Consider the following 65,691-nt stretch of genomic DNA (forward strand, 5'->3'; position numbering starts at 1 on the left):
GTCCAGAGGACACTCCTTTCATTAAGACTGTGCAATCCTCAAAGCTCTGTGGTGGCTGTTCTTTGCAAGCCAGGAAAGACGGAGGAAACTGCTGCCACTGAACCACGCTCCTTGAACTCAATAGGGGTAGTGGCAGGGTGACAGGGACCGAGTTGCAACACTGAATTGCCAAAAACAGGTTGATGTGGTTGCCATAAAGGGTTGTAAAATCAAAGCATTAATCAGAATAATTTGGCATAAATATATATCTTTGGCATAGGTAATTGATCATGGTGTCCCTAGGACTGAGTTAGAAGGGCAACCTACTAAAGTCTTAATTTGTAGATTTAACTTAAATCTGACAATGTTACATTGGAGTTAGGGTTTCAGTAGGAATAGGAACTTGCTGCTATAAGAAATTGTATTATGCAAAAGATTCGGTGTGACCAGGCTTTATTGACCCTTAGAGAACCAAGTGCCTTAATGTTTGGTGCAATTTACAATGCATAAGCAAATCCTAGGTAAAGCAAGTTCACCTTTTTTAGTTTAGAAAGCTGTGGAGGGCTTCCCTGGTGGCAGAGTGGTTAAGAATCTGCCTGTCAATGCAGGGGACACAGGTTCGAGCACTGGTCTGGGAAGACCCCACGTGCCGCGGAGCAACTAAGCTCATGCGCCACAACTACTGAGTCTGCGCTCTACAGCCTACGCGCCACAACTACCGAGCCCACATGCCACAACTACTGAAGCCCGTGCACCTAGAGCCCATGCTCCACTGCAATGAGAAGCCCGCACACCACAACAAAGAGTGGCCCCCGCTCACGGCAGCTAGAGAAAACCCGCGTGCAGCAACGAAGACCCAAAGCAGCCAAAAATAAAATAATTTTTTTTAAAAAAGAAAGCTGTGGAAGCAGCACATCTATTTTGCCCAGCACTTTACCACAAAAAAAAAAAAAAAGGATTAAATTCGCTCCTCCCCAGAGAGATGGGAGTTTCTCCCTAAGAATGCTTATGCATTATAATTCTATCACTTTAAAATATTTTTTTAAAGCTAGTGCTCTTCTCGTGCACAGAGTTGGTCAATTTATTTTGAAACACAAAAGCACAATAGAGGATTAGCTTCCATCAATGTGTATACTATATTGAATACAGATGATTTTGAGGAAACTTCTTTTGAAGAACATTCTACTAGTTTCTGCTAAGTCCCATTTTGGGCCTTCCTGCACGTTGGTCTAGAGGTTTTCCTTTGTCATATTCTCTTAGTACTACAACTTCTTAAAAAAAACAAACACACAAACTACAACTTCTTATCCATAGCTTATGGAGAAGCTCTGTGGTCCCAACCTGAAATGTGATGCCTCAAATGAAGTTAGGTTTTACTGAGCTATTATTCTATACAAATGTAGAAAACAAACAGTTATTTACTTAGGACTGACTCACAAAACTCATATGCTGCTTCTGCCTGAGACAGCCAAAATGGAATGCTGTGGAAAATGTACCCAAATTTTAAGAAACATTGAGACAGGAGCTTAAGGACAACCTTAATAGCTTTTTATTCTTCTCTTAATCTTTAGTAACTTTGGTTTTATCAAAAACTTAGTTTATGGGAAGAAAAAAAATGCAAAAAACAGGGAAAAAAAGGGAAGGAGAGGATTAAGATTGGCTTCAGAGACAATTCAAGCTTGGCTTTGCTATAGATAATAGGTATCATTTTTCCCTAGATGAATGAAGTAACTTTAAATTCATTTAATTGTTCCAGATCATGTTAATCTGGATTTCCTGGAAAAGAAATATATATTAATGATGAAATTCAGAAAATGTAAAAGGCTTTTCAAACCGTCAAAATAGTGTCTGAAATCAAGGGTATAAATTACTCAACTTTCAACTACCAAAGTCGAAAGGTGATTACCCTTAGAGAGAGATTAATTGTAAAAACCACTTGTGCTGTCAAGAAAACACAGAAATTTACATAATTAGTAAAAAGGACATAAGTTCTATCATGATACTCCTCTACTAAAAAGTATCCAATTGCTGTTTCACTCAGAGTATATTAGTTTTCTATTACTGCCAAATCAAATTATCACAAATTTAGTGGCTTAAAACAGCAGAAATTTATTACCTTACAGTTCCGATAGGTCAAAAGTCCAGAGAGCTCAGATGATTCTCAGAGTCTTACAAGGCCAAAAATCAAGGGATGTGCTCCTTTTGGAAGGTTCTAGTAGAGAATCTGTTTCCTTGCTCATTCAGGTTGTTGCCAGAAGTCAGTAGTTGTAGGACTGACGTCTCCATTCCTTTCTGGGCGTCAGCTGAGGGCTCCTCTCAGATTCCAGAGGCTCTGTCTCGGACTTAGGAGAAGGAGGGGATCCTCTGAGCTTAAAGGTTAATTGATTAGATTGGGCCCACCTGAACCATCAGTGATACTCTTCCCATCTCAAGATCCACACCCTTTGGTTTGGTTGGTTGGTTTCTTTTCTTTTAAATTGAAGTATGATTGACATATAACATTATATTAGTTTCAGGTGTATGACATAATGTATTTATTGTGAAAGATTCACACTAATCAGCCTAGGTAACATCCATCACCACACACAGTTAAACAAAATTATTTTTCTTGTGGTAACTTTTAAGATCTACTCTTTCAGCAACTTTCAAATATGCAATACAGTATTATTAACTGTAGTCTCCATGTCATACATTACATCCCCATGACTTATTTATTTTATAACTGGAAGTTTGTACCTTTTGACCCTCTTCACTCATTTTGCCCTCCCACATCCAACCTCTGGTAACCACCAATCTGTTCTCTGAATCTATGAGCTTGGTTTTGGTTTTTTGTTGTTTTCTTTTGTTTGTTTGTTTTTACATTCCATATGTAAGTGAGATCATACAGTATTTGTCTTCACCGTCTGACTTATTTCACTTAGCATAATGCCCTCAAGTTCCATCCATGTTGCCACAAATGGCAAGATTTCATTCTTTTTATGGCTGAATAATATTCCATTATATATATATATATATATATCCCCCACAATTTCGTTACCCACTTATCTGTCAATGGACACTTAGGTTGTTTCCACATCATGGATATTGTAAATAATGCTGCAAGGTTGTTTCCACATTATGGATATTGTAAATAATGCTGCAATAAATATAGGAGTGCATATATCTCAACTTAGTGTTTTTGTTTTCTTCAGATAAATACCTGTAAGTGGAATTGCTGGATCATATGGTAGTTCTATTTTTAATTTTGGGGGGACCTTCATACTGTTTTCCATAGTGGCTGCACCCATTTCCATTCCCATTCCCACCAATGATGCACACGGATTTTTTCTCCACATCCTCGCCAACACTTGTAATTTACTGTCTTTTTGATAATAGCCATTGTAACAGGTGTGAGGTGATATCTCACTGTGGTTTTTTTTTTTTTTTGCGGTACGCGGGCCTCTCACTGTTGTGGCCTGTCCCGTTGCGGAGAACAGCCTCCGCATGTACAGGCTCAGCAGCCATGGCTCACGGGCCCAGCCACTCCGCGGCATGTGGGATCTTCCCGGACCGGGGCACGAACCCGTGTCCCCTGCAACAGCAGGTGGACTCTCAACCACTGCCCCACCAGGGAAGCCACTCACTGTGGTTTTGATTTGCATTTCCCTGGTGATTAGTGATGTTGAGCAACTTTTCATGTTTACCTGTTGTCAAGGTCCATACCCTTATCACATCTGCATAGTTCCCCTTGCCATGTAATGTAACATAGTCACAGGCTCTAGGGATTAGGACACTGATGTCTTTGGGGTCCATTACTGTGTCTACTATAGAGAGGAAAAGGGAAAGTCCTAAAAGGTCTAGAAGATCCTGTGTGATCTGAGCCTCTACTACTTCTGATCTCTTTTCCTCCTACACTTCCCTTGCTCACGCAGCCCTGGCTTCCTCCATGCTGTTCCCTGAACACACCAGGCAAATTCCTGTCTTTGTCTTTGTTGTTTCCTCTGCCAAAGGCTCTTCCCCAGATTCCACTCTAAAATTTCATCCCCATCAAGTCTTTGCTCAGCTCTCATCTTCTTAATGAGGCCTACCATCACTGCCTTGTTTGATACTCCAGTATTTGATTGTTTTTTCCCCATAGCACCTATTACCCTTTAACTTACACTACAACTTATTTACTATTTCTTGCTGTATCTTTCTGCTGGAATATTAGGTCCACAAGAGTGTCTTTATTCCTCTGATGTACCCCAAGGCTGTAGTACACATTAGGAGCTCAATAAATATTACTTGAATTGGTTGTTGAACGAAGTTTTCCAAATATTGACTGATGGATGAGGTTACATGTATACGTTCTATGTTTTTTGTAGGTCATGTAAACTGCCATAGAGTGCCTGAAATACTGAATTATCTCCTTGATCCTTACTAATTTCTCCTTTCTAAATCAATGACATTACTCAGTGTTTCCATATTTTAATTCATCAAGATCAATATTCCTTTTATTCTGGCTCAAAAGAAAACTTTGAAAAAAAATGACTTATTTATACCTGTCCATTCCCTCTAAAAAATAGTTTTGATCCTTTGTGATAAAAGCAAAGATGTACAGTAAGACTAACACCAAACCTCAAAAAAAGGCAAGAAGAAACAAAGATGTAAAAAAGAAGTCTTTATTTCCAAAAGCTTAAATACAGCAACGGCATTTTAGCTCAGATTTTCCAGGTTCTGTTTTTAAAGTTTACTCTAAAACCTTTTCCTTTTGGACACTTCTGACAGTCACCACAAGATGGAGGTAGTTTAAGTCAAATATGTTTCTTAAGTATCAGGAACACAAACGATGTTTTCAACAATAAAAAATCTAACTACTTAAATTCCACTTTGAAATTACGCTTCAAAAACTACCTCTGCAAGACTTATAGCAACTTATAAGAAACAGCCAGGAAGAGACAGATGGCTTAAATTTATAAAATATCTCTACTGCTTAATCAAGAAATAACCTGATAATTTAAGATACAACCCACAGGTTCCAAAGACACCTGTTTCACTGACCCACCTCAGAAAAAAGTTCTAAGTCCCTTCCCAGTGTCAATCTCTCTACTTCAGCACACAATGCCCTAAGGTTTCTCACAGATTGCAGAGACTTGGAGCTAAAGCATGCATATGTCCTGGGCCAGAGATGCCTTTTTGTCCCAAGAATTTCCCTATGCCTAAACCTAGATTAAGTGCTGGCACAAACAAAATAACTATTTATATGAGGAATTCATCAAACTTTAATGATGTTTAAATATTCACAATGAACAAACATGTGCAGTGATTTATGTTGAGATGATCCTTTGTATATTGTAAATTTTTCAGAAACTTTATATGACCAAAAATAACTCATTTGCTTTATGCTGTTTTTAATATTTTCTTTTCAAATATTCTATTACACAGTAGATATTTCTAGAGCTGCAATTAGAACCCAGGAGATTCATTTAAAGCACTTCTCACGGGCTTCCCTGGAGGTGCAGTGGTTTGAGAGTCCACCTGCCGATGCAGGGGACGCGGGTTCGTGCCCCGGTCCGGGAAGATCCCACACGCCGCGGAGCGGCTGGGCCCGTGAGCCATGACCGTTGAGCCTGCGCATCCGGAGCCTGTGCTCCGCAACGGGACAGGCCACAACAGTGAGAGGCCCACATACCGCAAAAAAAAAAAAAAAAAAACTTCTCAACTCCAGTGTATCTTAATTAAATGATTTAAAAATCAAATAACCTAAGTTTTAAAGAAAATACACTATAATTCCACAACACTGCACTCTAAAGAATCTGGGTTTCTGTCCAGTTGCTATCAGTATATTTCTATGTGATTTTAGGCAAGACATGTGTTCTGTGTTCTTACCTTCTGTTCCAAATGCTCCATAACCTACCTCCCTAAAACTCAGTAGCTTGAAACAACCATCATTTATTTTTATATCTCACAATCCTGTGAATCAGGAATTCACACAAGTTTTGGCTGGGTAATTCTGTTCCACGTGTTATGAATGGACTCCCAGTGATATTGAGCTGGCAGCTGGGCTCTGTGGAAGGGTCTGTGACAGCCTCACTCACATACTTGGTGCCTTGGTCAACTAGAAGGCTTAGTTTAGCTAAGTCCTTTTCCCATTCCATGTAGTCTCAGGCCCTTTCCATATTTCTCCCACAGGGTGATGGGTCTGCTTACCTGGCAGATCAGGACTTCAAGAGACCAAGGTGGAAGTTGCTGGTCCTCTTACAGGCTAGTTCTGGAACTGGCATAGCATCACTTCCCCTGTACTATATTGGTTAAACACACACACACACACAAGGAGAAATAGATCCTGCATCTCAATGGGGAGGAATGTCAAAAGTTTGCACCCATCTTTAATCCATGGCATACTCATTTCTTTAATAAGGGTAATTAGCAAACATTAACTACATAATGTTTAATGGATGCTTAGTGCATGCCAGACACTATTCTTAGTGATTTATATGTATTCATTCCTTTAATCCTAACAATCCTATAAAGAATATACTATCATTATCACCATTTTATAGATGATCAGACTGAGGCACAAAAAGGTTAAGTAACTTGTCCAAGGTTATACAGTTATCAGACAGGACTTAAAAATAGTCTCAGTCCAAAATCTAGGCTTTTAATCTTTATAAAAAGAAAATTCTAAGATTCCAGTAACTTTAACCACTACCTTTTTTTTAATATATAATTTTTTTTTAATTTTATTTTTGGCTGTATTGGGTCTTCATTGCTGTGTGTGGGCTTTCTCTAGTTGCAGCGAGCGGGGGCTACTCTTCATTGCGGTGCACGGGCTTCTCATTGCAGTGGCTTCTCCTGTTGCAGAGCAGAGGCTCCAGCTGTGCAGGCTTCAGTAGTTGTGGCTCGTGGGCTCAGTAGTTGTGGCTCACGGGCTCTAGAGCGCAGGCTCAGTAGTTGTGGCACATGGGCTTAGATGCACCGTGGCATGTGGGATCTTCCCGGACCAGGGCTCAAACCCGCGTCCCCTGCATTGGCAGGCGGATTCTTAACCATTGAGCCATCAGGGAAGCCCCTAACCACTACCTTTTAATCGACCAGTTAGTAGTACAGTAATGTGAACTGCATAGGATAACGGAATGCTTACTGAAATTAATGTAAGCACACTGAGTCAAGAAAATGAGTATCAGATAGATATCCACTTTGGAAAGCTATTTAAAATTATGTCAGAGGGATTATTTTCACCTTGAGTCATTTCCTTTTAATGACCTAGTCAAAATTTTTTAAGTTAAAATAATTTTGATTCAACTTATTTACTAATGTGAGGTGAATTTCCAAAACTGGATCTGAGTCGCAATACCTACACTTTTGCTTCATTAACATCCAAAAGTCTTACAAGCTCATTAAGAACTTTAACTTCAATCAGCTTTCTACATCAAATAGAATTCTCAGCCCTTTTCAAGCCTGTCTGAACCTACAATGTCTGCACAACATATACTAGTGTATTTTACTTTTAGTCTATTCCTACTTATTATATATATAGGGATAAAAAAATGTATTGGAAAGTACTTGAGGTTTAAAAGAGTATTCATATTTAAGGCTAAGTTTGTAATTCACAGGAGTGTCTTCATGCCCTAAATCACAGAGCTATTGCCAACCAATTCACAGGAAGTTGGAGAAACAGAGACTCACCTTTCTCCCTACTATCATAACATGAGAGTATCCAGTGTTACGAACAGAAGGGAAGAAATACACAGAGCATTTGCCATTCAAGTTACACTGGAAATCTGAGATACAGATGAGCTGGAAAACACAAAGCTTACAATCAGAACACAATGTCATCTAGCTCAAGATTTGTTTATGGCCATAAACTTTCCTTTACTTGCATGTTAGAAGATGAATAAAGCTATGTATCAAAATTAAACTTTGTTTTAAAAATCAAAACGCAATGGAAGCTTTTTAGTTTTTTTTTTCTAGTATCTTTCTATTTTTCTATTATTTTTTCTTCATAGTGTGGGGAAAGATAGGGGCTGGAGAATCAAGAAAGGCAGTGAGACTAAGGTAACTGGGTAAACAAGAGTAAAAAATGGCAGGGGAATGCGGGGAACACTAAGTAAATTAATCATCTTGAGTCCCAGAAAAAAGATCAAAGCCCCATGCTTTATTTCTGCTCAATCTCTAGCAACTAGCATAATGAATAAGACAAAATAAACGTTTGACAAATGAATGATAATAACTTTAAAAGAGTTAGGATCAGGTAGCAAGAGGAAGGAAGGAAAGGAAAAGTACTCTTTAGATTTACAACACTTTATAAAACATGATTAAGACATTTTGGAGAAAAGGCAAAACATTTCAGAAGGGAATGAGGGAATTTAACCACAAACCTTCAAGCTAGAAATTACTATCTTTTTAGCCAACAAGTTTCTTTGCAGACCTTCATCTCCTAAAAACATTTCTACATTTCTTCACTCTAATTGCCAAAAAATATAGTTGGTAACAAAACCATAGTTCTTCATCTACAAAAACATCCAACAACTCTGCACACATACACACAAAAGGAACCACTGTGAAGTTAGCAAGGCTTCCTAGAACCTTACCCTTTCTTAAATTTCAGGAAAACTCATTTCATATAAAAATGAGTAAGACCAAAGTAGTGAGGTCAAATCCCATACAAAGTTATTATGAGAAAAAAAGAGAAGAATGACATCCCTAGAGACAATGAAAGCACGCCAGAAAGACATAAGCCTAAAAAGATCAAACCCATAAACTTGTTTCAAACTGAGCTAAAAGACATCAATAAAATGATACAAGCATGAAATAACAACATAAATCAGAATTAGAAACCTAAAAATGATGTACAGAATTCAGAAAAGAATCAAAAACCAAAGGCAAAATCATTTCAAAATGAAAACTAAACCAGAAGGCACACAAGACTGAATAAATACAAGAAATAAAGACTTAAAGGAAAGACACTGAAAAGAAGGAAAACTCAATAAGATACAGAAAGTATTTTAGTTTCTCCCACCTCCAACTGAGGAAGTAATTTTCAATGCCACAGCAAGTCTTCCTCATTTTTCAGAGTGCACTGAAGAAGAGGAATACAGTGGTATTTCCAAGGGCTGTTAAATTCAGGGTCTTAGTTGACATGATGAATCAAAACGTTCTCATGGTTCCTGTTAAAAGTGGGGTCATAAGGAAGCCAGGTGACAGAAACTTAGCCCATGTCTGTCTCACAGTAAGCCAGTCACAATATATAGTCAGAGAACTCTTGATCATTTGAACATTGTGCTGATCCACTACATTGATGGCATCATGTTCATTGAACCTGCAAGAAATAAGTGGGAAATACTCTGGACATTCTGGTAAGGTACATGTATGCCAGAGGGTAGAAGGTAAACCACAAAAATTCAGGTTTACCACACTGGTGAAGTTATGAGTCCAGTGGTCTGGGGCACGCTAAGACACCTCTTCCTAAAGGATAAATTGTTGCACCTTGCTCCTCCTACCGTTAAAAAAGAGACACAGCACTTGGTAAATCTCTTTTTGGTAAGCTTCTGGATTTTGGAGACAACCCAATATCAATGAGAAAGTGCTTCAAATCATTTCTCAGATTACTTAGAAGATTCTAGTGGAGCCCAGAGTGAGAGAGGGCACTGGGACAAGTGACTTAACACCTAATCATCAATTACATCAGAGCATATGAAATACATGACCAGAGCTGTCCCTCATAAGCTCGGTACTGTCAGATCCACAAAGCCCTGAGACCGGGCCAGCGTAACAGTAACCTATGGCACATTCAGATTGGGGCACAATGAGGTCCACAGGCTCCAAGTTTCATGACATGGTGACCCAGAAGCCCATGTCACTTACCTCCAAGACACTGAACACCTCTCCCTCAACTCACAATCTATGACTTGAGTTCACTACCATCAGCTGACAGGAGAAAAAAATCCAGGCTTGATTCAGACAGATCGGCTTGATATGTTGCTGTAAGCCAAAACCTGACTGCTGCCATATTAGATTCAGAGTGGACTTGAATGACAGTGATGAGGGGAAAATCCACCCAATGGGCTGAGCTTCAAGCAATAAACCTGGTCAGCACTTTGGTCTAGTGATGTGATGTCAAAATTAATGCTCACCGCAGACTTTATGTCAACATCTTCCTGGTTATTTAGCTTGTCTGAGCACATTCTCTAGTCCACTTCTCAGGAAGCGCTCAAAGGAAACTTCCTGAATTCTTGCATACTGATACTGTCTGAGCAATGACTTTTACTTAAAAATCAGTTTCATCAAAAACATACATGTAGAGCTTCCCCGGTGGTGCAGTGGTTGAGAGTCCACATGCTGATGCAGGGGACACGGGTTCGTGCCCCGGTCCGGGAAGATCCCACATGCCGCGGAGTGGCTGGGCCCATGAGCCATGGCCGCTGAGCCTGTGTGTCCGGAGCCTTGCTCCGCAACGGGAGAGGCCACAACAGTGAGAGGCCCACGTACCGCAAAAAAAAAGAAAAAAATACATGTAGATGCAGAGAACAGACTGGTGGTTACCACAGGGGAAAAGGGGGTGGGGGAAGGGGAAATGTGTAAATGGGGTCAACTGCATGGAAACTAGACTTTTGGTGGTGAGCATGCTGTAGTGTATACAGAAGTCAAGTTACAATGTTGTACACATAAAACAGATTATAAACCACTGCTACCTCAATTTTTTAAAAGATCAGTTTTCTTAGATATAAAATCTGCTCACATTTTTTTCCCGCAAATATCTTAAATGTATCATTTTCTCCTGGCACAGTACTGTATTTAAGTCTTGCTTTTCTAAGTCACTGTTTTTGTCTAGATAGCCAAACCCAGTTTATATCTGGGAAAATATTCTTAGTAGACAAGATGTTCTTCCAGTATATAGCTCCAAATATTCTTTTTCAGCAAAGTATTCTTCATACAGTTTTGTTCACTATATTTTTTTAATCTCTAAAATGTCACTTTTCTATAAATCCTTTCTATACCTTTTCTTTCTGATTTCTAAAGCCATCATCCTTTTTTGCACTGTATTTCGATAAGGCATCATCTGTTGTTCATCTACTTTTGTGTGTATTCTCGTTTAGTCTTCATTTCTAAATTTTTTTCCTTTATTTCTAGTATTTTCCCAAGTTCTTCAAATTCTGATTTTTAGTATCCTTTCATATTTTGCAGCATTTCCAAAACATCTTAGAACCTATTTTTAAATAATAGGTCATAATTTTGATCTATTTTATGTGCATGCCTTTCTGGTGTGCTTTCAATGTCTATGGGAAATTTTGTTCGTTATCCTCTTTATTTTTTTTTAACAACTTTGCATGACTATACTTTTGTTTTTTTTAGTTAGTTAGTTTTGGCTGCATTTGGTCTTTGTTGCTGCACACGGGCTTTCTCTAGTTGTGGCGATCGGGGGCTACTCTTGGTTGCAGTGCACGGGCTTCTCATTGCGGTGGCTTCTCTTGTTGCGGAGCACAGGCTCTAGGCATGTGGGCTTCAGTAGTTGTGGCATGTGGTCTCAGTAGTTGTGGCTCACAGGCTCTTAGAGCACAGGCTCAGTAGTTGTGGCACATGGGCTTAGCTGCTCTGCGGCACGTGGGATCCTCCCAGACCAGGGCTCAAACCCGTGTCCCCTGCACTGGCAGGCAGATTCCTAACCACTGTGCCACTACAGGGAAGTCCCATGACTACAGTTTTATGTTACTTACTTATTTTTGTGTGAAATCAGCTTTTCTGAACTTTAAAATGAGGCTTGTTTCAAGGTAACTTTTCCAGTTTCACAGATTCTACTGTTTTTGTATAGTACTGGAAAATGTGACAGTTTGTTTCCTCAGATTTTCCTGGCTTTTACTTTTGTTTTGTATTTTTGTTGGTTTTATTGTATTTTTTAAGTTGAGATACAACTGACATATAACATTGTATAAGTCTGAGGTATACAAAGTGTTAGTTTGATATATTTATGTATTTCCTGGCTCTTTTTAAATAAAGGATGTGATGGATACAAAGACAGGTAAGATACAATACTGGGTAAAAATAACGAACCCAAACATAGCAAACAAATATTTTTAGCCAGAAAGCAAACTTCATGCTCCACAGAGGTTTACGGAAATAAAATGCCCTCTCAAAAATAAAACCCACAGCCCTTTTACAAAAATGTGTATAACTCAAATACAAATCGAACAGTTTAATAGGAAAACTATCCAGATCTACCTTGAATAATTGAGTTCTGTATGTAAAGAAACAGGATAAAAAATATACTATTTTAAGGTGGAAAAGACTTTAAAAGTTTCAGATGAAAAATACTCTATAAATGTAATGATAAATGGATTTTCATCCATGCCAGTACATTCCTTAGTTTCACTTCATCTCAGAGAACTAAACAAGTCTTCAATGGTAGTTTGCTGTGATTTAAAAAGGATACCAAAACCTTCTATACAATGTGTTACTTTATTCTTTATAGATATGTATTAAAGATAAAGAAAGATGCAGATTACCTAGATACATGTATTATGGTGAGATATCATGTCAATTAAAACCTCCTTTTCATACAAGTGCCAGCTTGATGAGGTTCTCACTGGCCAAGGAAGATAATTTGAATAAAAGAGTGATGACTGCAAGTGACTGAAACAGTGAATTTAAAAAAGAAAAAAAAAAAGCCATTAAGTGCATAGTGATACCAAAGGAAAAAAAATTTTAACTCAGGACAGCAGTGGAGGTCGCCAGGGCACCAAAAATAACTCTGAAAACTGATAAAGGAAACGAATTAAATATTTATCCTGCTATCCTGGTATGAATGTATTCCATGATAACCAAATAGCCCTAATGGATGGATGCGACAAGTTTCTTCTATATGAAAGAATTCCAACTAATAAATGCAACAGGAATGATAAGTTTGGAAAGTCCTCATTTTGCAAATCTTAATGAAATAACTGATTCAGGCAAGTATCATTAATGCATGCTTTTAAATACATTATGTAAAAAGTTTATGGGGAACTTTCCAATGATGGTGTTTGGCTTTTGCCCACATGCCCAATGAACAACCTGAGGACCATTAAAAGTGGACAACCAGAACTAAATGCCTCATCGTTTGACATAAAGTACACCATACTACTATCAAGTATTCTTGCTCAAAAAAATGAGATTGCAGAATCTAATTAACCTTCTCTAGATATAACTTCTAGAATATGGGACAAATGACAGAACTAGTTAAACAAGAACGCTATTCTTGTTTAGATCAAATTCAGTCTGTGGTGCACTCTGTAGGCAACTCACATGGTTCCTTCAACAAATCATGGTGTACTGAACGGTGGGGAAAAGCAGGGGAACTCTAAACTTCAAGACACTCCAAAGACAAAACCAAATACACTGTGTAGACCTAGTCTCGACAGAGACTCACACAAACCAAACATAAAATTTCACAAATTTTGGAAACAATTGGGAAATTTTTAAAAGGACTGGATATTAGAAATTAAGAAAATAGTGATGGTTATATGGTTATTAAAGCTGGATTACAGGTGGATGGAGGTTCATGACATATTTTCTCTATTTCTGCAAAGACTTCAAACTTCTTGTACTAATTAATAAATCACCCTTTCAAAAACTGCTCAATACATATAATCGACAAGTTTATTATCAAGAAACTTCGGTAGGTTTTTTAAAAGGCTGTGTTGGTTTTACAAGACTGAAAGATGACAATTCATGACAGGACAAATATAAACAAGGATAATTAAAATATTAAATACCATCTAAATTAAAAGACCATAATTCAAATTAATTATAATCTTTGTGTCTTGTTAGAATCAGCTGTACAGTTACCCGTCATGAAATTCACCTCACCAACTCATGAAGACTACAAAGCCTCACTACAAACTCAATTACATAATTTACAATAATCAATGAGTGTTTTGCACTTAAGCATGCACTATCACAGAAAGCACAAAATCTTATATACAGGGATTTTTTGTTTCTTTAAAATGTATCTCAAGCATCGTTTAAAGTGCGAGCTACAAATATGCTGTATCCTTTAAGAAAAAGGCTTCTAAAGGAAGTATGAGACAGCTATTCGATACTGTCAAGAGTGGTTATATAACTAACCGAAGGAAACCCAGCAGTACCCTGCTAAGTCTGTTTTATTGTGGCAACCTTCTCCTTTGTAGTTCAGTTCTTAGCTCTTACTGTATTACCAGCCAAACATGTATTCCATTGCTTTGGATACAAGACTTTCATCTTTTTTTGGCGTTTGTCTGTCAGAAATAACCTATTAAAAAAAACACACACACAATTGTAAAGTTATGGTTTCTTTAGTATCATAGTCAATTCTTCAGTTAATGGCTAATTTAAAAGTGCCAAACACTAAAGTGGATTTGCAACAATAAATTGTGTATTTAAAAATTAAAATATAGGCTTGCTTGGAACATCCTTATGCTTTTAAGAATAACAAAATTGTATTCCTTTGGCAAGGCAAATTACATCTGCTCCTTAAATTAGTAAACTGAACAAACAACACAAAAGCTAAAAGAGATAAGGACTTTAAAATACTAGTTTAAAAAAAACTAAAGGGAAAAATTAAACCAGTTCTAGAATGATCCCCAAATTTCAAGGGAAGTCAAACTGCCCTACTAAAGTGTTTTATTTGCTATCTCAGGACCTGTGTCTGCAGCTAGGCAAGTTCAGAACTACTGGCTAATTAAGCAGGCAACAATAGCACGCTGAATGACAGTCATAATACTTCTAGCATTCTTCAATGAATATAATGAACTTTTCCTTTAAACTTTTTTGAAATAAGTTTTGAAATGGGGACTGGTCAATGTTTTCTTTTGATAACCAAAGCTACTTCCAATCTGAGGTTCTTCATTTGCAACACCATCAAATTTAGTTATCAATTTAACAGGGATTTAACATTCCCTCATGCCAGAGACGTCCACAAGAGAAACTTTTTACGTATGCAACATACCTTAGAAAAAACTAAACTAATTAACTCTCAAAATGTTTTTTAAAATGGCAAAGAATTTTTTTAAAAACTCAAGATAAATTTCCAACTGGCTAAAATTCTAATTTTTAAAATAGGAAATTTAAAAATGCAAAGTTTATAGGTTTCATCAAGCCAATCAACTTCAGTAGGAAATATTTAATGGCATACAAATCAATCCAATGAAAAAGTTAAACATGCTAAGCACTGCAGCCCTTAAAGTATATTCTTTTATCCAATCTTTAAAATACCTGATAGTCACTAGTAGAAGCTTTGTATGCTGTAGCAAGAGGTCTCATGGTAGAAATCCTAGAAGTACTTCCAGGTTGGGTTGGTGTACCTAAGGTTTTGATTGGTGGTGTAAAGGCAACAGATGGAGATGATAAAGCACACCTGTCACTGTTTTCCATAACGCTCTAGAAAAATAAAGACAACTTCTCTGTTTATTAACATAATACATATCATCCACTATTATGTCCTACTTACAAAGAAAACTTCATTAAAAGTAGCATACTTTATTTAATCTAATTAAACTTTCAAATAACTTTAGGGTTGAGAAAACAATATGTGCTTCTCAGCTAGCATATGAGATCTAATGCTCAACCAGAAATCTCACTTGAATGACCTCAAATATCCTCAAGAAAACTATAGACTCTCAAGAGTAAGAATCTCCTAACAAACACTACGGAAAATCAGTAAGAAAAAAAAAAGAATTCTTAGGGAAACTGAGGGGTGTGGGGCATCAAAGTCCAGTGCTTTTTAGTATCCAGTAACCCCAAATTTTCCTCTAGCCTCTGCAAACACCTGCTACAGCACAACGTAATAATTACACAACTACTCAGTGATCCTAGATTATGATAACAGGAGCCATGTCTGCTTCGTGCACTAGTGTGTATACATGAGTCCCAAGCACAGTGCCTGGTAGGCAGCAGAAGTTCACATATATTTACTTAAAGAATGATCATGATTTTACAAGCCACGAAGTTTAAATTGTGCCCAGGATTATTTTATCAGTATACAAATATATAATAATATTTAAATATTTTAAAGTAGAAATGACTAATAAAAAGCTTCAGCTTTTAGAAGTTAACCCTCAGTTACCATTCTTATGAAATATTTCATTCTGAAATAGCACCACTCCTTTGAGGTAAAGAATTTGAAGTTGCTTTGCACAAAAAAGGGAATGGGTTAAAAGTTAAAAGACCTAGAATGCAGGCTTCACCTTAACAACTCTGGGTAAGTTACCTAAGTCTCCTTGGCCTCTTTATTTGTAGAGTGAAGGGGTTGGCATGTATTACCTCTAAAGTCTTGTGACTAAATATCTTTGACTTACCATAAAAGAGTGCTGTAACATCATCCATAACATTTTATAAAATAAGAGGCACAGTGAAGCAAAGTGACATATCCACCAATGTTAGTACTTAGACTTGTGCACTACATATAAATTAAACTGCTTTCCTTACACCAGCAATAACTTACTTTATCTATACATGGTTTTACACCAATCATGATGAACTCTCCAAAAATTCTCCCATCTTTGCTTAAAGCTTTCCTGGCCTGCAGTTTAGATTGATAACGAATATGCATCCAATTTCCTGTGTTAGACATCTGCAAAAAATGAAGTTTTCTCTTAAATTAAAATACAAAGTGTACAAAATTTAAACTTAATGAGTTCTATTAGAAAACAGAAACATATGAAATAAATCTGCTTCCACTTTTTATTTGATGCCCTGTAAAAAGCTGTATACTAGGATTCAACAAAAATCCTATTAAACTATTTCAATATATTTCAATAGTTCTCAAATCTCTTATATAAAGAATATGTGACAAATATTCTCTGAAAGCAAAGTAATTCTCAAAAGATAATGTTTCTTATAAAAAGGTCTTATCAACACTTGCTATGAAATTTTTTAAAAACTGTATTCATCAATCTGATTTTGCATAGGAGTTAAGTCAATTTCTAGTAATAGAAAAAAGATTTGTTATTTATAACTGGCAAGCTAAAAAAGCTCTAAGAACTCTAAGTTAGAAACATCTCCCTTTTCCTTTATCCCCAATAAAAAACAAGCTCAAATTGGAAAACTTGGCATGATCTTTTTTAAGAGACTGTGAACTATTTTTAAGAGACTGTGAACTATTTTTAAAAGTTTCAGGGGGAAACCTGAAACTCTCACTCTCTTATCTTCTCTCTTTATCCCTTTTTATCAAATACTATGCAACTACCAGCCTTCCAAACTCCAACAGATAGTTACATCCTATGAAAACTTTAAAAAAAAGAAAAATTTTTAAGTTTGGAAAAAAACAGACAACATTCAGCAGCAAAGTTTTCCCTCAATTCACAGGTTATCTTTCCTCAGCTTAAATCTTGAAATGAAAAGAATTAAGACTTACCACATGTTTTAAGATATTTCCATACTGTGCAAATTGTAATAATATATAGGAAGCAGATGCTTGAGGAAACCTGGGGTTGGGGGGGATAAAAAGTTGTCTGAACAGTCAACTTCGATAATACAAATGCAAATTACCTTACAAGTGTTTCACAATAAACTCCCCCTAACTGTCTAGTACATTAATAAGAGACCCTGAACATCCTATTTTCCCCTATATTAGCTAAATCTATTCATTTGCCCATCACCCAAAAGCAAATTATGTTAAAATTAATTTTGACTCAGCCACTTTTCTCCAGCCCCAAATTCCACCTTCTACTCTCACTGTCATTATCATAATCCTTAGAAAAGTACTATGAAGTTACAGTTCTGTAAATAACTTATTTTACATGGGTGTGTGTGTGTGTGTGTGTGTGTGCACATCCATGAGAGAGAGAGAGAGAGAGAGAAAGGAAAATGTTGCAATATACTACTATGGTTATTAAAGGGGAAAGAACTTTAAATTATATAGAATCATATCAATATATATTGAGCACTACCTGAAAATTCAGAAATGTATTCCTGAAACAAAAATACAGTCAGAACCAATATCAATGGTAAACAATCAATTAAAAGGACTGTTACCAAAATTTTAATAGCCATATCTCTGTATGGGAAAATTTTAAGTGAGTTTTACTTTCTTCTTTATAAAGTTCTGTATGCTTTGAATATTACAATGAGATATAACTTTTATAGTCCAAATAATAAAGCTATTTTCAGCTTGAAAATCTGGAGTTTCCTTAACCAGTAACTTCAGTTATCTGGAGCTTGGATTAGAACCCTAAAGGAAAAAATATAAGTCACAAAAATAAATGAGAAACTCCACACGTTAAAATCTGTGTGACTAAAATACTCACTGCATTCAGGACTGGAAATTTATTTTATGTTATGTAAATTTGGATATAAGATTTCTAATCCCAAAGAAAACAACAAATGAGTCAGGATGCCTACAAGCAGAACTAAAAAAAAATTAAAACGAAAGGGAGAAATAATGGTTGCAAGTGATGCAGGCACTTGAGAAATAAAACATAATTCCAAGAGTCTAGGACCACTCTGAGTAGAAGCAGTCCAATATCCTGTCACAGAATCACCCTACAACAATAAATGATATTTCATGATGACCCTGAGTCAGCAGGAAAAAGTTAAATTATCAAAGGAAGAAGATATATAATGTATTTTAGATGTACTTCCCTATAAATAATCAAAATAAAATATTTTATCCCTTAGAAGAAAATGTTTCTGTGCTTGCAATTAAACTTATATGCAGGGCTACTGAAACATAAAACCAACAGAAAATAAATAGCTGGAAAAGTGTACATCTTAAAAATGAAGGGCTAACAGAAGTACTTCAAGTAATTTATCTGATTACTGAGGAATCTTAAAAATGACACCATTACTACTGAACCTGAAAAACACTTGAGAGTGGACAGACACATTCAAAAACATACAGCCACTTACTTCACAAGAGAATACAAAAATTTAAACACATAAAAGGGAAGAAAAAAAAAGAAGCAGCAGCAGTCAGCCCAACTGCTATGGACATATGGCTGAGCGTGCCCTTTCTGGAGAACAAGGGAAAGCAATGACCCTGCTTATTACCTAAACAGAATCAGTAACAAAGAATCCCTCTGAAAGGTTACACAAAAAACAGGTGGCAATTACTGCCTTACAAGGGAGAAAAACTATCTGGGGGAACAAGTGGGAAGGAAAACTTTTCACCATATTCTTACACATTCTTCTGAATTTTAAATAAATTGAATATATAAAGTCCACTAATATTTATTTACTGGGCATTGTTCTTCCTTCAAGGAGCTCACATGTTTTTATATTTTTTTAAACCCCAAAACTAAATATAGTAAGGTCCAGTAACAGTATGACATCACACTTTCAGAAACCAACCTTATGTAGTACAGTATAAACAATCACAGCCTGAAAATAAAAGACCTGGGTTTTCGATGAAGCTTTACTAATAACTAGATGTAAGCCTCTGAGTAAATCACTTAATCTGTCTATATCTCAGGTTTTTCATATGTAAATGATGCAATATGATCTCTAAGACGCTTTAAAGTACTTTATTAGATCTAAAACTCCATTCATGCACAATTTCTATTAATATTCAATATTCTGTAGCTAGAAAGTATCAACCCTGTGACATAGTATGCATATATATACAAATGAAATTCAATCTGTTAGTTCAAAACTGGTTAAGTCCAATATAAGCATAGACACAGTCACAACAAAGAGAGAAAGGAGCTTCCTAAGTCTAAAGGGACAACCAACCCTCTTCCAATATCCAGCAAATGTGCTCAAGAGAAGATAATCTGAGAAGAGGCACACAGATAAATGATGGAAAAACTATTAAAAATCAAACATTACTTAAACATTACTTAAAACATTACTTAAAATACAAAAATCAAACATTACTTAAATACATGCTGAAATGTCAAGGTGGTATGTACTGATGTCTGCAACTTACTCTGAAATATACCAACAACAAAAAAGATGAATTAATAGTAGATAAAACAAATGTAGCTGTTAACAACTGCAGAATCTAGGTGGTTGGTACATATGGGTGTTTGCTGTGCCACTGTTTTAGTTTTTTTATGTTTGATAATACTCATTAGAAAATGTGAGGGCTTTTTTTTTTTAAGTAAATAATCTAGAAACCTTACCCGAACACAGTCACCCAAGTGTCATCAAAGTGATCTTCAGATGTCAAAGAATCTCCTTGAGTATAAAAAGGATCCAACTGGGCAGGAGATAATGTTGCCTTTCGTGGTTGACCAATGTTTGCTGGACTAAACACACTCTGCCCTATATTAGTATATTTAGTAAGTTAGTTACCAATATAAACATCTTGATTTAAAATATCAAAGCTTTAGTTTTAAACGGGAAAGTATATTAAAAGTTGGCAATTCCATAAATAATTCAAAATACACACTATAATCAAATGATAATTATATACTACCACACAATTTGAGAGGAAGTCATTAAAATTTGAGCATAATTTATCATTTTGCAAATGTTTTATTATTTATTATAAATTTGCTAAATGTTTTATTAATTTCCAGTTAAGCTTACAGCAGAAGGATCTCCAGTCAACCTCAAGGACTTCATATTCCAAACCTACCACTTTCATTATGACACCTCTGCCTTAAAAAGATTCAGTAACTCCTCATTACACACAAAACAAAATCCAAATGTCTTGGTTGTTCTCCACAATATAGTTCCAACCTTATTTTTTCAATATACCCCTAAACAGTATCTATCCTAGTTCCTAAGATGTGAACGCAGTTTTCTTTTATTGAGGTCATTTCTATCTGAAATGTCTGATTCTGTTCTTTCTTTTCTTATTCTTCAACAATAATTACCAATTAATGAGTACTTCACGTCCAACATGTCAAGCTAAACACTTTATGTGTTCATTTTATCTCAGAGGCTCTGTCCTACTGAGACCACACATTTCTGAGAAGCAGAGACTATTTCATCTTTGGAGTAGTAATAATGATTCACATACAAGAAATATTTTTTCAGCACTTAAATGTACACCAAGCATTATTCTAGGTATTAAAAATACAGTAATGAACAAGTTAGACCAAAGGGGGGAAAAATCTCTAATAGAGCTTAAATTCTAGTGGAAGAAAGACAAGTAAATACCTAGTATGTTAGAAAACAGAAAATCTTACAGGAAAAAAATAATAACAAAGAGAAAGGTGAAAAGGAACATGTATATACATAAGGGTTAATATCCAAAATATATAAGAAACTCATACAATTCAATAGCAAAAAACAAACAAAAAATCAATCCAATTAAAAATTGGGCAGAGGAACTAAACACACATTTTCCAAAGACATACAAATGGCCAACAGGTACCAAAAAAAGGTGCTCAATATCACTAATCATCAGGAAAATGCAAATCAAAACCAAAATGAGATATAACCTCATCAACATCTATCATCAAAAAAAAAGAAAGAGATAAGTGTTGGTGATGATTTGGAGAAAAAGGAATCCTTGTGCACTGTTGGCGGGACAATAAAGTTGTTGCACACACTATGGAAAATAGTATAGAGGTTCCTCAAAAACATTAAAAACAGAGCTACCGTATGATCCAGCAATCCCACTTCTGAGCATATATCCAAAGAAAATGAAAACAGGATCTCAGACATCTGCACTCCCATATTAAATATAGCACTATTCACAAGAGCCAAGATATGGATACAATCTAAAGGTCCATTAATAGATGAATGGATAAGAAGATGTGGCACGTATATACAATGGAATGTTATTCAGCCATGAAAAAGAAGGAAGTCCTGCCATTTCCTACAGTATGGATGGATGTTGAGGGCATGATGTTCATGATGGTAAGTGAAAGAAGTCAGACAGAGAAAGACAAATACTCTATCACCTCACTTACATGTGGAATGTAAAAATGGCAGAACTCACAGAAGGAATAGACTTGTGGCTACCAGAGGCCGGAGGCTGGGGGATATGGGCAGTTGTTGGTCAAAGGGTACAAATGTCCAGTCATAAGATGAATAAGTTCTGGGGATCTAAAGTACAGCATGGTGATTACCTCTAATAATACTGTATTATATACTTAAAAGCTGCTAAGAGAGTAGATCTAAAGGTTCTCACCACAAAAAAAGAAATGGTAATTAAATGACATGATGAAAAATGTCAGCTAAGACACTGGTCATTTTGTAATATCAAAATGACCACAGTGTGTATCAAATCAACACACTGTATACTTTAAACTTACACAATGTCACAATGTCAATTATATCTCATTAACTCTACTAAATGTTAGTTTCCCTTTACTATATCCATAAATTAACCTGTGACAGAAGACTTAACTTGTTACTCCAAGAATCAAATGAAACTGTAGGTAGACAAGAACTCACAAAAGTTAACTGTTTTAACAATATATAACTTTAATACTATAAATGATGCACTTGGTACAATTATTCTTTTGCATCAACAGGCACAAATATATTCAGTCAAACCTAAAATAAAAGACTTCCAGGAATGATGTCCATTCTCTTGCCTCCGAACAGTAGTAAACCGAAACTATACCCTCAACAGAATTAAAAGCCAAAGGCATCAATCAAGTAAAAACTACAATGCAACAATGTGATTCTAACTAAAGAGGAAAAATATGGTCATCTAAGGATTTCAAAATTCTTAATTCTTTATGCCATACAACTTGAATCCCTTTACTTCATCTGGAGTCAAATTCAGAGACCAGAATTAATCTAATTTAACCCATTAATGTAGTCTTTCCTTAAGGGAAAATAAAAATACATTTCAGATCACCTCAGATCTGACTAGGCTTATTAAAGAATCTATTTAATTCAGAACACTATCCTAGACCCTACTAGAAAATAAAGATGCTCAAAACTGACTGCTTATATTCAGCTGTTGAGTAACCAGGCAAAAAAGAATTTAGCAATGAGAAACAAATATTCAAATATTTTTACAATAGTAATCAAGCAAAAGAAAGTATGTAACAGTTATTAACTCTAGAGAAAACAAAAAGATGTACAAGAAGGACATGGAATCCTAGTACATTACATGGCTCAGTCTTACAGATTTATCTAATTTTAAAATTGAGTTCATGCTTAAAAGAGACAACACGAAGTAAATAACTGAAAAGAATGTCAAACTGCATACATGCTATAATACATCTAGCAATTTTTCTTTTTCCTAGCAATTCTTCTTTTCCTCATCACCACGGATGCATTTAATAGGTACAAAACATTTCTAAAATGAGGCTGATTTAAAATGAACCACCCCACTTTGACAAGTGTCTGCTAATCAACCAACTTATCAACTACCCCTTTAGGAAATAAAGAGAAGCACGCGAAAGATAAGCTTAAATAAGTTTAGTTCTTACTACAAAGACATGCCTTTAACACAAAAAAGATGGTAAAAGGCATTCTAGTATAAAACCTAAAGCCAATTCAAAATTTTTATGTCCTGCATTACCATTAAGAAGGTACAATTTAGTTCTGCTACATTATGTAATAACCTTCAAGCAAGAAATTAAATGGAAATCTCAAAATGAGACTACCATTATGACTTTTAAAAATAAAACAAATCAAAATGAAGTCTCAAACGAATAAACAATCTAATTTTTGCCCTGTCAACTACTCTGAAAAACATAATTACTTATACATAATCTAAAACTATTTACATAACTTTAGCATAATTGCCCCCCACCTTGTTAACGTTTCATTGCTCCACTGATTTTACTTCCTTTCAATCAGACTTCTGGTACTCACATGCAATGCTTTATAAGATGAAAATAAAGTGTGCCTAGCAAACCACATCAAATTTAACTGTAATGTGTCTCCCTTTGTAAATCACTACTCTGTCTTAAGATCAGACTGAAGTGAAGGGCAAAATAACTTATTACCCTTTATGAAAATGTCTTCAATTGAAGACCACATTCAATTATTTCAAAATAGACAACTAACCTAAATGAAAATAAAAGAGATTAAAAGAGTAGGAATTTTAAACAGACACATGGCATATGAAACTTGGGAGAAAAAGAGGTTCCTGGCAGTGTTGTTACCTTCTAACCATGAAACAACGTAGCACAATGTATAATAAAGAATTTGGCCTCAGCCCAGAGAGATGTCTGGCCTTTGTCAGGTTCCTGGGAGACAACCTCTAAACCCTAGGAATTTCCCCAGCGACAGGAGTGTTTTCGTTACTCGTGGCAGGCCCCTCAACCTCAAGAGCACCTGATAGTTTATGATAACAAGGTGACTCCTGGTGAGGGTAGGTCACGCCATAAAGACCAACCATGAAGACCATCCATGTTATAAAAAAGGTCACCTCTGGGCAGAAGGGATGGAGACTGAGTTTAGCCACTTGATCAGTGATTCAATCAGTCATTTGTATGTAATGAAACACCAATTAAAACTCAGGACATGGAGGCTCCAGTAAGCTCCCTACTAGCCAATACTCTGTGTAGTGCCATATATCAATGCCAGGAGGGTAACATGTCACGGAAGTTCTTGTTTTCAGCCTCTGCATCTCTTTCTTTAGGTGGTTCTAATTTGTCTGCTTTCTCTATAATAAAACTGTAACCATAAGTATAGCACTTTCAGTGGGTCCTGAGTCTTTCCAGTGAATTATCCAACCTTAGAGTGGGCTTGGGAAAGCTTGAATTTGCAGCCAGCAGGTCTGAAGTGAGGGTGGTCCTGGGGACCCCCAAACTTGCAGCTGGCACCTGAAGAGAGAGCAATCTTGTAGGTACTGTTTCCTTAGACTCTTCAGTTTGACAAAGTCTTTGTACCCAGAATAATATTGAACAATGAATACAAGAATAACCAAAACAATATGGTGAACTGAACACTTGTATTCATCTCTAATCCCTGTCAGACACCTAATGACAGTCAATCTAGAAAGTCCCAGGTTTTGGAGAACACAGAAACTGTGAAAGGTGTGAAAGAGGCTCCTCGTTGAAATTAAGGAAAACTAGTTTAAGAGTGTATAATACGGGATGAAATGGCAAGCCCTTCCTCATATTACCCAGCCACCCCACCACCAAGAGACCAAGGTTTTAGTCCCTGAGGAAAAGGAATCTCAGTGGCTCAGGACTCAGTGGGTCCAGTCACAGTGGAGAAAAACTATGTAAAAGAATAAGTAAAAATCTGCATATTGAAAAGAAGACTTCTAGGGTATGGAAAAAAGGGAACCCTCCTACACTGTTGGTGGGAATGTAAACTGGTACAGCCACTATGGAGAAAAGTATGAAGGTTCCTTAAAAAACTAAAATTAGAGTTACCATATGACCCAGCAATTCCACCCTTAGGCATATATCCAGAGAAAAACAGAATTCAAAAGGATGCATGCACCCCAATGTTCCTTGCACCACTATTTACAATAGCCAAGACATGGAAGCAACCTAAATGCCCATTGACAGAGGAATGGATAAAAAAGATGTGGTACATATATACAATGGAATATTACGCAGCCATAAAAAGGAATGAAATAGTGCCATTTACAGAGACATGGATGGACCCAGAGATTGTCATACAGAGTGAAGTCAGAAAGAGAAAAACAAATATTGTATAATATCACTTACATTTACATTTACATTTACAATCTAGAGAAGTGGTATAGATGAACTTATTTGCAAAGCAGAAATAGAGTCACAGATATAGAGAACAAACTTATGGTTACCAAGGGGAGAATGGTATGAATTGGAAGATTGGGATTGACATATACACACTACTACGTATAAAATAGATAACTAATGAGAACCTACTGTATAGCACAGGGAACTCTACTCAATGCTCTGTGGTGACCTAAATGGGAATGAAATCTAAAAAAGAGTGGATATATGTATATGTATAAGTGATTCACTTTGCTGCACAGCAGAAACTAACACAATATTGTAAAGCAACTATACTTCAATAAAGATCAAAAATTTTTTAAATTAAAAAAAAAAGAAAAGAAGACTTCTCCCTTTCCATATTCAGAACACCAGCTTAGACATTAAGACTGAATATTACAGAATTCTTCTTTGGGAAACTTAAGAGAAAGATCTATATATGCTAAAATCAGAGATTTTTCCAAACAAAAATCTACCTAACTGTCCAATCCTCCTATAGTGAAGCCCAAAAAGAGACAAAACAGCCTCTCTCCACCAATGTCCCCCTTCCTACCATTGTTAATACACACACACACATGGATTCCAAGTAGCTTTTTAGTGCCTCATTTCACCAAGAAAGGCAGAAGAGGTGAAAAAAACAAAAAGAGAGGAAAAAAAAAAAGAACTAGAAGGAAACAGACAATATGAGCAGGAATAAAGGACCAACATGTACCTCACTGATAAGTTATTTTACCCATGAAACAAGAAAAGGATACTACATTTTAAGTACATTAAGAGAGCAACAAAAAAAAAAAGGTTACTGGAAATTAAAATAAAATAAAAAATTATTAGATGTGTTGGAAATTGAGATTGTGGACATCTTTCAGAAAGTAGAATACAAATATAAAACACACTCTCGCAGAGAAAAAGTAGAAATTTAGAAATCTTTGCAGTGCTCACAAACAGAAGAAATTCCAGAAAAAGGGAACAGACAAAACAGAGGGAAAGCTATTATCAAATACAGGGAAGTTTCCCAGAACTCAGGGTAAGTGTCTTGATTTAAAGGATCCACCAATTCCCCAGAAAAATAAATGGAAGCCCCAGACCAAGGCACATTTGTGAAACTGAAAACACTAACCCTACAGAGATCTTAAATTTTTTGAAACCAATCCCCATACAACAACTCAGGAATCATCACTACAAATGACTTCTGCAGAACACTAGAAGCTAGAAGGCAAAGAAATAATGCCTCCAAAATTCCAACCTAGAATTCTATACTTGGTTAAACTACCAATCCATTTTAAGGGAGATAAAAAGCATTTCAAACTTAAGGTCTTAAATTTAATTTCCCATGCAAGCTTTCTTAGAAAGCTACTCATATATTTCTTCACCAAAATTAGGAAATAAACTAAGAAGAAAACATGTTAACTAGGAAAAATAGCTTAACTCTAGAAACTTGCTAAGGCAAGTCCTAAGATGATAGCTGTACATCATGCTGATATAGGAAACAGCCAAAAAAGAAGCTGAGAATGAGAAGTTCTCAGTTTAAAACAAAACAAAGATGTGTTTGAAACTATGAGCATTTTTAAAAAGATATATATGTATCATAGCCGCAGAATATTTGCTTAAAATATGAGCAAATGGCACACAGAAAAATTAGACAAATGGAAAAAAGAAACAATTATTAACTAACAAAAAATTAACATTTTACAGGAAGAATAAATTATAGTAATACTACTTGGTGCAAAACTAAACAGTGCTTACATAATCATAATAATACACTGACAAAGGAATAAAGTTTGATATATTTTAATTATATTCAGATAAGGTAATTAAAGATAATTATATCTTATCTCCCCTACATTAAGATAAATATAGCAATACTAAAAATGAAAATAAAGGGCTTCCCTGGTGGCACAGTGGTTGAGAGTCCACCTGCCGATGCAGGGGACACAGGTTCGTGCCCTGGTCCGGGAAGGCATGCCGCGGAGCGGCTGGGCCCGTGAGCCATGGCTGCTGAGCCTGTGCGTCCGGAGCCTGTGCTCCGCAACGGAAGAGGCCACAACAATGAGAGGCCCACGTACTGCAAGAAAAAAAAAAAAAGAAAAGAAAAAATTAGCAATAGGACTTCCCTGGTGGCTCAGTGGTTAAGAATCCGCCTGCCAATGCAAGGGACACAGGTTTGAGCCCTAGTCTGGGAAGATCCCACATGCCGCAGAGCCACTAAGCCCATGTGCCACAACTACTGAGCCTGCACTCTAGAGCCTGTGAGCCACAACTACTGAGCCCACATGCCACAACTACTGTAGTTCACGTGCCTAGAGCCCGTGCTCTGCAACAAGAGAAGCCACCGCAATGAGAAGACTTCGCACCACAATGAAGAGTTGCCCCCGATCACCACAACTAGAGAAAGCCCACGTGCAGCAACAAAGACCCAACGCAGCCAAAAATAAATAATTTTTTTAAAAAAACACCAAAAAAAAAAGAATTAGCAATATAATCATATACAGCTAAGTAATGGCCCTCCAAGATGACTACATCCTAATCCCTGGAACCTATGAATGTTACCTTATATAGCAAAAGAGATTTTGCATTTATGATTAAGGATCTTGAGATGGGAAGATTAACCAGGATTATTCAGGTGGACCCCCAAGATATCCACTACTGTCCTTACAAGAGAGGTGATATGATGATGGGAAAGAGACTGGAGTGATACAATATACTTAGAAGATGAAAGAAGGGGCCACAAACCAAAGAATATAGGTAGCCACTAGGAACTGGAAAAAAACAAAACAAAAATCAGCAGGGAAATGGATTCTCTCTAGGGCCTCCAGAAAACCAGTCTTACCAACACCTGACTTTAGCCCAGTGAAATTGATTTTGGACTTCTGACTTCTAGAACTATAAGAGAATAAATCCGAGTTGTTTTAAGCCACTAAATTCATGGTAATATGTCACAGTGCTAACAGAAAGCTAATACAGCATCTCATTTAGTTAAGTGGAGGTAAATTCCAAAAGGAAGAGCTCTAAGATCTGGACTGGCTAGTTGTGAGGAATAAAGCTAAAGACTGCTGCATTTCATTATAAGTATTTAAGTACTATTTGACTTTTTTAAACAATCTGCATTTATTCTTTTGACTAAAATATAAAATACTATCCCACCAAAATTAGAGACCAATAAATGGCACTATGGCTAGTCTGGCATGAAACTAAATAAATTTTGGTGACTAATTTTAAAAACTTTATCTGGTAGGCAGAAAATGGTCCCCCAAAGATGTCCATGTCCTAATACCCAGAAGCTGTGAATATGTTATATTACATGGTAAAGAAGAATTAAGGATGCTATGGAATTAAGATTGCTAATCATCTCATCTTAAACAAGAAGATTATGCTGGATTAACAGAGTGAACCCAACACAATCACAAGGATCCATAAATGGGGAGGGAAAAGAATGATGTGAAATAAAGACTCAACTAGCCATCGCAGGCATTGAAGATGGTAGGGAGCCAGGAGCCAAGAAATATGGGCAGCTTCTAGAAGCTGGAAAACAGGACAAAACCCCAAGATTCTCCCCTAGAGCCTCCAGAAAAGAATGAAGCGCTACTAATACCTTGATTTTAGCCCACTGAAACCCATTCCAGACTTCTGACTTCCAGAATTTTAAGATAATAAATTTGACTTGTTTTAAGCCACTATAATCTGTGATAATTTGTTTCAGCAGCAATAAGAAACCAATATAATCTAGATTAAGGCTAGTGGTGACTCAATATTATCAAAGAAAAACTACGCAATGCCAAGATGGACACAAATATTCCAATCATCATTTGGTTTTGGGATGTCATTGCCTCAAAACACAATATACATACATGAGTTTCCTCTGTTGTGACAAACTACCACAAACTGAGTGGCTTAAAACAATAGAAATTTATTCTCCCACAGTTCTGGAGGCCAGAAGTACAAGAATAAGTTTTCAGCAGAGTCAAACGCCTGTTGAAGGCACTAAGAAATAATTCACTACTGGCCCCTGTAGCTTCTGGTGACACTGGTAAGTTTTAGTGTTCCTTGGCTTATGGCTACACCACCAAAGTTTGCCTCACTTCATGTGACCTTCTCCTCTGTGTCTTTCCTGTTCATGTCAAATTTCCCTGTGCCTCTAAGAACACTTGTGATTGGATTTAGGGCCCATCCAGGTAATTACCAGGATTATCTTCCCCTCTTTTCCTCTCTCCTTAACTCACTAAACTGTCCTTGAGAGCTACCCCTCTCAAGATCCTTAACTTAATCACGTTTTGGCCGCATAAGCAATATTCAAGGTTCCAGGAGTTAGAATGTGAACATATCATTTTGGGGCCACCATTCAACTCACAACTTATATCCATCAATCTGTTCAGTCAACCAACATTTACTGAGGTCCCTTTATATCCAGCTCTGTCACAGGTAAACAATGAAGATATACAGAAGGAATCTCTGCCCTTTAGCTCATACCCAGTAATGGAGAAAGATAAGAACCTAGCAGAGAGAGCTTTATAGGAGCACATACAAGGAACAGCTAACCGAGATCAGAAAAAGAAGTGTCAGGGAAAGTTTCCTCACAGATAAATTAGTCCTTTATCCGCCTTCTGGGAACGCTAACAGAATTCTGAGTTCCTGGCATCAACAAAAGCAGCCAAAAACTGCTATAATCTAAATATCACACTTACCCTATTAATAATATGCTAACACAAATAAGGATTCTAGTTCAGTACATATAAGTGGTATACCACCTGAGAAGAGAGCTGATAGATAAATGAAAGAACTTCTCAGGAAAAAAAAAATTTTAATTAAAAATAAGATGGACCTTCAAGATGGCAGAGGAGTAAGACGTGGAGATCACCTTCCACCCCACAAATACATCAGAAATACACCTACATGTGGAACAACTCCTACAGAACACCTACTGAATGCTGGCAGAAGACCTTAGACCTCCCAAAAGGCAAGAAACTCCCCACGTACCTGGGTAGGGCAAAAGAAAAAAGAAAAAACAGAGACAAAAGAATAGGGATGGAACCTGCAGCTTGGGGAGGGGGCTGTAAAGGAGGAAAAGTTTCCACACACTAGGAAGCTCCTTCACTGGTGGAGACTGCGGGGGAGGGGAGCTTCAGAGCCACGGAGGAGAACGGAGCAACAGGGGTGCAGAGGGCAAAGTGGAGAGGTTCTCACACAGAAGATCGGTGCGGACCAGCCTGAGAGGCTTGTCTGCTCACCAGCCAGGGTGGGTGGGGGCTAGGAACTGAGCCTCGGGCTTGGGAGGTCAGATCCCAGGGAGAGGACTGCAGTTGACTGCATGAACACAGCCTGAAGGGGGCCAGTGAGCCACAGCTAGCCAGGAAGGAGTGGGGGCGGGGGGGGGAGTCTGGAATTGCCTAAGAGGCAAAAGACCATTGTTATGGAGTGTGCAAGGAGACGGAATTCAGAGCACCGCCTAAACGAGCTCCAGAAACTGCATGAGCCGCAGCTATCAGAGCAGACACCAGAGACGGGCATGAAATGCTAACGCTGCTGCTGCAGCCACCAAGAAACCTGTGTGCAAGCACAGGTCACTACCCACACCCGCTCCGGAGCCTGTGCAGCCCACCACTACCAGGGTCCCATGATCCAGGGACAACTTCCCTGGGAGAACACACAGCGCGCCTCAGGCTGCGGCAATGTCACGGCCTCTGTCACTAACTACCTTACCCATACACCCCCCCACCCCAGCCTGAATGAGCAAGAGCCCCCTAATCAGCCCCTGCTTTAACCCTGTCCTGTCTGAGCAGGAACAGAAGCCTGAGGGCAACCTACACGCAGCACTGGGGCGAAAATCAAAGCTGAAGCCCAGGAGCTGTGCATACAAGAAGAGAAAGGGAAATTTCTCCCAGCAGCCTCAGGAGCAGCAGATTAAATCCCCACAATCAACTTGAGGTACCCTGCGTCTGGGGAATACCTGAAGAGGCAACGAATCAACCCAAAATTGAGGTGGTGGACTTTGGGAGCAGCTGTACCCTTGGGGTTTGCTGCCTGCGACTGACTTGTTCCTAATTTTTATGTTTATCTTAGTATAGTTTTTACTTCTTGTTACCATTCGTAGATTTGTTTATTGCTTTGGTTGCTCTCTTCTTTTTTTTAATTACTTTTTTATTTTAATACTTTTTAAAAATGTTTTTACTTTAATTACTTTATTTTATTTATTTATGCATTTATTTTCTTTCTCTTTTTCTCCCTTTTCTTCTGAGCCATGCGGCTGACAGGGCCTTGGTGCTCCAGCCTGGTGTCAGGCCTGAGCCTCTGAGGTAGGAGAGCCAAGTTCAGGATACTGGACCACCAGAGACCTCTGGGCCCCAGTTATATCAATCAGTAAGAGCTCTCCCAGAGATCTCCATCTCAACACTAAGACCCAGCTCCACCCAATGGCCAGCAAGCTCCAGTGCTGGACACCACATGCCAAACAACTAGCAAGACAGGAACACAACCCCCCACCCATTAGCAGAGAGGCTGCCTAAAATCATAATAAGGTCACAGACATCCCGAAACACACCACCGGACGCAGTCCTGCCCACCAGAAAGACAATATACAGCCCCACCCACCAGAACACAGGCACCAGTCCCCTCCACCAGGAAGTCTACACAAGCCACTGAACCAATCTTACCCACTGGGGGCAGACACCTGAAACGACAGGAACTATGAACGTACAGCCTGCAAAATGGAGACCACAAGCACAGTAAGTTAAGCAAAATGGGAAGACAGAGAAATGTTCAGCAGATGAAGGAGCAAGGTAAAAACCCACCAGACCAAACAAATAAACAGGCAATTGGCAGTCTACCTAGAAAAGAATTCAGAGTAATGATAGAAAAGATGATCCAAAATCTTGGAAACAGAATGGAGAAATTACAAGAAACGTTTTAACAAGGACCTAGAAGAAATAAAGAGCAAACGAACAATGATGAACAACACAATAAATGAAATTTAAAATTCTCTAGAAGGAATCAATAGCAGAATAACTGAGGCAGAAGAACAGATAAATGACCTGGAAGATAAAATAGTGGAAATAACTACAGCAGAGCAGAATAAAGAAAAAAGAATGAAAAGAAGTAAGGACAGTCTCAGAGACCTCTGGGACAACATTAAACGCACCAACATTTGAATTATATGGGTCCCAGAAGAAGAAGAGAAAAAGAAAGGGACTGAGAAAATATTTGAAGAGATTATATTTGAAAACTTCCCTAACATGGGAAAGGAAATAGTCAATCAACTCCAGGAAGTGCAGAGTTCCATACAGGATAAATCCAAGGAGAAACCTGCCAAGACACATATTATTCAAACTATCAAAAATGAAATACAGGGCTCCCCTGGTGGCGCAGTGGTTGAGAGTCCGCCTGCCAATGCAGGGGACATGGGTTCGTGCCCCGGTCCGGGAAGATCCCACATGCCGCGGAGCAGCTGGGCCCGTGAGCCATGGCTGCTGAGCCTGTGCGTCCGGAGCCTGTGCTCCGCAACGGGAGAGACCACAACAGTGAGAGGCCCGCATACAGCAAAAAAAAAAAAAAAAAAAAGAAATACAAAGAAAAAATACTAAAAGCAGCAAGGGAAAAGCAACAAATAACATACAAGGGAATCCCCATAAGGTTAACAGCTGCTCTTTCAGCAGAAACTCTGCAAGCCATAAGGGAGTGGCAGGACACATTTAAAGTGATGAAAGGGAAAAAACTACAACCAAGATTACTCTACCCAGCAAGGATCTCATTCAGATTCGATGGAGAAATTAAAACATTTACAGACAAGCAAAAGCTAAGAGAATTCAGCACCACCACACCAGCTTTACAAAAAATGTTAAAGAAACTTCTCTAGACAGGAAACACAAGAGAAGAAAAAGACCTACAATAACAAACCCAAAACAATTTAAAAAATGGGAATAGGAACATACATATCGATAATTACCTTAAATGTAAATGGATTAAATGCTCCAACCAAAAGACATAGACTGGCTGAATGGATACAAAAACAAGACCCATATATACGCTGTCTACAAGAGACCCACTTCAGACCTAGGGGCACAGAAAGACTAAAAGTGAAGGAATGGAAAAAGATATTCCATGCAAATGGAGATCAAAACGAAGCTGGCGTAGCAATTCTCATATTAGACAAAATAGACTTTAAAATAAAGACCACTACAAGAGACAAAGAAGGGCACTACATAATGACCAAAGGATCAATCCAAGAAGAAGATATTATAATTGTAAATATTTATGCACCCAACATAGGAGCACCACAATACATAAGGCAAATGCTAACAGCCATAAAAGGGGAAATCAACAGTAACACTATCATAGTAGGGGACTTTAAACACCCCACTTTCACCAATGGACAGATCATCCAAAATGAAAATAAATAAGGAAACACAAGCTTTAAATAACACATTAAACAAGATGGACTTAATTGATATTTATAGGACATTCCATCCAAAAACAATAGAATACACTTTCTTCTCAAGTGCTCATGGAACATTCTCCAGGATAGATCATATCTTGGGTCACAAATCAAGCCTAGGTAAATTCAAGAAAATTGAAAACGTATCAAGTATCTTTTCCGACCACAATGCTATGAGACTAGATATCAATTACAGGAAACAAATTGTAAAAGATACAAACTCATGAAGACTAAACAATACACCACTAAATAACCAAGAGATCACTGAAGAAATCGAAGAGGAAATCAAAAAATACCTAGAAACAAATGACAATGAAAACACGATGACCCAAAACCTATGGGATGCAGCAAAAGCAGTTCTACAAGGGAAGTTTACAGCAATACAATCCTACCTCAAGAAACAAACATCTCAAATAAACAACCTAACCTTACACTTACAGCAATTAGAGAAAGAAGAACAAAAAAACCCCAAAGTCAGCAGGAGGAAAGAAATCATAAAGATCAGATCAGAAATAAATGAAAAAGAAATGAAGGAAACCACAGCAAAGATCAATAAAACTAAAAGCTGGTTCTTTGAGAAGATACACTAAATTGCTAAACCATTAGCCAGACTCATCAAGAAAAAAAAAAAAAGACTCAAATAGATTCAACAGAATTAGAAATGAAAAAGTAAAAGTAACAACTGAAACTGCAGAAATACAAAGGATCTTGAGAGATTACAAGCAACTATATGCCAATAAAATGGACAACCTGGAAGAAATGGACAAATTCTTAGAAAAGCACAACCTTCCGAGACTGAACCTGGAAGAAATAGAAAATATAAACAGACCAATCACAAGCACTGAAATAGAAAGTGACTAAAAATCTTCCAACAAACAAAAGCCCAGGACCAGATGGCTTCACAGGCAAATTCTATCACACATTTAGAGAAGAGCTAACACTTATCCTTCTGAAATTCTTAAAAAATATAGCAGAAGGAGGAACACTACCAAACGCATTCTATGAGGCCACCATCACCCTGATACCAAAACCACCACAGGGTAATATCACTGATGAACACAGATGCAAAAATCCTCAACAAAATACTAGCAAACAGAATCCAACAGCACTTTAAAAAGATCATACACCTTGATCAAGTAGAGTTTATCCTAGGAATGCAAGCATTCTTCAATATATATAAATCAATCAATGTGATATACCATATTAACAAACTGAAAGATAAAAACCATATGATAATCTCAATAGATGCAGAAAAAGCTTCTGACAAAATTCAACACCCATTTATGATAAAAAAACTCTCCAGAAACTAGGCACATAGAGTACTTACCTCAACATAATAAAGGCCATATATGACAGACCCACAGCCAGCATGGTTCTCAATGGTGAAAAACTGAAACCATTTCCTCTAAAATCAGGAACAAGACAAGGATGTCCACTCTCACCCCTATTATTCAACATAGTTTTGGAAGTTTTAGCCACAGCAATCAGAGAAGAAAAAGACATAAAAGGAGTCCAAATCAGAAAAGAAGTAAAGCTGTCACTGTTTGCACATGACATGATACTATACATAGAGAATCCTAAAGATGCTACTAGAAAACTACTAGAGCTAATCCATGAATTTGGTAAAGTTGCAGGATACAAAATCAATGCACAGAAATCTCTTACATTCCTATACACTAATGATGAAAAATCTGAAAGAGAAATTAAGGAAACACTCCCATTTACCATTGCAAGAAAAAGAGTAAAATACCTAGGACTAACCCTACCTAAGGAGACAAAAGACCTGTATGCAGAAATCTATAAGACACTGATGAAAGAAATTAAAGATGATACAAACAGATGGAGATATATACCATGTTCTTGGATTAGAAGAATCAACATTGTGAAAATGACTATACTACCCAAAGCAATCTACAGATTCAAGGCAATCCCTATCAAATTACCAATGGCATTTTTTACAGAACTGGAACAAAAAATTTGTATGGAAACACAAAAGACCCCAAATAGCCACAGCAATCTTGCGAAAGAAAAACGGAGCTGGAGGAATCAGGTTCCCTGACTTCAGACTATACTACAAAGCTACAGTAATCAAGCTGTATGGTACTAGCACAAAAACATAAAGATAGATCAATGGAACAGGATAGAAAGCCCAGAGATAAACCCACACACACATGGTCACCTTATCTTTGATAAAGGAGGCAAGAATATACAATGCAGAAAAGACAGCCTCTTCAATAAGTGGTGCTGGGAAAACTGAACAGCTACATGTAAAAGAAAGAAATTGGAACACTCTCTAACACCATACACAAAAATAAACTCAAAATGGATTAAAGACCTAAATGTAAGGCCAGACACATAAAACTCTTAGAGGAAAACATAGGAAGAACACTCTTTGACATAAATCACAGCAAGATACTTTTTGACCCAGCTCCTAGAGAAATGGAAATAAAAACAAAAATAAACAAATGGGACTTAATGAAACTTAAAAGCTTTTGCAAAGGAAACCAAAAACAAGACGAAAAGACAACCCTCAGAATGGGAGAAAATATCAGCAAATGAAGCAACTGACAAAGGATTAACCTCCAAAATATACAAGCAGCTCATGAAGCTCAATATCAAAAAAACAAACAACCCAGTCCAAAGATGGGCAGAAAATCTAAATAGACTTTTCTCCAAAGTAAATATACAGATTGTCAACAAACACATGAAAGGATGCTCAACATCACAAATCATTAGAGAAATACATATCAAAACTACAATGAGAAAAAAAAAAAAACAACCTGTAAATACGGGCTTCCCTGGTGGCGCAGTGGTTGAGAGCCCGCCTGCCGATGCAGGGGACACGGGTTCGTGCCCTGGTCCGGGAAGATCCCACATGCCGCAGAGCAGCTAGGCCCGTGAGCCATGGCCGCTGAGCCTGCGCGTCTGGAGCCTGTGCTCCGCAACGGGAGAGGCCACAACAGTGAGAGACCCGCGTACCGCAAAAAAAAAAAAAAAAAAAAACCTACAATGAGGTATCACCTCACACTGGTCAGAATGGCCATCATCAAAAAATCTGCAAACAATAAATGCCGGAGAGAGTGTGGAGAAAAGGGTACCCTCTTGAACTGTTGGTGGGAATGTAAATTGATACAGCCACTATGGAGAACAGTATGGAGGTTCCTTAAAAAACTAAAAATAGAACTACCATATGCCCCAGCAATCCCACTACTGGGCATATACCTTGAGAAAACCATAATTCAAAGAGACATGTACCACAATGTTCATTGAAGCACTATTTACAATAGCCAGGACATGGAAGCAACCTAAGTGTCCATCAACAGATGAGTGGATAAAGAAGATATGGCACATATATACGATGGAATATTGCTCAGCCATAAAAAGAAACGAAATTGAGTTATTTGTAGTGAGATGGATGGACCTAGACTCTGTCATACAGAGTGAAGTAAGTCAGGAAGAGAAAAACAAATACCGTATGCTAACACATATATATGGAATCTAAAAAAAAAAAGTTTTGATGAACCTAGGGGCAGGACTGGAATAGAGATGCAGACATAGAGAATGGATTTGAGGACACGGGGGTGGGGGAGGGTAAGCTGGGATGAAGTGAGAGAGTGGCATGGACATATATACACTACCAAATGTAAAATAGATAGCTAGTGGGAAGCAGCTGCATCGCACGGGGAGATCAGCTCGGTGGTTTGTGACCACCTAGAGGGGTAGGATAGGGAGGATGCGAGGGAGACACAAGAGGAAGGGATATATGTATACGTATAGCTGATTCACTTTGTTATACAGCAGAAACTAACACAACATTGTAAAGCAATTACACTCCAGTAAAGATGTTAAAAAAAAAACTAAAGAAAAAATAAATTTTTTAAAATAAAAATAGGATGAAAAGTAGCATAATATTTAAATAGTAGCAGAACAAAATTGAGGGGTGAGGATGGGGAAAGAGAGGGCAAACATTCAGTACTGTTTATCAGAGGCGATCATGGTTGAAAAAAGTTTTTGAAATTCTTTAATCTAGATTTCCCACTTTGTTATATGACCAAGGTTTTTCTACACCAGAAATAAGATTCTAAAAGAGATTTTTAACCTCACTTTCAGAATTATAAACTAACCAAAGTCACCTTTGGATACAAAGACCTAAGCATAAAATAGCAATTCATGCCATTAAATCCTGTGATGTCTCTTTATAAAAGGTGCCAATCTCAGAAAGTTAAAATTTACAAATCATACAAGAAATTTTCATTTATTTAACACTAAATATAAGAGTTTAAAATAGCTCTAGGGCTTCCCTGATGGTGCAGTGGTTGAGAATCTGCCTGACAATGCAGGGGCCACGGGTTCGAGCCCTGGTCTGGGAAGATCCCACATGCCGCGGAGCAACTAGACCCATGAGCCACAAATACTGAGCCTGCGCGTCTGGAGCTTGTGCTCCGCAACGAGAGAGGCTGCGACAGTGAGTGGCCCCGCTCGCCACAACTAGAGAAAGCCCTCGCACAGAAACGAAGACCCAGCACAGTCAAAAATAAATAAATTAACTAATTAAATTAAATTAAAATTAAAAAAAAAAGCTCTAAGTGAAAAGTCTTCATTTTCTACCTCAATTTTCTCAACTCCCTTTTTCCATGTCTTCTTTAGGTATTGACCATGCATGACAGTACTCATGTCTATCACATCTTTTCAAAAGTATTCTTAAAAAAAAGAAAGTATTCTTTTTCACTTATGCCCCATTAAGACTTTACATAAATTCCTTAAACTCAAATAAGACGTAGCAGTGGCTCCCAGTGGCCAATTTATGACAGTTATCTTTTCCTATCATAGTTCTTATATTTTCACATATGATTTCTAAAATTACAAAAACCTCATAGAAGTTACAGAATTAGAAAAAATAAATAAACAAAAGGAGGTTTAATTAACTTTAATCCTGTACTCTTCCACTTGACATCAATCAGAATATTACAATGCATGCTTTTCAGGCGACTAAGAGATCCTTTAAAGTATAAAATACATTACTTAACATTATGTGCTTTTGCATCTTCAATGTCTCTGGGATCACTGACTGACTCAACCGAATAGTCAATATTATAACAAATAGTCACGTAGCAAAGCATTATCACGTAACAAAGCACTGTCATCTGCCTATTTGATCAAATTAGGATTGTTAAAACCTAATTCCCCTAGAACATTTCGCCTTAAGTATGTAACTGAGACAGAGGTGACATCCTAGATTTTTCACCATTATATATATGTGGCAGACAGAAATCTAAAGACATTACCCAAATCTTCTGTCCTCTGGTTTGATTGACTGGTAATTCAATCAAACTCTAATCCAGGTATTGCCGTGAAGGGACTTTACAGACAGAATTAGGTTATTTATCAGCTGATCTTAAAAAATTACCCTGGATTATTCCAGTGAGTCCAAAGTAATCAGATGAGCTCTTAACAGCAGATGGCAGAAAAGTCAAATCAGAGATACAACAGAAGAGAGAGATCAGAGAGATTCCAATCATAGAAAAGGACTTGATCTGCCATTGCTGTCTTCATAAGCCAAGGAATGAGGGCAGCCTCTAGAAGCTGAAAACAACCTACAGGTGACAGCCAGCAAAGAAACAGAGACCTCATTCCTACAACGACATGGAACTGAATTTGGCCAACGACCTGGATGCAGATTCATTCACAGAGCTTCCAGAAAAGAACAGAGCCCTGCTAACACCTGACTTCTAAAGCAAAGAACCAAGCTGTGCCCAGACATCTGACCTTTAGAAACTATGATGTAATAAATGTGTGTTGTTTTAAGCCACTAAGTTTTTGGTAATTTGTTATGGCAACAATTTAAAACTAATACAGATTTTGGTACCAAAAGGGATGCTGCTGTAACAAATACGTAAAAGTGTGGAAATGACTTTCGAAAAGGGCAATGGGTGGAGGCTGGAAGAAACTTGAGGAACATAATAGAAATAGCCTTGAACAAACCAGTAGTAGAAATCTAGACTTTAAGAACACTGCCATGATGACTCAGACTGCTTGAAGAAATCAAGATTTGGAGGATAAAAAGATCTAACTTGTCATTGGATATTACTTTTGCTACTATCTTGCCTTTAAATAGGAGTGTTTAGCACATTTCGTTTTATATAATTGTCCATTTGGTTCATTTAAACCTACTGTCTTGCTCTTGTTTCTTTTGTTCCGTCTGTTTTTGCTGTTGTTCCTCCTTTCCTTCTTTCCTGCCTTCCTTTATGTCTAAGCCACCACCATCTTTCACCTGGACTAATGCAGTAGCCAACTGTATGGTCTCCTTGCTTCCACCCTGTTCCTTATTTCAAAGTCTATTCACATCACAGGACCAATCTCATCCTATTTTTTTCCACCTTTTCTGGGTAAAGACCAACTGTTACGATGACCTACAAAGCCTTGTTGCATCAGCCCACATTACCTCTCTGACCTCATCTCCTATTACTCGCCCCCTCACTCACTCCATTTCACAGTATATACTTTATACTTGTTTGAACACCCCAGACACAATCCCACCTCAGTGCCTTTGTACTTGCTATTTCCTCTGTTTAGAAAACTTGCCCTAAATGTTTTTAAGCAAATGTTACTTTTCCTATAACTATTTGTAGTAAGCAGAATAATGCTTCCCCTCACCCCCAGATGTCCATGTCCTTATCCCTGGAACCTGGGAGTGTTACATTACATGGCAAAGGAGAATTAACGTTGCAGATGTTAAGACGGCTAATCAGCTGACCTTAAAATAGGGAGATTATCCTGGATTATCCAGAAAGGCTCCAAGTATTCACAAGAGTCCTTAAAAGAGAGAGAGGGAGACTTGACTGCAGAAGAATGGTCAGAGATACAATGTTGCTGGCTTTAAAGATGGAGGAAGGGGACCACAAACAAATGTGGGCAGCCTCTAGAAGATGGAAAAGGCAGAAAACAGATTCTTCCCTAGAGCCTCCATAAATTAAGACAGCCTACCAATGCCCTGATTTTAGCCCATTGAGACCATTTCAGATTTCTCACCTCCAGAACTGTAAAACAATACACTGAACTGTTTAAACCACTTTTAAGTTTGTGGTAATATGTTATGGCAGCAAAACAAAACTAATACACTACCTTAGTTAATATAAGCCCTCATTCCTTACTTCCCTTTGCTGCTTAATTTTCCTCCATAAAATATATTACCTTCTAACAAACTATTTTACTTATAAATGTGAATTCTATAAATAAATGTAAGCTCCATAAAGGCAAAGATTATCTATTTTGTTCAGTTTCCCAAGGCCTGATACTTGGTTATGTGCTCAAATATTTACTGAACGAACATTTGATAGATTATAAATATATAAATATGTTAGAAGAGCTGTGCTTATGATGATGCTAACCGTGATTTAAAAAACCATTAATCTTAAAGAAAAATGAGATATAATCAGTGGCTGTTTGTAGTCAATGACATTTAGATTTATAGCTATGCACTAATATCTCTCAAAACATCTTTATTATTCAGTCTCTGTATTCTTCTTCTTCTCAATTGCAACTACTTTTTTTAAAATTAGTTTTTATCAATTCAGGAGACACTATTAAATACATATCTTTAAATTTTTTAATATTTTTCAGTAAAATATCTCATCTTATCTATAAGTTCAGAAAATAATAATATACAAATAAATATTTCCTTGCTGAAGGAAGTTATTGACATTTGAGAAAGTCTCCAAGTTTGAAATATAAAAGACAAAATTTTGGCAATGACCAACAAAGGTCTTATATTATCTTCATTCAAAGAGTAAAGAATAGTCATTGGTGTTAAGAGGCATTGCTTACCTGTTCCAGGAGTAGTTGTCATAACTCCGACAAGAGGACTCTGCATTACTGAAATGTTTGCCTATGTGAAAACAGAAGTGTTAAAGTAAAAATGCAAAGTTCTAACCATAACACAAACACAATAAGTGTTGAAAAACTACATTCAACAGACAACTGAATGTCTACCAGGTATTGGAAATGCCTATTAGCTCACAATTGAAGAGTACTCTCTAAGTTTTTTTATTTTTTTTTAGCTGAACAGTATTAATCTAAAATGCCAGACTTGTTAGCATATTATATGTTTAATATAAGAAAAGTTGCATTAGATAAAAAGACATTATTTTTAGTGGACAGTAACACTGCTATTTGTTTTTAGTTCCTAAGATACAATATTTGAAATAACAGAGATAATGGTGATTCCTCAAATCATCAAGTTCACATTGAAAAATAGAAAGATGGCAAAACTATATTTCTAAATTGACATTTACAAACCATGAAATACTATAGATTCAAATCAGTCTATACAGTAAAAGACAGCATATCTCTGCCTTTACTAGTAGAAAGTAACAAAGACTAACTCCTTTAAATGTGAGAAAATTAGAGATTAAAGTAGTTAAAAGTCCTTCTATAAACAAAAACAGAAATATCTAATTCAGAATGAGAAACAGACTCTTTCTCTAGAAGTAAACATATAGAGAGAAAATTTTTTAACAGATTCTGACTAAACTAAGAAAATCTAAAATCTGGCTATTATCCAGCAACCAGACCAAATGCTGAGAGATTGTTAGGAGGGATACAAAATGCATTGTTCAATTCTTAATGATAACTTCTTTCCTGATTAGAGAGAGGTTGACCAAAGTGTCAGGTGGCAAAACTAATTCGGACTTTAATAATATTCTTACCAACTTTCACATCAAAAACTTTCTCTACAAATTATGATCCACAAGATTTTTAAACATTTTGAACATAGCAATAACTATAAACTACCTTTCTTTTCATGTATTATGAGAGAAGTAATAAAAACTGGCATAAACTTATAAGCCAGAGATCCTCATATCAAACTAAACATCAGATTTATCTATCAACCTTTAGAAAAATACTCCAGACCAGAATATTCTGGACATAGTTAAGTTTTGTTGTTTTTTTTTTTGGCAGTACACGGGCCTCTCACTGCTGTGGCCTCTCCCGTTGCGGGGCACAGGCTCCGGACGCACAGGTCCAGCGGCCATGGCTCACGGGCCCAGCCGCTCCGCGGCACGTGGGATCCTCCCGGACTGGGGCACGAACCCGCGTCCCCCGCATTAGCAGGCAGACTCCCAACCACTGCGCCACCAGGGAAGCCCCATGGACATAGTTAAGTTTATAACACCACTGTCCACATATAACACAAGCCACACAAGCAGTTGTTAATTTTATAGTATGCATGTATACCTCAATTCAGTATAGGACTAGCCACATTTCAAGTGTCAACAGCCACACTTGGTGGCTAGTAGCTACTACACTCGACAGGAGGGCACGTGTAGAAGTGATGGAAAAAGAAAGTAATCTGTTTAACTCAATGAATTAATTTTGCCTTGCTTGACAAACAGGCCTAGTATGCCATGCATATCAAGCCTATAATCAAAATTTACTGAAAGATTTTTCTACTTTTCTTAAACTTGCCAAAAAATATGCTATATTTGATTTAGGGAAAGGCCATAAAATATTTCTCCAAATCAAACAGCAGAAATGTCGTTATACAAAGAACTTACCAGTTTAGCTGATACACTTTGTTTACATATCCTTCTAGGCATAATAGTAATAGGAGAGAAAACTTTTGACTATAAAAGCTACTAAACTTCCTACTTAAAAGAAAAATCCACACTACCTTTCAACTGACAATCAAGAGAAATCACAGTAGTGTGTATTAGCAGAACATTGCTCTTGTAAACACTGGCTCTAGATTCAAGATTGCTAGGTTTAAAATCTGGCTCTCCTAGACTAGCTGCCTTACCCTTGACAAATTACTTAGGCTTTCCGTGTCCTAGTTTCCTCAATGATAAAATAAAGCTCGTAAGAGCTACCTCACAGATTCACTGTGAGGATTAAATGAGAATACGTGAGAAGTTATAAGATCAGGCCATGTGCACTGTAGGTACTTCATAAGTATTACATACTTTTTTGTGCTATCAGTACCATTAAAACAGAGAATCTCTACCTTGTATAATCTGACTGAAAATAACACCATCAGAACACCTACATCTACACCAACCAAAACTTAACATGACCATCAGAACACCTACATCTACACCAACCAAAATTTAACATCACCATCAGAACACCAACACCAGGAACACACTAAACCATCAGCTCATAAACATGCAGAAGGAAGCATTTTCAGTAAAATAAGTAAACAGTGAACACAGCTCTAAAAGGATATTGGTCTTATATTAATAAAACCATCCCTAAAATAAAGACCTCAAATCATTACAAGGTGCCTTAGATCTGGATAAACCCTGAATCTTCACTTGTTCTTTCACAAAATTATGTATAAATATTGAACTTTTTAAACAATGAACAATTTAAATGATAATCATTTCTACACGTTTATTAAGGAGGTTGGGGGCATGGACAGGTGAATAGGCACACCTTTAAAAACCACAGAATTATCTATACGAGAAAATTATCTAAGTTCTATCACATTTTTAAGTACATTTCATGATAAACACAATTTAATTAGACTCTAGGATAACTATCCCTAATGCTTATTCTGTGCAATAGAATTACACTAAAACAGACCTCAGGCAAACACTCCAAATTACTGACCCTCCCTGTAAAACCACATAAAAACATGAAATAAGGACATGTATGGTCCTGAATGAGGATATGTGTGTCACCTGTCTTCTTGAAGTTAAAGGTGTTGATCCAAGTCCTGGGCTGGAAATGTCATCATATATACTTCTAACTGGTGGAGCTCCACTTTTATCTTTATGAGCTGGTACAACTGGCTGTGGTGGTGACCCACCTAACAATGCACAAAAAATATAGACAGGTGAGAAAATAAAGAAATCCTCCATCTTTCTGGTAAGATCTTTTAAATTAATATTTTTAAAATAATGACTTAAATTCCTGTCTCCCAGCAATTCTCAGATCTTAATACACAGAAGAATCACCTGGGCATCTTGTTAAAATTCAGGTTATGTCTCAGATCATGTGAGATGGAGCCTGAGACTATGAATTTCTAACAAGCTCCCAGTGATGCCAATGTTGGTGATCCATAGACTGCACTTTGAATAAAAGGTTCCAGAATAAGTACATAGAAATTTTAGTTTTTAGTAAACACATGCAACTTTTGTTTTCTCTAGATGCTTTTCTTTTGTTTTCTCTAGATGTTAAGATGCTTAACATTTCAATACAAAATTTGATCCTATTTCTCACTTGAAAGTAGGTATTAAACAGCTCCAGTTTGTATACACTTGAATATAATCTCATAATGTGGAATTTGACTGTCAAATTCCTATTCGTGTTTCTCACAGTAGAAATATATTTAAGTACATAATAAACATACAGGAAAAGGACCAACTTTGGGGGATACAAAGGGATCTTCGTTAAGTCAGAGAATCAACAATGCCAAGTAGCAAAGCAGTCCAGGCCCTCTGTAAGACTAATGTCTGAGCCTAGACAGTACGGCATAAGGTATTTAGATTAGAGCACAGGCTATAGAACAAGACTGACCTGGGCTTTAACCTCCTGCTGTCACTAACCAGTGAGCTTCAGCAAGTTCTATACTGCATTTAGCCTCAGCTTCCTCTTTTGGAGGATACTACTAACTACCCTTTAAGACTGATAAAAGAATGAAAATAACATATAAAATGCTTAGCATACTGCCTGGCTCATAAACACTCAATATATGGTAGCTACGGTAATAAAATAATACACTTGAAATATGTAAAAAACAAAAATCTGTCCAGAATAACGTTCTTAAGTGAATCACTTCAAATATAACTTATAATTCTCCCTGATCAATCCTAAAAAAAAAAAAAAATGATAATAAACCACTTTAACTGAAATAATACCTTAAGGACAATTAAAGTAAGAAGAATTTTCATTTAAACATCTATTAAAAGGATATTAGCTCACATTTGGAATTCAATCATTTTTGTAGCTCTCACTACTCACAGTCAAAACTTCCAAGTTATCTTTTCCAATATTTGTTTGCTAAAAGAGTCCTGTAAAAGATATGTTTCATTTACATAACATTTTGTGCTGGCAACTGCAAATCACAGTTTGTGGAGTAAGTCCTTTCACTAAACACACTATAAGTGAGACTCTTAATTCACTATGACTAGTAGAATTCATATTTACAGATTTTCAAATTACACTTCTTTTGACTATTTGCTATTATTACATTTAAGATGTATTATTTAAATTGAATTCAGCTGAAGTTAAACGACCATATTCCCCTCCCCCCACCCACACACACTAACATCTCCGAAACAGGGATAATTTACAAAAACTGGCAAATGTTGTTCTATCATATTTAGTGTTTTTCTTTCTTAGTGGTACTTAAAATAATGGTGAGTTTGGGTTTCCCTGGTGGCGCAGTGGCTGACAGTCCGCCTGCCGATGCAGGGGACACGGGTTCGTGCCCCGGTCCGGGAAGATCCCACATGCCGCGGAGCGGCTGGGCCCATGAGCCATGGCCGTTGAGCCTGCGTGTCGGAGCCTGTGCTCCACAACGGGAGAGGCCGCAACAGTGAGAGGCCCACGTACAGCAAAAAAAAATAAAATTAAATAAAATTTTTAAAAAATGGTGAGTTTTACAATCAATGGCATCTTAGATTGAATAAAATGTAGTATGCATATTTTTAGTGAGTGGTTCTTGGAATTATAGTAACTTATATTGCTTACACCTCTATTACAATAATCTTAAAATAAAAAATAGAGACACTGCTTAATTTTTTTAAATAAATGTGGTTTGAGGGTGAACGCTGCATCACTACCCTTTTTAAAATTCTTGTACATGTATTGATAGTACTATAAAACTATTTTAAGCAATTCACCTACCTGCAAGTAAAGGTGATCTCATTTCCATTACTCCTACTGAAGGGCCACTAATTGATCGAGGTTGTGGAGTCACTGGAGCTGGCAAATCCCCCATTAAAAATCCAGGTAGGAACTGGGCATTAACCCCTGGCTTTGGAGACGTGGGTGAACCCAGCATCATTGGTTCAGATCCTAAATGAATCAGAAAATAAAATAACACAAAGAAAGGACTTTAATGTAACAATATCTAACAAAAAGATGCAAGAATCCAGCATAAACAATTTTTTTAACATCTTTATCGGGGTATAATTGCTTTACAATGGTGTGTTAGTTTCTGCTTTATAACACAGTGAATCAGTTATACATATACATATGTTCAGCATAAACAATTTTGAGAATTCAATCAAAACTGTTAAGTATTACAGAACCATAGTTCATTTTATTATTTTAAAAACCAGTAAAAATTATTTCTAGAAAAATGTGAAACTTTTGTATTAACCAAATAATATTTGACAGCTGTTTTTGTTTACATTACTTCATAGATTTAAGAATCAACACTTACTTTTAAATTTTAAAATTTTAGCTTATTATCTAAAAAAAATCCCTAATACATACAGAATAACTTCTTTCCATTTCTGGATCAGCTTCTACTATGTAACAACAGAAAACAAGAACAAGGTGCACTAGTTACACAAAGTCTAAGCAAATCAAACACAATAGGTTTAGCATGCTGTATGTCCCGTTTTTCTTTCCCCATATACAACTGTCAGTCATTTTTGTAATAAAAGTGTAATCATGCACACATTAAAGCACATATGAAATAATGTGATGATAAGCACACCAATTAAGAATTATATTGAAAAGATTTGGAAAGGTTATGTTTTGGGTCATTTTTAAAACCATTCATTTTAAAGTTAAGAATAACCAATAAAAGTCTCCCCAACATAAAACCAACTTAAGAACTGATACTTCACAATCATCAATTCAAAATTATTTTTCACAATTTATAGGGTAGGTATTATTATTATTCCAACTATGAAAAAATAAGGAAGCTATAACTTCCTCTAATTTCAGAACAAAATAGCCCAGTAAGGAAAACATGGGCTCTGGAGTCAAGAGACCTCGGTTCCAGTCTCAGCAAAATGGACATAACTGTAGTACCCACCCACAGAGCTTTGATTAGACTTACAGCAAGTAAAGCACTTATCTCAAGTGCCTAACATACAGTAAGTATTCACCAAATATTAGTTATTATTATTCTAATAGTATCTTACAATAGCCAAAACTGAGGAACTGATGTGTATATGTAGAATTTGCAATTTCTGCTTATGAAAATTTAGTTTTTCAACTATCTGACAAGCCTGAATGTGATTCATGGTACTCAGAAAGGTCAAACATTTGGTATGTTATTTATATTACCTTTATTAACTATTCCTTAACTTCTAAACAGCCTCAAAAATGTGTTTCTTGCTATCCAAATGCTGTCAATTATTTATTCTTCCTCTTATTTCTAATCATAGTAGACCTAGATATTAACAATGCAAACACATAAAAAAGGAAAAGGGAAAAGAAATTCAGGAAAAGAATAAAGCAAATACTGAAATAAGGTGTGAAGAGCTATACTACATTGTAATTACTTCAAAGTGCTAGTTACAATGTTACCACAGTACTATTACATATTTCCAAAGAACATACCACTAAAATCAAACCAAAAGACTAAACAAAAGCATATTATGAACATATATTTATAAACCCATAGTAATAAATGTATTACAAAGCTTTAGGTACCACCAACTACGTTCACTCTCCCAGCCCCAAAAGAAAAAAAATACATATATGTTAAGTATAGAAATAATGAAGTCAGGAAAATTTCTGACACATCCTAATGTATATTGTGATACAGTAGAAAGCAGCAGAGTGAGGAGGGCACAAAGGGCTCTTAACTGAACTGTCACTTACCACCCAACCCTTTCACTTAGAGAGCTATACAAATGGATCTGGAAAGTCTTAAATTCCATTTCAGTCTTGTACTCCTAACATGTTAAGTACAGTGTCTTAGCTAGCATTGTTTGTTGAAGTAACCATTAGTTTTACTGTACCATTAGGTGCTGGGAAAACGTTTATTCCTCGTCTGGAATATCTGCAATATGTGGACTTGAACAATTAATACAACTAATGTCAGATTTCTGACCAGAGGTTTATTCATATTTGTAACCCAAAAAAACATACACTCCAAAATGTTTCTGTTGAGTAGAAAACTTTGGAACTGGAAATGAAAAGCTTTTTGACCTCTAAAATAATACAAGACATAATACCTAGACCAACTTTAAATGTAGCTGAGTATCTCTGTTGATATTATGCATTTAGTTTTTTATAACTAATGCTAAAACACGTTACTCTATTCTCAAAAGAAACTTATTTTGCACAAAACATGGCAAGCATTATATATCCTTCAACTCTAATAAAACTCATTCTACAGATACATATCCTGCTTGCTTGCTCTCCTTTCAAACTCATAAAGTTGTAACCGAACTTTCAAATACATCTCTATGACAATAAACGATTTATTTTCTAAGATATTCAACGGTTCTCACAAAACTCAGCAGACACACACACACAAAATCGACATCCTGCTAACTTGGCAAGATTTTCTGAAGTCAACACATCTCAACAATGCCCGCCCCCATTAAATAATGGTAATGAATTTTTTTTAAAAAATCATGACGTGACCGATTAGAGGAAAAGACCACCTACAATACTTAGTCATTTTCCCAAGATAAAGCCAGGAGAAATCGAGCGAACTCCTGGCCTCCTATTAAGGCTAATATCTCAATGGCTGCATCACCTGGTTAATTAAATGTCGCACGATTCAAGCATCCATTAAAAACTGATTTCTTCTGCAAATCCCGGGAGAAGGAAGGAATCAAACTGGAACTAGAAGCCTAGGTGACCAAACAGCGGTGAAAGGTAACCACACTCCAGGGCACTGCCCACCCAGGTGTTCACAGGTGAGTTCCTTCCCACCAACTCTTCCCCGGATCCCGGAACCTAGCATCGCGTCTACGCGATGGCGGAGTCCCAGGTATGGATAGGTCTGGCTCCGGCGTAAGGGGGCACAAAACAGCTGAGTCACCACAAGACCGCCGTTTCTTCGCCCTCCTCGGGGCCCGCATTTTCCCGGAGCCGCTTTGGTAGCGGCTGGGTGTAGACCCCTCGAGTAGGGGGCGGACTAAGAAGTTGGGTGCGAGCCAGAGGCTGCCCCTCTGAGGCTGAAATTAGAGACGAGGGCCCTATGACTACTGCCTTTCAGGCTTGCCCGCTTCCAAGATTACGGTGTGCATCGCAATGCTACGGAGGAAAAGCAGTTTTTTACTCACCTAACGTGGGCACCTGGGGTTCCACAGCAAACGCTGCCATCGCAGCAGCGGCGACACTTGGCCCCGCACCTCCCCGATTTTCAAAAATGGCGGAAATTCTCCCCACGGATGGGGCGCGCTGCCTTATGGGGTTGCGTAACTTCCGGACATGCGCTATACCTAAGTTGTGACGCCGGAGCCGTCATTTTGGAATGGGAAAACAGTTTTTTCGGAGATGCAACATCTCTGAGAGGGTTTTTACTGGTAGGGTGATGAAACAGTGTGGAAACTGCGGTTCTGGGAATTCTTCTGCTCACCTTGTGAGCCTCCTGATTTTTTGGTGCTTGAGTTTTATAGAAGCACAAGTTATTTTACTCACGATTTCATAATTAGCGTGAGTTTACCCGGTGCTCTGTCATCCGTCAGCTTTTCCAAGTACCACCTGGAAAAGTTGGCCTGAAGAAACAGATTGTGCCGCTTTCCAATGTAGATTTCCGGCCTTAGTTGCATGAACCTCAATTCTCAAAACATATTTTCTACCATCTCTATGCCATTTTTAAAAATTTTGTGTTATATAGGCACAATTTTACATTAAAGCGTTAACTCATACTTGCTGTTTTATTATATATTAATACATGCAAAAGGTATTAAATAATGAAGGCTAATAATAAACACCCGTGAAGTCACCACACTGCAGAATCCTCTGTGTTCCTCCCTATGCCATCCCTGCTGTCCTCTTCCCCCTACTTTGCTGCTTTTCTTTAGAGCGTATTCAAATATTACACACATATTCTATATATGTGTGTGTGAAAATATGTTATTTCACTATTTGCAGCAACATGGAGGGACCTGAAGATTATCATACTAAGCGAAGTAAATCAGACAAAGACAAGTATCATATGATATCGCTTATATGCGGAATCAAAAAAAATGATTAAAATGAACTTATTTAAAAGACAAACAGGCTTAGAGAACAAATTTATGGTAACCGGGGGGAAAGGGTGGTGGGGGGAGGGATAGACTGGGAATTTGGGATTGACATGTACACACTGCTATATTTAAAATAGGGAATTCCCGAGCGGTCCAGTGGTTAGGACTCTGTATTTTCACCACAGAGGGCACAGGTTCAATCCCTGGTCGGGCAATTAAGATCCCACACACTGTGTGGGGCGGCCAAAAATAAAATAAAATAAAACAAAACAAAATAGATAACCAACAAGGACCTACTGTATAGCACAGGGAACTCTGCTCAGTACTCTGTAATAACCTAAATGGGAAAAGAATTTGAAAAGAATTTATACATGTATATGTATAACTGAATCACTTTGCTGTACACCTGAAAATAACACAACATTGTTAATAAACTATACTCCAATATAGAATAAAAATTAAAAAACGAACAAGAATAAATGAAAGGAAAAAATTTGTTGTTTTGTTTTGCTCACTAATTTTATAAAAGTGATGTGCTACATGTATATATTCTGAGACACTCTCTGATCCATACCAGACTCATTATCCTCAAAATACCCACCCATCCTCCCTATTCCCTCCGGGATTTCCTGAAATCCCAAATCCAGCCAAGAATTGTGTAATTTCTGTGAGGCAATAATAATTCCAGCATTAAATGACAAGTTCCCAGAAATCAAAATGTAAAACCACTTACAGATGAATTGACCTTTTTTAACAGGTGTATGGGTTGAACTGTGTCCCCCCAAATATATGTTAAAGTCCTAACCTCCAATACATATGAATATGACCTTATTTGGAAATAGGGTCTTTGCAGATGTAATCAAGTTCAGATGAAGTCATACTGAATTACTACAAAATTGGTAGCTTAAACCAACACAAATTTATCTTTTATAGCTCTGGTGGCCAGAAACCTGAAATGAGTATTATAGGACTAAAATCAAGGTTTCAGCAAGGCTGGTTTCTTCGGGAGGCTCCGGGGAGAATCTGTTTCCTTGCCTTTTCTAACTTCCGAAGGCTAACTATATTACTTGGCTTTTGGCCCTTTCCTCCTGCTTCAAAGCCAGTGGCATAGTATCTTCTATCTCTCTGACACTGCTTCTCTCTGCTTCTGTCATTACATGGCCTTTTTCTTCTATAGTAAAATCTCCCTCTGCCTCCCTCTTATAAGGACATTTGTAATTACATTTAGCGCCTACACAAATAATCCAGGATAATCTCCCCATTGCAATATCCAGTTGCAGTGATTAAGTTAATAATCATATCTGCAAAGTAACATTAATAGATTCCTGGGATTAGAGTGTGGATATCTTTGGAGGCTCCATTCAGCCCACCACACCCAGCAACCCGCTTTCTAGAAATAATGTACCAAAAAATGTTCATCAATGAAGGGATTTTGATATAAATTATGGTCTGGCCAAACAAAAGAATATTATGCACCTGTTAAAAAGAATAAAATGGATTTGATATGTGACTGTGTGTATTGACCTAGAAAAATCTCCATGATTGATATGAAAGAAGCAATTTGAAAACATTATACAGCATCATTTTATTTTAATTTAACAAAAAGTGTGCTTTTGGGAACAGATGCAAAGAGAAAGGCAGATGCTTGTTTAAATAAAGGAAAAACCTAGAATATATTTCTGCCAAACCATTAACAGGAAAGGTAAAATGGGAGAGGGGTTTGTAAATTAGAGGACTTAAGAAGGGCCTTCAATTTACCTTATATAATTTTTAGTGGTTGATTATAGGCGTTACTTACTATTTTTAGTATTCTTCAAATTAAAACTTTTTTTTCCTTTAAGAAAGTCATTTTCCTTTCTTCACTTGCCTTTCAAACTTCTACTCTTTCAATTGTCTCTTTCTTTACCAAGTTATCAAGATGCCCAGTTTTCCCTATCAAAAAACCTTCCCTAGTCACTGCTCTTTTTTCTAGTGACCATACACTAATTCCTCTCACATTTTCTCTTTTTCTCAGTATCTCAAAATAAGAGACTACAGACTTTAGTAGATGATCTATTTCCCTAACTTCACCATCTTATTGTTTAATTCATTACACACTGGCTCCTGTGTGAATCCTCTTCTGAAACTACTGACCCCAACTATTTTTGTCCTAATGGCTAGATTAAGCCTGTCTCCTTGACATCTGCAGTATTCAACAGCTTTGACAATCTTTTCCTCTATACAGTGTTATCCTTGTTTTTGGTGGTACTACACTTCCTGTTTCACCTCATAACTTTCTATTCTTTTTCTGGCTTTTCTATACCTGATCCTACTTCATTCTAACCTGGACACTTAATTATTAGTAGTCAAGCCTTTGTCCTCTCTCTCTTCTTCAATTCTTTATAGTCTCTCCTGGAGTCCTCATCAGTTGTCACATCTATGAAAAAAGTCCCAAATATTATATGCCCCAGCTCTCTCTAAGCCAAATGATACTTTTCCAGATGCTTGATGAACAATCTACCAGCACATCAAACCTCAAAAACAAACTCATCTTATCCCTAAAATCATCCCCATTCCAGTTGTCCCTTTTTCTATTAGTCTCAGAAATCCAAAATTAAAAGCACAGTATGTTAGAGCAGAATCTAAAGTAAGATGGACCTGAATTCGAAGCCTAACTTTCCCACTTAAATCCTGTATTACTTCAATTTGTATTACATCTTTATAGATTTTATTTTGTGTAAAATAGAAACAATACCTACTTTGAAAGGTGGTTATGCTTAGTACAGTGCCTGGTCCACTTTGCTTTTCCTGGCTTCCACCTTCCCTTCCATCAAACATTCAAATACCAAATCCTATTCTTTCTCTCTCCTCAATGCCTAGACAATTGCAGTCAACTCTTAACATCTCCCTGCCTTCAGTCTCTCCCACCAAATCTAACACACCACTAGCCAACGCTCCCCTTCTTGTACACGTTAGTCAGCTGTCCAAAACCCTCACTGACTTCCTCTTCCCTACAGCAGCCCAACGCCACAAACTTCACGTGTGCAGCACATGCCAACCAATAGTGTCCTCCATTACACCATATACATTCTCACCCAGGCAGCAATGGAAGAGGAAAATCAGAATCTCTTGGGGGTGGGGATGGGATGACTTCCCCAGTGGTCCAGTGATAAAGAATCCGCCTTCCAACGCAGGGGATGCAGGTTCGATCCCTGGTCGGGGAACTAAGATCCCACATGCCGCGCATGGGGCAACTGAGCTGGCGCCACAACTACTGAGCTCGTGTGCCTCAACGAGAGAGCCTGAGTGCCACAAACTACAGAGCCCAGGCGCCCTGGAGCCCGCGCGCCACAAATAGAGAAAGAAAAACCCACACACCACAACCAGATAGAAGCCCGGGCGGTGCAACCAAGAGCCCACGTGCTGCAATGAAAGATCCTCCATGCCTCAATGAAGATCCCACGTGCCACAACTAAGACCGGCTGCAGCCCAAAAATTTTTTTTAAAAAAAATAAAGAATCTCTTGGTGTGGAAAGTGCTATAGACTGAATATTTGTGTCCCCCAAAGTTCATAGGTTGGAAATCCTAACCCCCAGTATGATGTTATTTGGGGGTGGGGACCTTTGGGAAGTGGTTAGGTCATGACGGTAGAGTCCACATGAATGATATTAGTGCCCTTATAAAAAAGTTCCCATGGGCTTCCCTGGTGGCACAGTGGTTAAGAATCCGCCTGCCAATGGAGGGAACACGGGTTCAAGCCCAGATCCAGAAAGATCCCACATGCCGCGGAACAACTAACCCCGTTCACCACAACTACTGAGCTTGCACTCTAGGCCCCGTGAGCCACACTACTGAGCCCGCATGCCACAACTACTGAAGCCCACGCGGCTAGAGCCCATGCTCCACAACAAGAGAAGACACCGCAATGAGAAGCCCCCGCAATGAGAAGCCCGTGCACCACAACGAAGAGTAGCCCCCGCTCGCCACAACTAGAGAAAGCCTGCGTGCAGCAACGAAGACCCAACGCAGCCATAAATAAATAAATTTATTAAAAAAAAAAAAAAAGAGTTCCCAGAAGCTCCCCATCCCCTTTGGCCATGTGAGGATATAGCAACAAGATGCTGTCTGTAAGCCGGGAAGCAGGCTCTCACCAGACACCAAATCTGCTCGTGCCTTGATCTTGAACTCCCCAGCTTCCAGAACTGTGAAGAAATAAATTTCTGTTGTTTATAAGTCCCCCAGTCTATGGTATTCTGTTATAACAGCCCGAACAAACTGAAAGAGGAGGGTAGGAGCATCTTTTTTAGTGATTTCAATAGGTACCCTAAAAGGAATATACACTGTCACCCTGCCTTCACTAAGGGAGGTTGAGAACCATGGCTTTGAAAATAGTCTCTTCACCCTCTCACCCTAACCTTCTGCTCCAATCAATTCTCCCATCATTCCCCCCTGCAAGCCTTCAGCCTCTTGTGAAAGATCTTCACACTGTATTCCTTGCTCACAGCAATCTCCCTGCCTAGCATCCCTTTACTTTCCACCGCAATTTGCAAATCCCTGTCCTTCTCACAAGTAGCAGCTCTCTTCCACCATGAAACTTGCCCCAGCCCTGCCAGCCCTCAATCATCATTTCATTTCAAAATGTACAACACATTTCTGCAACTCATTTGTTCCAAGATATTTGTTTTGTAAGTTTTCTTTTCAGCCCCGTTAGATGAATTTTCTTGGGGACAGGATCATAACTTTTTCTATTCTGTATTTCTATCACTTTACAATAAACCTATGTTGAAAAAGTAAATAAATGAACAAATTAATGATAAGCTCTAAATTAATAATAATAAACATTGAATAAAATGTAATTATATGATATAACATATTTGATGCAATGTTGCATGTTTTCAGATGTTTAAAATAATAATTTTGCACATTAATTCTATTAGAAGGGCTTATATATATTATACAATGAAGACCTATTTGTAGCTCTGTTTATCCTTTTTCTGGTAAAATGAGATTTTTATAACTTGGATTATCTTGACTGAGTAACATTGCATGGTACCATTTTACCTTTTTGTGTTTCTTGTTAAACTACACTCTATAGAAATATTGCACGTTCATCATACTCTTCTGTACATGAATATTATTATCTTAACCGCAATACTTGTTTTCCTACTTTCTTTTCTGAACATAGTAAATAAAATGTCACATAAAGTGGAACACCTGTTCCCTATTTCTATTCTGGATTTGTGGTTCCCTGAATGCTGCCTTCCAGTGACATATGATTCCATCAAAGTGCTATTTTTGTAGACCACTGATTTTCAAGCTTAGATGGAGAACACTTTCACTTAACAAGGTATTGCGCAGATAATACATACAACAGAGCCACTCTGGTTGGGGAAAAATAAAAAACAGGAAAAATGCAAGCACCCCTAACTCAGTATTCTTACCCCCAAACTGTCAACTGTCGCCTCCAAGTAACCCCCTGAAACACTTGGGTAAAGTACCTAGGGCTATAGAGAGTCTAACCTGAAAATTAGCTCTGGGCTATATATATTTCAACTTTCTTCTAAACACAAAACAAATTTTTAAAAAGTGAGAAATATGTGAAATCTCAAAATTTATTTATTTTCAATATATTTGATATGTTTTCAGTCAAACCGCTGTGTATCTATCATACATACTGAATACTCATCAACCTATTTATAAATGTCTATTAATATGCAGTATTTGTATATAAACCTAAATTCTTAAATCCCACTCCTAGACTATTTTAAAAATAAAAACAAAGAATTTTTTTAATTGAAGTGAAGAAAAACGGTATCCACCTTTGGTAAGAATTTAGAGAAAGAATAGAGTTTGTCACCTTTGTAAAGAGAGCGAGGAGAGGCGACATCTTCTCACTCTTTTTCTGATCATTTCAGCCTTTGGCAGCTGGTGTAGCATGGGCTGTCCGTCACGTAGACTGTGATGTCACATAAAGCACACAGAGGAATCATGACTTCCTAGGGCCCACAGACAAGTGATCTCCAAAAGAGCTTCGTGGTGTTTAAGATGTGGGGATTGTACCCAGAAAAATACAAATCCATTATTTATATTAGCATTATCTCACTGCTCTAAGTAATGATGACCAAAGCTGTGTCTTTATAAGTTAAAATAAATAATACATTTGGAAACTTATGAGTTTTTTCTTATCATTTCATTACAATAAACAGCTGGCAGAAAGGGTGTATGAAACATCAAAAGATACATCAGTTTAGCTGACTCACTTGTTGTCTATTAATCAATTAAATGAATGGTTTTTATCACCAGTTGGAAGTAAAAAGGTAACATCAAAACTTGCATAACTTTGGGAGGGAGGGATGAATAGGCAGAACATAGTGGATTTTTAGGGAAGTGAGACTATTCTGTATGATACTATAATGGTGGATACATGTCATTATAAATTTGTTCAAACCCATAGAATGTAGAACACCGAGAGTGAATACAAATTAATGTAAACTACGGATCTGGGGTGATAATGATACTTCAGTGTAGTTTCACCACTTGTAACAAGTGCACCATTGTTGATAAAGGAAGGAGATGTTGATAAAGGAGGAGGCTAACCATGTGTGGGAGCAGAGGTTTATGGGAAATCTCTGTACCTATTGTTCAATTTTGCTATTAATGTAAAACTGCTCTAAAAAACATAACTTTCAGGTGTTATATATTATATTTTATAAGTATAAATATGTTATAAATAAAATTTTATTTTCTGCTTTTATATTTGAACTATCAGATAGGCTTAACTGGTTATTTGAAAGCCCCATGGAAGTTTCAGCAGAAAAAATGGGCAACACTGAAAAAAAATAGGATTGACTTTAGAAAAATCTTTGTCTCGGATTTTCCTTGAAATAATCTACTGAGATAAGGGAGAGCAGAAGCAGGGGAGGAGCATGATAGTTGAGGGTGTCCTTTAAACAAGAAAAGCCATGAATTGATAATTGTTGATGGTTAATTGATTATGGTATTCTTTATAATTTTGTGTATTTTGACATTTTCCATAATTAAATTCTTTTTTTCAATCAATAAGCCTAAATTCTAGGGTATTCAAAGGTCATACATTCTGTCCCAGCTTATTGGAAAAAATAAGAGTGAAAAATCAATGAAAAAATTAATCTTTCCTTACTTGATAATGTCTTCATTTAGAGAAGTAGCATTTTGCTGACGACAGGTGCAAATCTTGACTTTAAATATTTAATAGTTATATGACATTAACATCTCTAGGACTCAGTTTTTTAATCTGAATAGTGGAAATAATAGTAGCTACAATGCATTGACTTATTCACCCAGTGATATATATTATATATAAAATATATTCAATAACTGAAATTTATCCTAATGCTCCTATATGTCATTCAGCTTACTACATAGCTTTTAACAAATTAACTTGTCTTCTTCCCCAATTAATTCACCAGACAGCTCTTGCCAAGTCACCAAAGACCTCCATAAGGCTAAATCCAAGATTTTCAGCATTAGTTCACAGCAGCATTAGTTAACAGTAAACACTCTTTGAAATTCTCCCTAATTTCTTTGACTCTCTTGGTTTCCCTCCTACCTCTCTGACCATGTGGCTAAGTCTCTTTTCTTGGCTTATCCTCCCCCACCTAGCCTAGAAATGTTGTTCCCAAGGCTCAGTCTTATGATCTGGTCTTACTCTAAACTCTTTCTCTATATGATGGCATTCACATCCATTGCCCTATTGACTCTCAATTCATACCACCAACCCAAATCATTCTCTGACGTCCAAATTTATATATCCAATTGTCTATGGGACATCTCCACTTGGATATCTCAAAGTCACTTCAAAATCAAATATAAAAAGCCAAACTTGTGGTTTTAATGTAAAACCTGAATATTTATCTCAGAGAATGGCACCACCAGCTATCTAGCTTTTAAAGAATGAAATCTTGAAATGGTCTTTAAAACCGCCTTACAACAGCAATCCAATCCTATGAATTCTACCTCCTAAATACCTTTCAAGTGCATCCAGTTCCTTCCACTTTTACTGCTTTAACCAAATCCCAGCTTTACCATCTGATACCTGGAATTAGCTTCCTGGTTAGTCTTACTCCCCCTCCCTAATCCACGCCCCAAAGCACAGCTAGAGTTATCCTTTAAAAATAACATTCTGAGCAAACTGCTCTCCTGCTTAAAGTCTTTCCATTTCTTCCACTGCTTTAAAAGACCAAAATCCTGAAACTGCCCACAAGCCTTTGCTTGATCTGGACTAACCACTCAGTCTCATCTGACACCATCTCACATCCTCTTGTTCACCGCTCCAGCCTCTCAGCCTTCTTCTCATTACTCCAATGTGTCATGCTCTTTCCCACCCCTGCGTCTTTACATGTGTTCTTCCCTCAGTTCTGGAAGATCTTCAACAACCCACTCCCCCATGCTTAGTTAACTCCTACTTATCTTTCAGCACTGATCTCAAACGTCACTCAAAAGTCAGGAAAGTTTTCCCTTATAACTAGACAAGGTTATGATTTGAATTATATACTTCTGTAATTTTAAAATTATTATCTATCCCCCCCTGCTTGTAAGCTTCATGAAGTCAGGTACTTGGAGGTTTTTGTTAAGGTTTTTATTAAATAAAACTTTGTTATCTTGAGATGTTTGTAGATTCACAAGAAGTAAAAAATAATGCAGAGAGATGCTATATACCCCTTACCTGGCTTTCCCCAAATGGTACCATCTTGCCAAACTATATAGTACAATGTCACAACCAGGATACTGAATATTGATACATCAAGATATGGGATATTTCTATTTTCACAATGATCTCTCCTGTTGCCTTTTTATAACCACGCCCACTTCCCCTCTGTCACAACCACCTTCTTAACCCCTGACAACCACTAATCTGTTCTCCATTTCTATAATTTTGTAGATACATATGTAATACAACATATCAGAATGCTGTATTAATGGAATAACACAATGTTAATATTTGGAGATTGGTTTTTTCACTCAGCATAATTTTCTGGAGTTCATCCAGGCTTTTGCAGGTATCAATAGTTCGTTCCTTTTTATTGCTGAGTAATAAATATTCCATGGTATGGATGCACCACAGTTTCGTTAAACATACCTCCATGGAAGAACATCTGGGTTGTTTCCAGTTTGGGATACTACAAATAAAACTTCTATTAATATCGATTCACAGGTTTTTGTATTAATATACATCATCTGTTTCCTGGGGAAAATGCCCAGGATTGCAGTTACTTGGTCATATGGTTGTTGAATGGTTACTTTTTAAAGAAACTGCCAAGCTGTTCTCCAGAGTGGCTGTACCATTTTAAAATCCTACCAGCAACATATAAGTGATTCAGTTTCTCCATATCCCTACCAACATTTGGTGTGGTCACAATTTTTCATTTTAACCATTCCAAGGACTTCCCTGGTGGTGCAGTGGTTAAGAATACACCTATCAATGGGACACGGGTTTGATCTCTGGTCTGGGAAGATCCCACATGCCACAGAGTATGTGCACCACAACTACTGAAGGCCACGCGTCCTAGAGCCCGTGCGCTGCGAATACTGAGCCCACGTGCTGCAACTATGGAAGGCCCGCACTTAGAGCCCATGCTCCACAAGACAAGCCCCCAATTGCCACAACTAGAGAAAGGTCACACGCAGCAATGAACACCCAACACAGCCAAAAAATAATAAAATATAAAATAAAATAAGGTATGGAAACAATTTTCTAAAAACAAGCAAAAAGCCCCATTCCGATAGGTATGTAGTGATATCTGGTTGTGATTTTAACTTGCACTTCTCTGATGGCTAATGATGTTGAACATCTTATCCTGTGCTTATTTGCCATATGTGTATCCTTTTCTGTAAAATATCTCTTCATGTCTTTTGTCCATTTTCTAATTAAATGGATTTTTAACTGTTGAGTTTTGAGAGGTTTTTAATATGTTCTATATACTAGTCTTTTCTTTTGGATATGTGGTTTGCAAATATTTTCTTCCACTCTGTAGCTCATCTTTTCATCCTCTCAACAAGGGCTTTCATAGAGCAGAATTTTTAATTTTGATTAAGTCCAATTTATAAATTTTTCTTTTTATGGATCACGAGTTTGGTGTCAAGTCTAAGAACTTTTTGCCTAGACCTGGAGCGCAAATATGTCCTCCTATTTTTTCTAGACGTTTTATACTTTTACATTTAAGTGTATACTCCATTTTGAGTTAATTTTTGTTGAAGGTATGAGATTACATCAAGGTTCTTTTTCTTTTTTTCTTTCCCTACAGAAATACAGATGTCCAATTGCTCCAGCAGCATTTGTTGAAAGGCTATCTTTCCTCCATTGAATTGCTTTTGAACTTGTGTTAAAAATTAGAGTGTTTGCATGAGTATAGTACTGGGTTCTCTATTCTGTTCCATTGATCAATGTGTCTATCTCTCTGCCAATATTACACAGTCTTGATCACTGTAGCTGTATAATGTCTTTTAGCTATGCCATAAATACTACTATAGCTAGTACTTTATATAAAGTATACTTTATTCTTCTTTTTCAAAATTGTTGTAGCTATTCTTGTTCTTTGCCTTTCAATATACATTTTAGAATAATCTTATTTATATCTATAAAAATTCTTGCTGGAATTTTGATAGGAATTGCATTAAACTTGTATATTAACTTGGGGACAATTGACATCTTTACTATGGTGAGTTTTCAATTCACGAAGAGAGTATATTTCTCCATTTATTTAGATCTTTGATTTCTTTCATCAGCATTCTATAGTTTTGGGCATATAAGTCCTATACATGTTTTGTTACATTTACAACTAAGTATTTCTCCTCTATCACCCTCCCTCTCTCTCTCTCTCCCCACACTGGAGTGATTGTAACTAATATTGTATTTTTAATTTTGGTGACCAAGTGTTCATTGCTAGTATGTAGAAAAATAATTGACTTTACTATATGTATCTGGTATCCTGCAACCTTCCTGAACTCACTTATTAATTATAGATTTTTGTAGATTCCTAGGAACTTTCTATGTAGACAATAGTGCTGTCTGCAAAAGGAACACTTTTATTTCTTCCTCTCTGATCTGTATACCTTTAATTTCCTCTTTTTGATTTATTGCTCTGGCTAGAAATTGCAGCAATATGTTGAAGAAATAGTGAGAATGCACATCCTTGCCTTGCTACCAATCTTAGCAGGAAGGCATTTAGTCCTTCACCATTAAGTATAATGTTAGCCATAGGTTTTTCTTTTTATGGCTGCTCTTTATCAAGTTGGGAACATTTTCTCTTTTTCTTATTTTTCTGGGAGTATGGTAAATGGGTGTTAAATTTTGCATAATTTACCATTTCAAATGAACTATAGAAACCTTTATGCCTTGGCTCAACATTTGAAAATCAATCAGTAAAGTCCACCATTTTATCAGGCAAAAGTAGCTATTACCCTCACCCATTTATAATATAATTGTTTCTCTACATATATTTAGAAGCATATCAGATTTTGATATAATTTTGTCTTCGACCATGAAATATAATGTAGAAACTCAAGAGGAGAAGGAAAGTTTATTGTATTCACTCATATTTTTATCATATTCTTTTTTCCTGAGATTTCTTCTTTTATCATTTTGTTTCTGTTCAGAGAAATGATTTTAAGCCAATCTTTTAGGGTAGTTCAATTGGCCAAAAATTCTTAGTTTTCCTTCATCTGAGAATGTCTTGATTTTCTCCTAATTCCTAGAGGATGTTTTTGGTGGGTATGGGATTTGAGTTTGACAGTTTTTCTCTTTCAGCTTTTGAAAAATATGATGCCATGTCCTTCTGGCCTCCATGACTTATGAAGAGAAATCTGTTGTCATTCAAATTGCTTTTCTTTTATAGCGAAGGTGTTTTCTCTGTCTCCTTTCAAGGATTTTTCTTTGCCTTTAGTTGTCAGAAGATTAATTATGATGTGTCCTGGTGTGTATTTCTTTCAGTTTATCCTACTTGAGATCCATTCAAATAGTATGTATGTAGTACTAAGCATAACCCAATGGTCCTAAGAAGCCCAATATTTATTAAGAGTTTTGTTAAGAGCATTAGTTCTAAGTCTACTTTGGGTTGCATTGTATGAGGTTCTATAAATTACAAGAGAAAATAAAATTCTAACACTTATAACAAAAAACTTTTTTGTTGTTTGGAATATCTGCATGTTCATTAACTATGAATTATATTATACAACTTAACACTTTATCATTTAAAGTAAAGATAATTCAAGGGACTATCCTATAGACTGGGGGAGGATTAGAATACTCCATGCTATAGACTGAGGGAAGACTGATACACCCTGTGCTATGGGCTAGGAGAGACCTCGTACACTCTGTGCTACAGAATCAGGAGAGGCTGGTACGTTCTGTGTTACAGGGGAAGACTAACACATCCTGTGCTATCAACATATATTTTACAAAAGCAGAGAAGTTTCCGAAGTATGTACAGAATGACTAAAAGGTTTTTCCTGACCAATTTAGAATAACAAAATAATATTATTAGTATAGCACTATACAGTTTTAGAAAACACATTTTCATACAGCTCAGTTGTAGAGCCATTGATTAGGAGAGATGATATCAAGTTAACAGATAATATGGGCTTCCCTAGTAGCGCAGTGGTTGAGAGTCCGCCTGCCGATGCAGGGTACACGGGTTTGTGCCCCGGTCCGGGAAGATCCCACATGCCGTGGAGCGGCTGGGCCCATGAGCCCTGGTCGCTGAGCCTGCGCGTCCGGAGCCTGTGCTCCGCAACGGGAGAGGCCACAACAGTGAGAGGCCTGCGTACCGCAAAAAAAAAAAAAAAAGTTAACAGATAATAAAAGACAATGACTTTAATTGCTCCAGGTTCCTCTGACCAAAGTATTGCAATGGGAAGACCAATCGTTGACCGGTCTGAGTGGAGTTGAGCCTCAACTTGACCATGAATTTGCAATGTCAAGGAGCCATACACTTGTGGCATTTGGCCAGCTTGTTGTATTATTTGTGAACAAGGTCCACAGCTGTCCATCCTTGCTGAATGGAAAGAGATCACAGAATTGAATTCTAGTGATTTCCCAATTTCTTAACCCTACTGAAAAGGAAATTTACTTCTTAAGTAAAGTTTCAATGAATGCTTCTTTTGTCTGGAATTAATGAGAATTGTAGAATATATTAGTACTTACTGAAAAAAAAAAAGAGTCTTCTTGAAATACAAATAGGTGCTTAACCTATTCCAAGGATATGGACTATATAGTGAGATAATTTTATTTCTAAGCTACTCATCATTTGGAAATGTACATCAATTTTTTATTTAAATCAAGTGCCCACTACTAAGCTAGGTGCTATCACTGTAACTTCTTCAATATTTGCAACTTAATCCTATTGTAATAATAATTGCAACAACTTTCAAAGAAACAAAAAAATTTATAAACATTCAATTGCTAATTCTTTCAACTTTCTTGTGAGGACAGTTAACAGTTTACCCATACAGATACGGTCATCCAAGGACCCTATATCTTGACAGAACAGAAAAGAGTATCAATTATTTCCTTAAATATCAGCTTGATTAATATTTTTAAAGTATAAAGGTCTTTTGGGACTTCCCTGGTGGTCCAGCGGTTAAGACTCTGTGCTTCCAATGCAGGGGGCACAGGTTCTATCCCTGGTTGGGGAACTCAGATCCCACATGCCGCGTGGTGTGGCCAAAAAGAAAAAAAAGAAGAAAGGTCTTTTGAAAATCACTTATAAAAGGAATGTGTGTGTGTGTGTGTGTGTGTGTGTGTGTGTAGCTTGATGAAAACCAAAAAAAATAGGCTGCACGTTGGGGAAGGAAGTTTTTAAAATATGATTTTAGGACTCTGTCTTATAACAAAAGGAATACACAATTGGTATCTGTAGACAACATTTTTTCTAGTGATTTCTAGGAAACTGTTTTCTTCAAACTTTGGGATTTATTGTTAATGTTATCATTGTAGGTAGATGCTAGTGAGGAGGAGTTTTTGTACTTCTTCTTACGGCTGCTATTTACTTCAGTAGGACCAGGAGCAGTCGTGTTGGGAGATCCTTAGAAAACTCTGCCCTTGGTCATTTGCCCATCTCTCCTAAGAAAGACCTCCGTGGTTCAGACATTTTAAAACGGGGGAAAATCTAACCAGCAGAAGACTGAGAGAGCAATGCAGATATGTCTGGTTATTACACGGTGGTGTTACTTTGAATGCAAGATCCATGGGGGCAGGGATTTTTGACTGTTTTGCTTATCATCATATCCCCAGCACCTAGCACAGTGTCTGACATGTAGTAGATGATCAATAAATAGTTGTTGCTTATTTGTGACCACCTAGAGGTGTGGGATAGGGAGGGTGGGAGGGAGAAGCAAGAGGGAGGAGATATGGGGATGTATGTATATGTATAGCTGATTCACTTTGTTATAAAGCAGAAACTAACACACCATTGTAAAGCAGTTATACTCCAATAAAGATGCTAAAAAAAAATAGTTGTTGCATAAAAAAGTAGAGTCTTCAGGGGAGCCCCTGAGTGTGAAAAAAAGTTCTTTTTATGCGTTGAAGAAATACTGAGAAAAACTGCTAATGATATTCCCAAAGCAAGATCAGTCATATTTAAGACATGCTGTTAGAGTGTCATAAAACTGAAGATAGGCAATTATTATACCAGATTTTTTAAAGGGGAAAGGGAGAATGCTATAAATTATACAC

The 65,691-nt window shown here is 37.1% G+C and overlaps 1 protein-coding gene across 4 annotated transcripts; it reads right to left on the reverse strand.

Annotated features, from left to right (window-relative positions):
• Positions 1–13,550: 13,550 nt before the first annotated feature.
• On the reverse strand, positions 13,551–50,225 carry NUP35 (nucleoporin 35). 4 transcript variants are annotated; one of them, XM_027126450.1, is made up of 10 exons: positions 50,094–50,110; positions 48,136–48,241; positions 46,738–46,908; positions 44,568–44,695; positions 41,713–41,773; positions 20,013–20,154; positions 17,306–17,375; positions 16,394–16,522; positions 15,166–15,330; positions 13,551–14,203 (listed from the first exon to the last, which is right to left on the reverse strand). In XM_027126450.1, exons 3-10 carry the CDS (start codon positions 46,895–46,897, stop codon positions 14,126–14,128), a joined length of 933 nt encoding a protein of 310 aa, XP_026982251.1. In that variant the 5' UTR covers positions 46,898–46,908; positions 48,136–48,241; positions 50,094–50,110; the 3' UTR covers positions 13,551–14,125. The 4 variants fall into 4 exon arrangements, with proteins under 4 accessions (XP_026982251.1, XP_026982242.1, XP_026982270.1 ...); XM_027126441.1 differs by lacking the exon at positions 48,136–48,241 and having other exon boundaries at positions 50,094–50,225; XM_027126469.1 differs by lacking the exons at positions 48,136–48,241; positions 50,094–50,110 and adding an exon at positions 45,850–45,899 and having other exon boundaries at positions 46,738–46,851.
• Between the last annotated feature and the right edge of the window lie 15,466 nt (positions 50,226–65,691).

This window comes from Aethalodelphis obliquidens, unplaced genomic scaffold (genome assembly GCF_003676395.1).
Source record: "Aethalodelphis obliquidens isolate GAN/ISIS:26980383/991018 unplaced genomic scaffold, ASM367639v1 scaffold2, whole genome shotgun sequence".
Taxonomy (NCBI): Eukaryota; Metazoa; Chordata; class Mammalia; order Artiodactyla; family Delphinidae; genus Aethalodelphis; species Aethalodelphis obliquidens.

What these genes read in the sequence shown, in the direction of transcription:
- NUP35 (XM_027126441.1), bottom strand. Translation starts at nt 50,133, where the DNA reads ATGGCAGCGTTTGCTGTGGAACCCCAGGTGCCCACGTTAG. An exon ending in GAGATCACCTTTACTTGCAG is followed by an intron (nt 44,696 to 46,737) that starts GTAGGTGAATTG and finishes GTGCATTGTTAG; the next exon opens with GTGGGTCACCACCACAGCCA. An exon ending in TAAAACCATGTATAGATAAA is followed by an intron (nt 15,331 to 16,393) that starts GTAAGTTATTGC and finishes TTATTTTTCTAG; the next exon opens with AGCGTTATGGAAAACAGTGA.